The sequence below is a fragment of the Ambystoma mexicanum genome, chromosome 12, assembly GCF_040938575.1.
Source record: "Ambystoma mexicanum isolate Mex_15411 chromosome 12, UKY_AmexF1_1, whole genome shotgun sequence".
Taxonomy (NCBI): Eukaryota; Metazoa; Chordata; class Amphibia; order Caudata; family Ambystomatidae; genus Ambystoma; species Ambystoma mexicanum.
This window is the reverse complement of record NC_090936.1, coordinates 614,250,789-614,322,877: the sequence shown is the minus strand read 5'-3', so window position 1 is coordinate 614,322,877 and position 72,089 is coordinate 614,250,789. Positions and strand designations below refer to the sequence as shown.

The 72,089-nt window shown below is 46.7% G+C and overlaps 1 protein-coding gene across 1 annotated transcript; it reads left to right on the top strand.

Annotated features, from left to right (window-relative positions):
* Positions 1 to 24,794: 24,794 nt before the first annotated feature.
* LOC138513901 (glutathione S-transferase P 1-like) lies at positions 24,795 to 56,399 on the top strand. The gene is made up of 7 exons (XM_069629041.1): positions 24,795 to 24,922; positions 36,150 to 36,185; positions 47,196 to 47,308; positions 47,617 to 47,704; positions 50,697 to 50,800; positions 54,391 to 54,492; positions 56,060 to 56,399. Coding segments are annotated over exons 1-7 (633 nt in total). The 5' UTR covers positions 24,795 to 24,921; the 3' UTR covers positions 56,249 to 56,399.
* The last annotated feature ends 15,690 nt before the right edge of the window (positions 56,400 to 72,089 follow it).

Here is a 72,089-nt window from a genome sequence, read left to right as displayed (position 1 = left end):
CAAATTTCCCCCCTTTCTAGTTGCTCTCATTGCACTACTTCACCATAATGCTACCTTTAAAGTATGCATCTCTAATGCAGGACATTTGACCAAACTAATTCCTACATCAATTGGTGTTAAACAGGGATGCAACCTTGCTGCTGTACTTTTTAATCTATACCTATCTGACATTGAGGGAATTTGGGATCATACCAAATCTTTTTCAGTACGCCTTGGTAAGCTACAGCTGTCTTGGCTCGCTCATGCGGATGATGTTCTTCTATTTGACAGTACTCACTCAGGACTCACTCAGGACTCACTCAAGACTCACTCAGGACTTCAGAGTAAACTTGAATGTCTCCATAATTATTGTAAAGCAAATAATCTCTCTGTAAACTCGGTAAAATCTAACATTCTAATCTTGTCTTCACGGAAAAAACTACGCAAATTTCGTTGGCACATTGACTCACAAGATATTCGGCTGGTCAATCAAACAATATATTTAGGTTATAACTTGGCAAACAACTCATCGTCATCCTTTTGGCAAAAAGCCTTAACAGAAAAAGTACTCCCTCTACAGAGTCAAATGAAAATTATCTATCATAAATACTGCACGTTTTCATTGATGCTGCTGTTTGAATTTTACTCAAAGAAGGTAGAAGCAGTTATCCTTTATGGATTAGATCTCTGTCTACCAGATCTTGCTATTTTTCTCAACAAACTCCAAGCAAAGCTTTGGAAATCTACCTTGGGCTTACCCAATTATTTGCCCAATGTAATACTCCGCCATGAGTTGGGCCTAAATTCACTTGCCTCACGCCATAATTGGCGTATTCTTCATGCATACGTAAAGATGCGCTTTCCTCAAGCAAACTCCGTTTATGAAGATTTTTCAAACATGCTGAATGAGTCCCAACCGTTGTCTATTGCCCATCTCAAAAAGCGTATACTTACAATTCTGTCTGAAATCAACATTCTTCCGGAAGAATTGCAAGTTAAACTAAAACTGGCACATAAACGTTTTTTCCTAAATGATTGGGCTGCAACTTCTGATCAAATTACTTTGTATTCTTCTTTTACTGAATATGCAGTTTTTAGACATAAGCAAGTGTCCCGTTTGCAGTATTTAATCCTATGTCCCTGTGCTGAATCTCGTACCTTGTACATGCGTTTCCGTCTAGACTTATTTCATACTAAAGCGAGAATCAAGTATTGGTCCAATTACACCAATATGTCTCAAAGCACTTTCTGTAGATTTTGCAATAACATCGAATGCATAGAAATGCTAAAACATCTCTTTCTTCTATGTCCCTTTTTTGAAGAACATAGATTAAAAACTATTAATTATTTTTGTTACACGCATACTGAGTATGGACGAGAATTTAAATGGGCAAGATGCATGTGGGGTACTACCAACTCCATAATACTTGCAACAGTACGTCTGTTGAAAATCATTGACTCTGTTCTTATTTTGTAACACTCCTTCTAGGTTACTCAACAGGGAAAGGGAGAAGAAGGGGAAGGAGAAGAGAAAGAGGCAGGCAAAGTGTCTTTGCTCTTGTATGTCCTCTGTTGTTGTTGGTTGTCTAGGGCCACAAGTATATTTGTTTGGTTTCTTTTTCTTTTTCTTTTTCTTTGTTTATATTTGCTTTATTCTTCTAAAAAAAAGTCTATGGCCCTCATTACAACTCAGGCGGTAAGGGGTTTACGGCGCCGTAAACAGCGCCGACCCTTACCGCCTGAGTACGACGTCCCTTAGCGCCATGGCGGACTTAACACCTGCTTTTAGCAGGTGTTAAAATCCATTGCGCTAAGGGACCATGGAGTTAATTACGCCACCGTAATTTACGGTGGCGTAATTAACGCCTTCCCCACTCCCATTATGCCCTATGGGGCAAAAATGGGAATGGGAAGGGTAAATGGGGATTGGGGACTTACCGCCCCGCCAAGGTCGGAATGGGGCGGTAAGTCCGCCAACCACCATGGCGTAAACGTAGTTTACGCCATGGTGGTAAAGTCACGGCCCAGGCGGTAACTTACCGCCTGGGTCGTAATGAGGGCCTATGAATGTTCTAATATGTGATATTATGTAAGTTACGCAATATTTGATTTTATCTTCGATAGGTGTACATGCTCTGTTTTTAATTCTTGTAAAATGATGTAACGATTGAAGTTGACTTTTGCTATAATTTTGTAAAGATGCGTAAGCATCAAAAACAAAATTAATTTAAATTATTTATTTTTTAAAAAATTATTTTCTAGAGATTAGCTTACAAATAAAAAACTATATCTTGGCCGGATTTAGCTGTAATAGTTACATTTTTATGTATTTTCTTCAAGTTTGGAACAAAAGACACAATGGGGCTCATTACAAGTTGGGCAGCACAGGTAAAATATGGCAGTATTACTGCACACTGCCGCATTACCACACTGCCCAAATATACGTTTGCTGGAAAGTTGCCAGATGATTTTGCCAGAATTACTTCCATGGTAATTCTAGCAAAAATTCCCCATAGAGTCCTACGGACTCAACTTTAATGGGGACTAACACTGGCACTGCCACTTGTAATCCAGTGGTAATAGCACCGAGCCACGTGGCGGTAACGGGAATACAGTTTGGTGGTATCGCAGTGGATTTACAGGCTGGATACAACCAAACTTGCACTAACTCTAAACACACGCCTGCTACACTTATTTCCCATGCATTGATCTTTGCGAGGTGTTAATAGGTGTCTGAACATGTTTTCCCAATGGAGAACTGACTGATGTTTTGCACCACATTTGGTTTCAGTTCAATCAAAGTTCACAAGGTTTACATTCATAGGGTCCCCAAGCTGCATGATGTGCGTTCTGTCACACTGAAAAGAGGCAACATCCAATTTTAACTCGTCCTATTTCTAGTAATAATTTAGCAATATGTCGGTATATCAACAGATAGCAATAACTGGAATGCTCTGATTTTATAAAGCTTCATTGCTTCATTGCCTTTTGAATGGCACTGAGTGTTAAGGGCCTGCTATTAAGGTCGTATCTTTAACGGCATCACATTGTATTTCAATGAAATCCCCACAAGAGGCTTAGACTGGCATACCGGTGGCAGGAGGGCAGAAGCATGGCCCTGAGCTGAAGTGCACACCTGAGAGCACTGCACATGGGTGGCACCGCCTGGCATTTCAAGGATCCGGGCCAAGCCTGTCTGTGCCAATGCTCGTGCTCATCACTTAACTGAATGCACTGCAACAGTGGCAGCCATGCACACCTTGTACATTTTTCTAAGCATGCACTAAATTTAAAACGGGCACACTGACGCCTAATAAAATGGGTCCACGCTGTCAGTACTTCACTTCGGGCAATGGCGGAATGCCCACAGGACAGTCTCAACCTGCTAACTGTTGGCTCTCTTGGCAAGCACATCTGTGCAGGCCCATCACGGTCCTCATCACACACCAGAGACTCACAGCAGGGTTTCCCTCTGGGCTCTTCCTGTGCAGCCTGCTTTTATCTAATCCGGAGCATACTAGAACACGTGCCGTTTAGATTATTCTCTTTGACTGGTACACTCAGAAACATTGTCCATATTAGACTAAAACTACAACGCATAATTCTATAGGATTGTTGAAAGAAGCGAAAAATGTGTACGAGCACATTTTTCAAGTCTGCTTAGCAGCGAAGCTTTAAGCTACCCAGCCACGTAATATCACTGTTCATGTTTCATTCAATATCTTTCAACAAGATTTATTTTGTGGAAGGAAACGGGAAGGGGATAGCTCCAATTGGGTCACCCTAGAGAGAGAGAGAAGCAATGAAAGGTAATAATCCAAAAGCCATCCTCAAGACAAGGTCCTAAGTTAGGGTGACCAGGTTTCCAAAATAAAATCAGGGACAGACACTGGCATAGAAGTAGGACTATAGTGTCAGGGCCAATAAACACAAAGGAGGGACTGCAATAGAAATGGGACACTAATACAACTGTAGTCCTACTTTTATTTCGGCTGCCTGTCCCGGCAAATGGGATAGTCCTACTTCTATATCAGTGGCCTGTCCCTGCAAATAGGAGGCACAGGCTTGGAAAAATGAAATAGAAGAAGGGAGGAAGGTATGGAGGAGAGGGTTTAAAGTGAATGGGGTCCCATTCACTGGACTGGCTGACCTCCTTGGTAACTGGCCGTCTCTCCCAGGTCATCCTAGGTTCTTCCTCCTCACCCCCCTCTATCTCCACTTGTGGCATTCCCCAGGGCTCTAACCTTTTGCCTTGGCTCGTTAACATCTATCTTGCCCATCTTGCTCACTTTATCTCCTCTTTCTTCCTGCACTTCCAGTGTTATGCAGATGACATCCAGCTCTTTTTCAGACTACCCTCTGTATCTCTTATGACTTACTCTGTCATTTCTGATTGCTTGTCCGCCATCGAGTTGTTGTGTACCAACAATGATCTCTATCTCAATGCCAGCAAGACTGAGATTCTTCCTAAAGGGACTCCAGTTCTCTCTTTTCTCCCTTCACTCTGGCCACCCTTGATGGGCTCTTCCCCCTCTCCTTCCCCTGAAACCAGAAACCAAGGAGTTATCTCCTACTCCGCTCTCTCTTTCATTCCTCGCATCTTGGACCTTGCCAAAAAGGCCCATTTCCAACTCTATCTCCTCAGGGGCACTCTCCCTTTCCTCACTTTTTCCCAGAAGATTAATGTCTCCAGAGCTCTGGTGCTCTCCATGCTGGACTATTATAAAAGCCTTTTCCTTAATCTACCTGCTTCTTCTATCTGTCCCCTCAAGCTAATCCAGAATAGGGCTGCAAGGCGTATCCTTGGCCTTACGCTCAGGACGGCATCTCTCCAGCCCTAAAATCTCTCAACTGGCTCCCGTTTACTGCAAGGATCAACTTCAAATCCCTCTGCATTATCCACAAGGCTGTCTGGGACAGGGGACCACGCTATCTGCAACTCGGTCTTGCCAAATACCCTCCTTCCAGATCCCTCCAATCATCCGGCTCCAACTCTCTGCTTATCAAGCATTTCTATAAGCAGAGAGGGGGCGGATGTTCCCTTTCCTGGGATTTCTCCCTCCTCTGGAACAGCATCCCCATTTCTCTCCGTCTTGAGCCGAATCTCCTCAAGTTCTGCAAGCACCTAAAGACTTTCCTCTTCGCCCCCTCCTTCTCTCTCTCCCTCCCGTGCTGAACCCCAGAGTTACTGTGATTTGTGGCTTGGACCCTTATGTGTCCTTCTGGGTCCTGGCCTTTTGTCCGATCACCCGCAGCATCCGTCCTCCCCCTGCACTTGCCTTCAGGCACCACTTACTGTAATGGCTGGTGACCCCTCTTCCATCCAGTGGTCACTGCCTGGCACTTAATTGTTTCCTTTGCAACTGGCTCTCTGGCACTTCACCTCTCTTTGGAAACTCTAGCAACTACCCCCTTCCCCTTTCTCTTCTCTCTCTCTGCACTTGCACGCTCCTAATGTTCAGAAGGCCGAGTAGGACTGTTTCTATGTTTTGCGCATTTCTGTTATCATATCCCATTGTCTTTCTGTTCCCTTGTTCCCTTCCCTTTGCCCTGTGGGCACTTTGAAACACAATTTATTGACGCATAAGCACCTTACAAATGACCAATAAAATAAATAAAAAATACAAATAAAAATAAATAAATGGGGAAAGCGGATAGCTGGGCCGATGTTGGGTTTTTTCAATCCCTTTCACAAAAACCAGGGCGGTATCCGCCCGACCCCCAAATCCCAGGACAGGGTTTTTTAAACATTAAAAAGTGTTGGGAATAGGGTGTTGGGGGGGGGAGCAAATACTGGTATGGTACTGTCAAAACCACGATGTCTGGTCACCCTATCCTGAGTCCCAACAATCACACACCGCAGACCGGAATGGCTCTAATTTAAGATGCCTAAAAGAAGACACTTTCAAACATAGATGAGTCCCTACTGTTGGAAACCCAAGAACCAGCCTGAGTAGAGAGGGTAAAATAAATGGGATGTGAAAAAAAAAGAAGATTGTGCCGGTTGATCAAATCCTCAATTGTGACTCAATGAAACTGTTTGAAGATATTACGAAACTGTTTGGTGTAAAGGAGAAAAACAGATGTTACATTGAACTTGCAAGTCAGATTGCTTCAACTAGGGTTCATATCGCAAAGTCGAGCACCCTTCATCTCAAAGTCAAACAAGCTCTACTGCTCTAACAGAGCTCAATGGAAAATGGCATAAACAGCTGAGATCAGATATTTGAAATCTAAATACTTGGGAGAGTTCGAAATATGCTGGAGGAAACAGTGACCCTTCCCCCGGTTGTGCTGGTTGCCTTTGACAATGAACACACTGCCTGGGACAACTAGGCGACCTTTGAATACTCTCATGGCTAAAGACAGTGCTATCCCTTTAAGGAACACCTACACACGTGCAATGTAGCCAGGACTCAAGGGGTCAGTAATGGCATACTTCTCCATGCCAAAAGGAAAGGCATTTTGGTTGTTCTAAAGTTAAGGAAATGCAAAGGTCTTTCTGAAGCGGGAACAGTTAAGAGTATTGAACTATGAGAAAAAAATGAATTATGTAGCAAAGGAACTTAAATTCTCTAAAACAGATGGCCAGTACCCGATCAGATATTGGTGGCATGTTGCAATTTCCTCCGCACCTCGCTTTGTGGGTAAACCTGAACACCAGGAGCATGCTGTAGTTTCTCGCTGTCCTCGCTTTGCGAGCCAGCCTGAACATTACAGACAACCCACCGTTTTGTGCAGTGCTTGCTCAGTGAAAGCATCCAGTAACCAAAGCATGCCACACTTTTTCTGAGCAATCGCATGGCCACTGATAGTGTTTGTTCCCCCCGCGGTTTGAGTCCTGAGAAATGTATTCAAAAATAGAAATACTTGAAATCTACTCATCTGAAGGGACTTTCTCGTGCTGGAAATGTAATGCAATCCACTGGGTCTTGTAAGGCACAGTTTGGACCACTTTTGGACAGCCTCTTGCTCCCAGGTTTTGCAAGAAGGGAAGGTTAGTAGGCAATGAGGGAGGTGCATGTTGTGTGTGCTCGTGTGCTGGTGTGTGCAGATCAGAAGTGGTTTCTGTCTGCTAGTCATCTTCTAGGCATTTGGGTGTAGATTGGGGTATGGTGCCAGTAGCCCCCCTGCCCTGTTTGTTATGAGCCCAGTCTGTTACACAGGATCATGTCTGCCCCACAGGTGCTGATGAGTTCAGATGTGTGGTGCAGTGAAGGGGGTGGGATGCGTATGATCTAATGTGTATCTGGGTCAGTTTCTACGGTTGGTCAGTCATAGTACATTAGGAGGGGAAACGTGGGAGTTAGAATTAGTGGGATAGGTGGGAGGGGAAGAGGACAGGAATCTTGAACTGCCCGAGATGAGGCTAATGTGGGGGAGACATCAACGCAAAAAGGTGCCTGGAGCACCTTTCCTCCATAATTGCCCAAGGCCCAATCAATGGCAAATTCTTGGAGCGTAGCGCAACATGATCGGGCACACAGCACAGTCAGAGAGCATGTTCAGGGGCACAATGTAGGTGGAGAAAGATCTTGGGGACGTGTCCGAGTAAATAAGCCTGCGTGTAAAAGCTATGAGTAACTCCCCTGGGGCACAATCTATGCAATCCAGCCTGGGGTACCATCTAGGAGCAAATGTATATAAAGCACGGTCCAATCAAAATAATATGGTACTCATGCCTTCCTGTACTTGCTTCCTCTAGGCTCCAGTACGATCATATGATCTTCCTCCCTAGCCCCTCATGATCACTAACTCCAACCTCCTCCAGATCTTGTGATGTAGCCCCCTGCCTTCCTCTGGGGACATCTAGTGTGGTGACCAGCAGGCTCGGGGGCCTACCTGAGCTAGTGGATGATCGGCCCAGGAGTTGTATGGGCAGCTTTCCCTGCTCACTCTTGCTTAGTCCCCATCGCCGGGCAGGGGACAATCACATGCAGCGCCCTCCCTCGTTTTCTGCAGGGGGTACCCGGGTGTAGCTGGAGTGTATTCCACTTAAGGTACTTCTCGCCACAACCTATACTATCAAGATAAAACATTACACAAAGATTCCCGACCTTTGAATACTCTCATGGCTAAAGACAGTGCTATCCCTTTAAGGAACACCTACACACGTGCAATGTAGCCAGGACTCAAGGGGTCAGTAATGGCATACTTCTCCATGCCAAAAGGAAAGGCATTTTGGTTGTTCTAAAGTTAAGGAAATGCAAAGGTCTTTCTGAAGCGGGAACAGTTAAGAGTATTGAACTATGAGAAAAAAATGAATTATGTAGCAAAGGAACTTAAATTCTCTAAAACAGATGGCCAGTACCCGATCAGATATTGGTGGCATGTTGCAATTTCCTCCGCACCTCGCTTTGTGGGTAAACCTGAACACCAGGAGCATGCTGTAGTTTCTCGCTGTCCTCGCTTTGCGAGCCAGCCTGAACATTACAGACAACCCACCGTTTTGTGCAGTGCTTGCTCAGTGAAAGCATCCAGTAACCAAAGCATGCCACACTTTTTCTGAGCAATCGCATGGCCACTGATAGTGTTTGTTTCCCCCGCGGTTTGAGTCCTGAGAAATGTATTCAAAAATAGAAATACTTGAAATCTACTCATCTGAAGGGACTTGTCCATCTGAGCATGAACACCAGCTGCTTGATAATGCGACAAGAAACTGAAATCCAAGATGGCTGGTCAGCCCTTTAAAGCTTGGTCCATTCCCAAACTACAACACACAAAGCCATGTGGACTGATTGATGCTACCCAATCACAGCCCTTCATTCATTCACGGCCACAGCTTCAGACCCTCACAGAGAGTCCAAAACCATTGGAGGTTTTGTGGGGCTATTTAAGCCCAAGTTTTCAGTCAGGCAAGTGGGTGTTTGGTGTTGGAACGGTAAGCAGGAGTTTAGAGAAGGTTGCAAAATAAGGAAAGAGTTTGAAGGAAATTGAAGACAGACGAAGGAGCATGGGCGAGGAGTTAGGAGAGCAGAGGGGGAGATAAGGCAAGCAAGGTGGAAAGCGTCTTGGAGGGTGCGGTAGAGGAACTCCACGTGGAAGTGGAAGTAGAACTGGAGGAGGTAGTAGAGGAGCATCTTGATACGGTAGAGAGACACTTGGAGGAGATGGTAAAGGAATATTAGGATGATGTGGAGAGAGACTTGGGGGAGGTGGCAAAGGCACATCAGAAGGATGTGAAGAGAGGCTTGGAGAAAGTGGGAGGACATCATGCGGAGGTGCAGAGAGACTTGGGGAAGGTTGTAAAGGAGAGTACGTAGGAGGTGGTGGAGACGTGAAGGAGGGGAAGGGATCATTGGAAGATGAAAAGAGGAAATGGAAAAAAGGGTAGATCAGAAGTCAGTGGGTGGTGTCACCAGGATCAGGTGGTAGCTCATCATGGGGAGCTGGTCAAGGAACGCCAAGAGGGACAGACAAAGAATGGAGGCCATGGGTCTACAACCTGTGGCTCATCAGATGTTTTGGACTACAATTCCCATTATCCCTCACCATTGGCTATGCTCCCTAGGGCTGATGGGGGTTCCCATCCAAAACATCTGGTGAGCCAAAGGTCACAGGCCCCTGACAGAGACAGTCTCTTTGGGAATGTTGAAGATGGAAAACTTGTCCCAAGACAGGGGTTTGCGCTGATCCCTAATCAGAATTGGTAAATCCCACAGTGGGGGGAGGAGCTATCCTGTGGCACTGCAACAAGGAGGAGGGCCAGCACTGGAGATGTTAGGTCATGAAGAGGGTAGGATTCAGGACCCAGAAGCAGATATGAGCTAGAGGCCCCTTAAAAGCTGCTCTATGAACATTCCACTGAAACACTAACAGTAAGGCAAGAAATAAAGACTATTGGTGACCAGTGGGGGGAAGGCCCAGAGAGAAGAGGAGTGTGGCAAACCTTTAAAGCCCAAAGCTCCTTTGAACCTGGAACTCCAAGCCCAATTCTGGCACAATCCTGTTGTAAAGTGCTCTGCTGCCCTTGAGCTAAGTTCATGCTATAAGCAATACCATTTAGAAAATGTCAAACTTTAACCAAAGGACCAAAACCACAGTTAATGCCAGGCAAGAAGGTTGTGTGACCCCTAAATCCGGAGGCTTAGGAAGCCTATGACGTAGGGTGAGGGGAGCAACTGTGACAGCAACCTGAACTGAGAGCTTCTGAATCTGGTCCAGACCAAGACTTCCTACTTCCGCCAAAAGGTCAGAGCATATACCAAGAAACCCCCAGGACAGGCAGTGTAATGCATTGTCCAATCAAAGGCGTTCAGCCAAAGCTACATGCATCCCTCATTTCGATCTGCAAGGGGAGTCTGACATATTTTTGAAATCTGTCAGTGAGGCAAACCTTTTTGGCCAAATCAGATTGATCAACATCCAGACACATGCATTGAGTATTGAACAACACCCAGATAAAATGGCAGGTGCAGCCAGATTCCCATCAAAAGGTAGAGTACAAACATTGGCAACCATCCTGGATAATCTTGTAAACAGCAGTTCACCCTGTTATAACAACTTCAGACCAAAAACCTAATGCCACCGGTGTCCTGCTCCTGGAGTATTCCTAAGGCAAAGAACCAGAAGCTTCCAAACATCACCAATGTTATGGCGAGTTCAAACATGCATCGAAAAACGTTCTAACTGAAATGTAACAGTAAAATAGGCCATTTCAGTTAACAGATCATACATGCCACAGAGCGACCCAGTAGCAATACATGAAAATTCATTTTCAGTTCAGTTCCATTGAGCACTATATTATGGGTGCACAAATTAGCTCTAAAACATGAATTTTGCTCCAGAAAATTGTCTTTGTTTTACAGGGAGACACCTTTTTATACAGACCTTTATCAACCCAAGACAATCTCTTCCAACCTCTTCTAAATATCTTCCAACCTGCTCTGCTTCTTTTGACCAACCTCTTGCAGATGAATCCCAACTGCCTCCTGCTTCTGCTTTACACCAACCTCCCTCCGAGGACTCCTAATCTCCTCTTCACTTATCTCCACTTCTGTTTTCCACCTTCCTCTCTCTCCAAGATCCATTCTCCTCCCAACTCCGTCCTCTCTCTTCAACCTCCTCCGAATTCATCCTCCACAGCATCATCCAAGCTCCTGCCACCAGCTCCAACACTAAACACCAACACTGCCTAAGACTCTGGACTTAAATAAACCTGTAACCCTTTCCCTGAGGTTAGGCTTTATGTGAGGGTCTGCACATGTGTGGACAAATGAGCGACTGGTAGGGATTGGTTAACCAGAATTAAGCCCTGTGTGTGTAATTTCAGAATGGGAGGCTGGACTTACCTATCAAAATGCTGGACCATCATTTTGGATTCCATTCCCACCCCTTGTACATCTCTGTTGTGTTTATCTAAGGTGTTGCTGCCCTGAAGCCTGTGTGAAGGCAGGGGTCCAGGTATAGCCCTCATGACCCCCACATGACTCTCAGCCCAAGAAAAGAGACACGACAGATGCACCTCACTCTTCAACCCTTCACCGCCATCATCAATGTATCGCAGATGTGAGAAATGTTACTCTCTCAGACAGCCATTCAGCCCATACCCAATCGGTGATCTGGAGGAGACGGAGATGCCATCAATCGAACAAGTCGACTGAGTGCAAATCGAGAAATCAATGACATCACCATTGACATCACGACGTAGCCAAACTTAGACATGAAGTACATAGCCATCCATTCACGAAGTTACAAGAACAGGCATTTGTTTGCCACATATAGACACCAAAAACATGCTTATGACTTGTGCAGGTAGATGACAGACACACACATGGGAATGGACAAATGCTAAACACAAAACTACTAAGAGGGGCCCAAAAGGCCCAGAATCATCATCATACCAGCACCAGTCGGGCACGACTCAAATGGGTAATGAAAGCCCAAGGAGGGAAAGCACCACAATATGAATCTCTTGGTGGGTGGGGAGATGGGACTTGGGAACCAAATATGGGTTGGGGGTGGCCCGCAGTTCATAGGCCTGGGGTAAGGAAAGGGCACAACACCCGCGTTTCCACAGTTGGGGGCCAGAGGCTGGTTGAGTCCACCCAGGGGGCAAGGGGAAGGCAGAGGAGGGGGGTGGGAAGAGGCAGGTGGTGGGGAACCATCCAAACCACAAACAGTGCCATAAAGAGCCCTAAAATCCATAATGGGGTCAGATAAGAACAATAAGCTAACCATAATTACGCTAAACGTCAGGGGACTGAACTCCCCATTAAAAAGGAAGAAACTAGAGAGGTTTCTACAGAGAGAGAAGCTAAACGTATTGACACTCCAGGTGACACACATACAAGCAAGGGAAGCACAAAGGGTGAGAATCCAAGGCTATGATAAAGTTCTCCAGGTCAACGAGGGTAGGAAAAAAGGGGGAGTCCTCTTGGCGGTAAGATCCTCCCTTAACTCTATAGTGACAGAGTGGGAAAGGGACAATAGTGGAAGGTCTCTAGCCGTAAGCTTGTGAATAGAGGGAGAGGCCTACACGATAGCCACCGTTTATGCAACCAACTCCGGTCAGGATAAATTCACACAACAGAAACTGCTCCAGCTAGAGGGATTTGCCAGAGGTCCTATAATTCTAACAGGAGACCTTAACTTAGTCTGGGGCCCACAGAAAGAAAGAAGTGGAGGTAGAATGGGATCTCAGGGTGTTCCCTCGAAGGAACTGAAGGGCAGGGTTGACAGGCTAGTACTACTGGATGCCTGGAGAGAGAAAATGGGGGATGCAAAGGGGTACACCTTTTTCTCCCATGTACACAGGTCATCCTCTAGGATTGACTATGTTTGGATCTCAAGGGGTATACTGGGATCTGTAACAGAAATGGAAGTGGGAGCAATAGCCCTATTGGATCATGCCCCCTGACAATCCCACTAAAGATAGGGACCACATGACGGGGGATCTGGAGGTGTAAATTCCCATACTATATAATCAAGGATGGGCTAATCAGGGACGAGATAAAAAAAGCCATAGAAGACAAAAAAAGAGACACGACAGATGCCCCTCACTCTTCGAACCTTCACCGCCATCATCAATGTATCGCAGATGTGAGAAATGTTACTCTCTCAGACAGCCATTCAGCCCATACCCAATCAGTGATCTGGAGGAGATGGAGATGCCATCAATCGAACAAGTCGACTGACTGCAAATCGAGAAATCAATGACATCACCACTGACATCACGACGTAGCCGCACTTAGACATGAAGTACATTGCCATCCATTCACGAAGTTACAAGAACAGGCATTCGTTTGCCACATATAGACACTAAAAACATGCTTATGACTTGTGCAGGTAGATGACAGACACACGTGGGAATGGACAAAAGTTAAACACAAAACTACCAAGAGGGTCCCGAAAGGCCCAGAATCATCATAATAGCAGCACCAGTCGGGCACGACTCAAAGAGGTAATGAAAGCCCAGGGAGGGAAAGCACCACAATATGAATCTCTTGGCGGGTGGGGAGGTGGGGCTTGGGAACCAAATATGGGTTGGGTACGGCCCGCAGTTTGTAGGCCTGGGGTAAGGAAAGGGCGCAACTTCCTTGTTTCCACAGTGGGGGGCCAGAGGCTGGTTGAGTCCACCCAGGGGGCAAGGCGAAGACAGAGGAGGGGGGGTGGGAAGAGGCAGGTGGTGGGGAACCATCCAAACCACAAACAGTGCCATAAAGAGCCCTAAGATCCATAATGGGGTCAGATAAGGACAATAGGCTAACCATAATTACGCTAAACGTCAGGGGACTGAACTCCCCATTAAAAAGGAAGAAACTAGAGAGGTTTCTACAGAGAGAGAAGCTAGACGTATTGACACTCCAGGTGACACACATACATGCAAGGGAAGCACAAAGGGTGAGAATCCAAGGCTATGATAAAGTTCTCCAGGTCATCGAGGGTAGGAAAAAAGGGGGATTCCTCCTGGCGGTAAGATCCTCCCTTAACTCGATAGTGACAGAGTGGGAAAGGGACAATAGTGGAAGGTATCTAGCCGTAAGATTGTGAATAGAGGGAGAGGCCTACACGATAGCCACCATTTACGCACCATTTACTCACACAACAGAAACTGCTCCAGCTAGAGGGATTTGCCAGAGGTCCTATAATTCTAACAGGAGACCTTAACTTAGTCTGGGACCCACAGAAAGATAGAAGTGGAGGTAGAATGGGATCTCAGGGTGTTCCCTCGAAGGAACTGTAGGACAGGGTTGACAGGCTAGTACTACTGGATGCCTGGAGAGAGAAAATAATGAGGGATGCAAAGGGGTACACCTTTTTCTCCCATGTACACAGGTCATCCTCTAGGATTGACTATGTTTGGATCTCAAGGGGTATACTGGGATCTGCAACAGAAATGGAAGTGGGAGCAATATCCCTATCGGACCATGCCCCCTGACAATCCCACTAAAGAGAGAGACCACATGACGGGAGATCTGGAGGTGGAAATTCCCGTACTATATAATCAAGGATGGGCTAATCAGGGACGAGATAAAAAAAGCCATAGAAGATTTTTTTCTACTCAACAAGCTAGGAGACACAAGCCAAAATTCGAGATGGGACACCTTTAAAGCAACGATCAGGGGCCAACTTATTGCAGTGAAAGCTAAAAGGAATAGGGAGAGGAGGCAATTAGAAAGGGAGTTAGAAGGTAAACTGAAACAAGTCATATCACGGATGGGGGTGGGGGCTAGTGGGGAGACAAGGAGAGAATACAGGGCAATTAGGGGCCAACTAGAGGTGCTACAGATAAGGGAAGCGGAGCAAGCCCTGCTACATCTCAGACACAAATACTATGTAAAGGCAAATAAGGCAGACAGGATGTTAGCAAGGCTCCTAAGGAAGGATAAAAGAGACAGAAAATCACTAAAATCAAATTAAGAAACGGGAGGAGAGTACTGAACAGGCAGGGAAACTAAGAGAATTTGTAGGCTTCTATAAGGAACCCTACAAATCGGAGGACCGTGATGAGCCCACTCAAAGAAAATATATGGAGAACTTGCAACTCCCAACCATAAGCACCCAAGAAGCCCAAGACTTAGATCTAGAAATACCAGCTGAGGAAGTGCACAGAGCAATCTCCTCGTTGCCCAATAATAAAGCTCCAGGGTCCGACGACTTTACGGACGATTTCTATAAAACATTTAGAGAAGATCTAATCCCACACCTTGTCCAATATTTAATGAATTCGGGAAAGAAGGGAGAATAACCCCAACTATAGAGGAAGCTAAGGTAGTACTCATCCCCAAACCGGGCATGGAATCTGAATGTTGTAAATCCTACAGGCCGATAGCATTAATAAACCTAGATGCCAAGATTTACACAAAATTCCTGGCCACTAGAATTGACCCCCTCCTACCGAAACTTATTTGAACAGAGCAATCGGGCTTCATACGAGGCAGTCAGACCGTGGACAACACCAGAAGGGTAGCACACCTGGTAGAAAAGGTGAATCTAAAAAAGGTCACAGCGCTCCTCTTGGCATTAGACGCTGAGAAAGCGTTTGACAGGGTGGAATGGCAGTTCGTGTTCCATACCATGAGGAAGATGGGATTCAGGGTGACAATACTGAGTAGGGTAAGGGCTAACTGCTCTAACCCATCCCTCCGGCTACTGATAAACAGACAGTTATCTGGCCCGATTAAGGTAACAAGATGCATGAAACAAGGCTGTCCTCTTTCCCCCTGTTATACGCGATCTTCCTAAAACCCCTATTGGCTATGATTAGGGCCATGGAGGACATAACAGGCATCCCGTTTGAGAGGCAGTCCCACAAATAACGTCCTTCGCAGTCGACATGCTTCTAATTTATTTATTTGTTCGGATTTGTAGAGCACACGTCAGCCCGTATGCATTGTGGCGCTTGTTACAGACATATCTTAGTTGCATGTACACAAGTAATTTCAGACCTTCCAGGATTTTGCGGCATGAAATGGCAAATTTTGCGGCATGAAATGGCAAATTTTGCAGCACAAACCTTTATTTATTGCGGCATTTTTGCGGGACATTTTGTATTAACTGGAGGGTGTAAGATTGCCACATTGCAGGAAATAGGCAGAGTGAAAGGCTACAAGAGAGCCAGGGTATCATTATTATGTATCTTTTGTATTAATTTAATAGGAAGAGTCCCAGATGTCTCTGGCTTGGCAGAACAGTGTTTGATTTGGCTACATTTCTGGTTTAAAGTTCATGCCTATTTAATAGTATTTCAAGAAAGGTAGCAGGCGCTCCTCTCCAGAAAGAACATGGCATGATAACCTGTTCTGAGATGAGAGTTTGCAGCACATGCTTTTTGCTCACTGTACCTTTCACAGATGGGAAATGTCCATTTGCATATCAGTCTTTGTCCCACCCACATGGGCAGTCCAGCACCGAAACGCTATGGCAATTCCTCTCTGAACAAGAGTACCAAAAGCAACCCCATACACGTGTTATCATGCTATGTTCTTTCTGGAGAGGAGCGCCTGCTACCTTCTTTGAACTATTTAATAATATTAACTAAATTGATCATTATCAATTGTAATGCTGAAAATATTCCCCTTCTATGTTCTCCAATCCCCCAAACACCCACACACCTCTCTCGCCAACACACATCTCACCAACTCTCCACAACTTACATTCCTTAACCTCTCACTCTGTCATACAAATACTCACGTGCTGTGTCATACTGTCAAGTCACAATTTGCACTGCCCAGGCACTGCCACCCTCCAAATCATACTCCCAACTCACACCTTACACTCTACAATTCCTCCCGCAATATACAGTCTTTCATTCTTTTGTGCTGCTTCTGTATCTTGCATCCTTTCTCCCATACTATCACACTCTTCCCTCATCCTTTTTCCCAATCTGCAGCTCACTGCCTCTTTCTGGCCAACCGCTTCCTCTCTGCTTTCTGGCTCACTGACAACACGCTCCCTCTACTTTCTGTACCTCTGCTCGCTCTCAGATTTCTGGCCCACCGCATCACTGCTTCCTCTGCTCTCTTGTGCAGCGCTTCCTCCTCTGACCCACTGCTCTCCCTTTGCTTTCTTGCCTGTCACTTCACATCTCACCCATCACTCTCCCTCTTTCATAGTGTAACCATTTTTCTTTTTTTTTATGTAGATTTTGACCCAGTTCCTCAAATAATGGGGCATTTAAAAAAAGAACGGAGGATATGCTATTTTTAGACAACCCATTTTTGGAAATGAGCAGGTCACCTTATTTTCAAAGGTGACCGGCGCATTTCCACAGGCTTGAGCTGTAGCGCAAATTGTGTGCTGGCCAGCTGCCTTGAATGGTGTTCTCGGTTGTTTGACCGAAGTGTAATTATTTGCGGCAGAATTGACCGTAGTCAATTTAGCTGCAAATTGATTTGCACTTCAGCCAAACAACCCAAAATGTACCTTTCACCACCACTCCACCCCCTCCCCTACTTAACTGCTTGGTCGCTGCCACTTCCCCTGCAACTCTGCGGTGCCAGATCCGTCCCTCTAATGCGGGTTGGATCCGACTCCGCAGGGTCCCTTTTTCGTTATTTTCTTTTTTTTTGTCCCCGGCTCCAATTTTGAGGAAAAAGGGGAAAACACTTCTGCAACCACCCTAGACCAAAAATACTGAACATGGGGAGCGGGTGACACCCCGCAACACATGTTCAGTATTTATAAAAATTGATCGAATAGTACTGGACGAAATAGGTAAAATTGTAACATTCGATAGATTTTTGTCATCAAAATAGGCAGTACATTGAATAGAATTGCTCCCCCGACAGCGTTCTGCAAGCTGTACATTTTTTTTTTTTTAAAGATGCAATTTTTGCACAAAACGGCCGTTTTTGCAGCATTTTGCGCAAAACGGCCGTTTTCGCGGCATTTTGCGGGATCGCAAAATCGCTACAAGCTGGAGGGTCTGAGTAATACATAATATACAGGAGCAGGTATGACATTTGCACAAATTTACAGTGCAGTATATTTACGTAGGTTAGCGAGTGTGACATATTATTGTGCAAGGAAGGAGGTCTTAAGTTTCCTACGAAAAATCGGGAGTGAGTTCTCCGCTCTAATGTCTGCAGGTAGAGCGTTCCAGGACTTGGCAGCAATGTAGGGGAAGCTTAGGCCACCGGCTTTGGCTTTTTTGATGCGTGGGATATGGAGTAAGTTGGTGTATTGCGTCCTGGTGGGACGTGAGGAGGAGGGTTTGGAGATGGTCTCTGATAGGTAGGACGGGGCGGAAAGAGAGAGGCATTTGTGTATGAGGGTGAGGATTTTGAGTGTGATCCGCTCTTTGACCGGGAGCCATTGGGCTGAATGTCTGGCCTGGGTGATATGCTCTCTTCTTGGGATGCTAAGAGCGGCAGAGAGCATTGTTCTGTGTGAATTGTAATCTGTTTAGGTCAACCAGATCGAATGCGGCTGAGAGATCTAGGAGGAGCAGTAGGGCTGGCTTGCCCTTATCCATGATTTGGGTGATCTGACTCTTCAGATCCAGCAGGGATGTTTCGGTGCCGTGTCCTTTCCGGAAGCCTGATTGCCTGGTCCCTACGATGGAGTGGGTTTCCAGAAAGTGTTGGATTTGGCAGTGTGTGGCTTTGTCCAATAATTTCAAGAGGAATGGCACTGTAGTTATCGGTCTGTAGTTGTTGGGTTGTAGGGGGTCGAGGGTAGGTTTTTTTAGGAGGGGGCGGACCCAGGCATCTTTGAGGCTAGCTGGGATAATGTCTGATTTAAAGACGCATTGATGAAGGCCGTAAAGAGCGGCGCAAAGCAGTCTGCGCAGTCTTTGATGAGCTTGGGCGGGCATATATCGCCTTTACAAGGGGAGGGTTTGAGATTTTTTAGTAAGTTGATAACTTCTGGTTCAGTGACGTCCCCGAAGGAGAAGTCAGGTATGGTGGGCTCAGACGAGGCGGGTGTGGAGTTGGTAGGCTTGGTTCATGTCTGTTGAGGTAATGCTTTGCAATGGTCTTTGATTTTCTTTTGGAGAAGGCCAATTTTGTGTATCATGGCAGCTTGGATACTAGCACACCAGGCTTCATCTTTGATTATTTCATCAGGTGTATTGGGGGGGAGATGAGCTCTTTGAAAATGGCGAAGATTTCTTTAGAGTGTGATTTGGCATTAGAGATTTGTGTGTTGAAGGCGTTGGCTTTGGCAGCGGTGATGGCTGTTTTGTATTGGTGGGAGATTAAGTTAAATTTATTTTTGGCACTGCGCCAGGGGTTGGTTTGCAAGTTTTTTAGTGCTTCTCTTTTGCTGGAGTGCATTGAGTGCAGTTCTTCAGTGAACCAAGAGTTGGTGTGTAGTGATTTCTTTTCTTTTTTCCATTCGAGTGGTGCTATTTCATTTATAGCTTTAGTGATGACATCTTTGTAGATGTCTGCTAGGATATTGGGGTCATTAGCGAAAGGGGGTGCTAGTTCGGGGGTGTTGAAGTAAGGGCGCAGGTTATCCTCTTTAAGCTTTTTAGAGCTTCTGACTTGTGCAGTGATAGCAGGGGTCAGAGTTTTGTGGTTTTTAGTGATGGGAACAGAGAATTCGATACAGTTATGGTCGGTCCAGGGCAGTGAGGTGTTAGAGGTGATAGTAGCGAGGCAATTATGGTCCGCAATCCAATCTAGGATGCAGCCTTTGGAGTGAGTTGGACTTTCTACTTTCTGGGTGAAGCCTAAGTCACTAAGTTCCTTGGTGAGGGTGACCGCAGGTTTGTCTTTAGCATCATTGAATCCCAGATTGAGGTCTCCTAGTAGAAGGGTTTTAGTGGAGCTTTTGATATTATTACTGAGAATGTGGATGATGTTTTCCTGAGAGTCTAGGGTGAGGCCTGGGGGACGGTATAGTAAGTGAATATTGATGGTACTGTTGGGTGACAGTGTGAGTTTGACCGATAAGAGGTCAGAGTTGCTGGTCGAGGAGTGACTGACAAGTCGGAGCTGGAGGTTCTCCTTGTAGATGAATGCTACTCCGCCTCCTATTCATTCAGGTCTGTCTTGTCTGAGTATGGTGAAGCCTGGTAGTAGTGCAAGTGCAATGGCAGGGCCTGATGCTTCATGTAACCATGTTTCTGTGATGGCTAATAGGTCAATGTTGTTGTTGGTTAAGAGGTCATGAATATCTGATGCATGAGCTGGGAGGGAGCAGACATTGTGGAGGGCACATTTGATGTGAGGTGTGTGTAGTTTGTTAGTGGAGGCGTGGGTGTCGGATGTATATGATATGTTATGTGCGGTGACATTGTGGGGTATGGTTTGGTTAGTGAGTGGTTGTTGTAGGTGTGTGGAAGTTCAGTGCGAGGGATGTGTTTGGAAGTGGTGCGGGAGCTCAATCTATAGTTTCTGTGTTCTATGGGAGGGGGTTGTGTGCTGATTTCTGCAGTCAGTGTGCAAGCTCTAAGTCTTTCTAGTCTATACATTATTGTGATGCAGGGTGCAGAGGGTGCATCTGTAAGAGGTGAGTGTGTTTGTGAGGTATACAGGGCAGTGGGTTGAGTGGGATTGGGGAAGGGGCTTTGTGGAGTGGGTGTGATGGGGCGGAGTGAGGTGTAAAGTTGGAGAGCAGCGAGTGTTGCAAGCAGAATGAGCAGCGTGGTGGTAACACTCACATACCCAGAGAACTCCATCAGGGCACTGGAAAGAGAACTCGGAAAGTTTAGAGGGGTTGCAGGATTAAAAATAAATACTAACAAGTCTGAAGCCCTGAATTTAACGCTACCGATAGCAACGGTATGGGAGATAAAAGAAACATCCCAATATAGCTGTAAGCCCACGGCGATAAGATACATAGGAATTAACATCCCAAAAAGATTGACTCTCTATATCAGGAAAATGACCCACCCCTACTGGCCCGCATTAAAACACTTCTACAGGAATGGAGCCCACTCAGGTTCTCAGGTTGGGTAGGATCAACGTAATAAAAATGGTCATACTCCCCAAAATCCTGTATTACGTTACGGCAATCCCAACAAAAGTCCCCAAATTATTTTTCAGAACTCTCCAGCAATCTACAGGGAAATGTATTTGGAATGAGAAGCCCGGGGTGGCAAGGAACCTGATGCAAACGCCAAGAAACGGGGGGGTATGGGAGTCCCGGACATGAAAGTTTACTACTTGGCCGCCCAGATTAGGGTAATCCGAGACTGGGTGAAAAACGACAGAAACTAAGAGTGGAGACACATGGAGGAAGCACTAGTGGGAGGCCCCCTGGAATCAGTATTGTGGATACCCAAGGGAGACAGACCCCAACACCTGTACAAAAGCACGATAGGCTCATTGGTGCAGGTGCTTTGGGACAAGCTAGGAGTTGGACTGGAGCTAACAACCTACCCCTCGCCATTTACCCCAATGCTCTACAACCCACAATTAACACCAGGTGAAGGAGGGAGAGGGTTCCTCAGATGGGAAAGGCGAGGATGTCTGAAGATAAGAGACATGTTCGGGGGAAGCACGTTACCCAGTGCAAAGTGGACTTCTCCCTGGGGGAAGAGGAGAGGTTTAGATACACGTAATTGCGCCACTGGCTACTCCAGCTGGAGATAAAGAAGGCAGCGCTGAGGCCCCCAACACTTTTCGAAAAAATTAGTCACAGAGAATGCGGGAGACAAAAGCTGGGTAGGCACTCTCTATAAATGTATAAAACAGAACGAAGAATCAAAGCCTGCCCGATACAGGAGGACGTGAGAGGAAGAGCTTGGCCACCATATTGAAAATGAAAAGTGGGCAAGGGCAAGGCTGTGGGGCAACATTCCAAAACTCACGAGCTCGATCCAAGTACAAGAATTCTGGATTAAACTGATGTGCCAATGGCATCTCACAGCGAGAGCCCTGAGCAAATTGTACCCGCAGTTGCAGAAATAATGCTGAAGGGGCTGTGGGGAAGAGGGGACCTGGGATATGTGTGGTGGGGTTGCCCTCACATCCAGGGGTACTGGAGCACAATAATAATTGCAGTAAATGAAATGCCTGGTGTCAAAGACATAAACAACTGGGGAGCAACTATTATGGGCTTGGGAAGTACACTTGAAGAGCTCCCCTCTAAGGCGCAAAGGAAAATCTACTGATACTAGTACTCTCGGGGCCCTGGTAATCGGCCAGACATGGATATCGAGAGACTGGACGGATAAGCAAAATCTGGCAGCTCGCCTCCATGGAATGGGTAACATACTCAATACAGGGGAACCATCAGGGCTTTGTGGCGGACTGGGATTTAGTGATGAAGGTCCTACAAAAAGACTCAAGGGAAGCCTGGTGTCCGAGAAGAATGAAACTCCTGGGACTGGTCTAGGCGAAGCCCCGGACTCTAGTGACTGGCTAGCACTCACTCGGGAGAACTTGACGAACGCTACCCCAGGAATAACAAGAGCTTCGGTTGGAGGAGACCCCCAGGGACAAGCGCAAGTAAGGTTCAAGGAAGACTCATATGGGAAGTTTGGATAGTACTGGGGGGGGCGGAGGGGGAAGGGATGGGGCAAGTTTCGTATTTTGTTTCTTTATAAAAAATGCCAATGAAAATCTAAATGGTAAATCCCCTCTATTCCGCTGGCCTTCTTGTTGGGAGTCCATACTGTGAGCCCATTTTTGTGAAAAACCTGGTAATTATTTTTGACAGTATGTTGAGCGTCTCTTCTCAAATCCAGGAGATCAGAAGATGACCCCAAATCAGAGGCGTTGCTATGGGTGGACTGAGGGGGCTATAGCCCCAAGTCTTTTGGTTGTAGCCCTGGATATAAGCCCAGGAGCTACAACCAAAAGGCTAGCTGGCCCCGAGTCCCGACAGGCTCAACATTAGCGTAGCCCCGGACCTATCCCAGACCTAGCAACACCCCTGCCCCAAATCCACCTGCATATGCTCGAACGCATCCTGCCCTTCCTAAATATTCTTAAAAGGGCCCAGGTGACGACAGCCATGGCGATCCCAATGCTTCAGCAAGGCTTGACTTGTAACAGCCAGTTAATGTGGCTGTCTGACCTTCTAACTCATGAGCTCTGAGTCACCCAGAGCAAAGCTGCCAGGTTGACACTGAGCCTTGCTCCGGGGTCAGTGCTTTAAGTGGCTTGCCAAATCGAGCCGGGGCTCTTAGGGGGGCTTGGCGAAAAGGGGCATAGCCTACCAGGGCCTTGCACCACAATTAAGAGGCAACACTTGACTCAGCTGAATGTCACCTGTTAGGCCATGCCCCTGTAAGGGCCCCGGCTCGATTCTGCAAAAGGACTGTGGCCTAACAGGAGGCATTCAAATCAGGTGAGTGTTGCCACCTAATTGCAGCACCGACCCCCTGCCAGGCGCCATTTTGCATCGATCATCACCCTCTCAACAGGGGCATGAGGGTGATGATCCTTGCATTGCCAATTAATGGGATGCCTAGCAGGGGGTCAGTGACCTCATGAAAATGCAGGCAAGGCTCTTTTGCTAAAGCCTGGAGCTTTCTCGTGTTTGTGAGATCTTCAGACTTTAGAAAAAGCCTTGGCTTCTACTGGGCTGTGGTTAGCAGGGGACATCTGGGAGCCCCAGCACGGCCAGGTCTAAGACAGAATTGTCAGAGCCTCCCAGGCTCTACCCTGGCTAGCCCCAGCCCAATTTAAGCCCAGCCCTGGAGAATCCCATCACACAAGCTTTGGCCACCAGCCTTCACTTTAAAGTTCCTTGCATCCCTTACAAAGGCCTAGTGGGAAACTGGTCCAGTCCACCTAAAGCCTTAGAGCAAGTCTTCCTGGCCGTAAAGGGTACTCAGGTCTGCATCAGACACAATCACGTGTGCTTGCCTCATTCAGGAGACAGAAACTTGGAGAAAAAGCACCGGAAGCTGCTGATGATGGCCTCTAGAATGACCTTCCAAAGGCCCTGAGCAGTGCCCTTGCCAGGAATCAAATTTAGGAGGGGCACAAAGGGGGCCAAAGACAAAAGTGGCGGGGCACCTATGAGAGGTAATGTGTGACGTCACAAGCACTCCTGCAGAGAGGCTTTTGTGTGCACCAACTACCCACACCCCACTGTACCCCCCCCCCACATCAGAATGCAGGCACGAAACCTTTCAGTGACTAATGACCCATCATTAGCCGTTTCATGGACTACATTCTGGTGGGAGGGGCTGCACTCTGCTCCATCACTGCTTGCTTTGAGACAAAATGAGTATTGCCTTGTAATCTGCACACATTTGCCTCAGTGAGTGTCACAAATAACACCATGAACAGTGAACATGGTCACTGCTCGCCTTAGGTGGGGGGGGGGCAAAAGGGGGGGCACAGGATTTCAGAGGGGGGGCACTGCCCCCAGTCCTCCCTTGCGACGCCACTGGTCCATTGTTTGGAGAAAAACCGTCCACGGTTTCTAAGGAGACTTAAGACTCCTCTCTTCAAAAACTCTGTTGGGCTCAGTCCTGGCCTCTGATCCTGCACCCTTCTCACTCCCATCACTTCCCATCAACTCGTGGCTTCTAGCGCTTACCTTCTTAGGTTTTTTTGCACTTTGTTCCTATTGCACTTATTTTCCGTTCCCATTTCACTTACTGGACTGTTTGCTTTCCCTTAGTCAACACCCGCCCCCCTTGCCTTGGAAGCACAACACATACGCTAAGAACAGTTGACGACATACACATGAAAAATAAGGAAAGTTCCTCTTCAGAAAGGAGAGCAAAAACAGCTATTGCTGTTTCCTTTAAAATATACTGAATGCAAAATCTGGCGGCGTAGCTCCAGACGGGGTGGGTAACTTATCTGGAGATCTTTTGTGAGCAGTGAGCATTTCTTTATTTTGTATTGGGCGTATTGGCGTTGCTTGGTGTTGCCTCACTGCGTTTCCCTCCTCCTCCCTGCCCCGGTCCACTTTGCCTCCTCACGCCGACAGCCAGGACAGTCCCTTCGCGGCTCATGGTGACTCAGCACTAAAGGCAGGATAAAGGTAGGGGCTGAGGGGTGCACTGCAGCCAGTCACCAGCACGGGAGGAGGCAGCAGAAATCCAGGCAGCGAGCGGCTCAGAGGAACACCATTAACAGTAAGTGCGCGCACAGCTCAACACGCTGAGCAGGGACAGCGTCAGGGCCTTTCAACGTTTTCAAATGAAAGGGCCTCGAGCCTTAGGGGGGCTCCCTATCAACTGCCCTGCCCAGATGTTGCCAGTCAGCAGTCTTGTAACACAGCAATATATTCCTTTCACTATTTTCGTTCCAGGGCTTAAAATGTGTGCTTTGCAGCGCTTGCATTACAAGCTGCATTTCCAGGAGACCTTCCGGCCGTCAAATCCCACGGTTATACAGAAGTGTTATCACCTCATTGCCCTTTAACACTGGTTCCCTTACACCAGCCACTTGCTTACAAAGAAGGGTGTATAGCTCTTCAGTGGCCATTTAGTGTTTAAGCTCCCTACTGGCTCTCTTTCTCGTCATAATCTGCGGCTATTCACCTTGTCTTTGCTGCCACGGGTGCCTCAGGCTGTTTTTGCTCTAAGCACAGGGCCCCCAACCATCATGTTGAAATGGGCCCCCCGCACATCTTTAGCCGTGCCTGATGCGGACACCAGGCCAGGGGGCACACCAGTTACACTTAAACAGCAGACGCCTGGGCATCGCTCCAGGGCAAAGCTTCATGCAGACATGGTCCACCTGCAGCGAGGGCAGCCTGGGCAAGTCTGGAGCAGGACACGGCGTGCAGGGGCGGGCAGTCCTGCAGCAGGACCAGGCAGGTGTGCAGATCGGACACAGTGGCAATATGGGAAACATAAGTAGGGCTAACCTGGGCACACCTGTGTGCAGCACTCATATGTGCACACCTGCTGCAGACTGCAGCGGCTGTGCTCCCTTCGGTGTGGTATCACGTAATATTATCCCCACCCATAACATCGCCATATACATAGTAGTCGGGAAACGGCAAATGCGATACTATTGATGGAGTTAATACTAGGGTGTAATGGGAGTGGGGCTTGCAGGGGTGACCCCCGCTCCCTTTAAAAAAATATAAGGTTTGCAGGGGGGTCCCCCGCAGGTTCCATGGGGTAATATCGCCACAAAAAACTGCGCCATTCTAGTATGGCGACATTTGTGCGGCGATATTAACAGATGGAACCGTCAGTGTTATCTCCTGTAGGACAGCAGGACATACACCGCTACACCAGTAAAAGCCGGACTCTATAGTGTACAGAAAATGTCATCTGTAAGGCTGGGAAAGGGACCACTTCTTTTAAAGCCTCCCACGGAAGGGTCAGATGAAGGCGTGCCAGGCGACCACAACGGTGTATGTAATATTCATATATTTATGGAAACTTGCATGAAGCCAGGTCTGACCCTCAGAGAGAAAGGAAGACACAGTGCAATGCTGGAATTGATGTAACCTCCATACAGTATGGCCATGCCCAAGCAGTTGCAGAAGTTCATTTGCTCCTCCCCAGCCAATCACAGCCGAGCAAGGGCAAAGGTTGCATTGTCAGATTTAGCCTGCATTCCCAGGACAGCTCTGCACATCTGAACTGTGTAAAGCCCCTGTGCTCGCTGCTTGCTCGTGTTATTGGGACCTGCAATGGTGCTACGGAACCGTTTTTCATTGGCAAGCTATGCATTGCACACTTTTCTGTTGTGCTTCCGATGTAGATGTGAATTCCTCAAATGTGTGTCCCAGGGCTGGCGAGACAATGACTTTATTGCGTGTTTCTTTGCTTGGAATTATTAATGTGAACAATTAGGCATTTATGATAGCATTCCGTTACCCTCTAGCGCTTTACAGAGAACACTTTTATTTGCAATTGTTATTGCAACCAAAGGAATACTCATGTGATGATGTCAAAAACAGGAAAGGATGGGTTAACGTGCCAGCAGTAAGAAGTTTTTCTCCTGAGCTGTCATGCCAGCACATTGATGGCTTTTGGCTGGGGCGCATCGAACCCTACATTTTGAGGGGAAGGGGCTAACTGGTGATGGGAGGGACCACTTCAGAAATGAGGCGGGGCAAACTTGGAGCCTGTGCCCCCTCTGTTCTACCCCAAGGGTTGTCTGGCATGGGGCCCAACGATTAAATGGTAGCGGCCCAGCCTTACACATGCGAACGCACACACAACACATTCACTCACTCATTTATATGCACACCCAGCCCCCATACATCACACCCACACTAACTCATTCACACATGCATTGCATACACACTCCTTGCACACATGCATACATCAGGAACTAACATGCAACAGCCTTGTTAACATTGCTCGTTTCAGAAAAGGCTTTCCTCGTCTCTCTGCCTAACAAAAAGCAAGTGCACACATCAGCCCCCACCCCTGGATGTGAAAGAACTCATAAGCTTGTTATATGTTCGCTCACATCCGCGGGGAGGGGACTGCTGTGGGCATTTGATTTGTGTTAGGCAGAGAGACAATGGAAGCCTTGCCTGAAATTAGCAGCTCTAAAACTTTGCTGCGTTTGTACAAATACATGTTTCTGCAGGAACACAGTAACACTATAAAGCCGCAGGTTTCAGGTAAGCCTTCTCTCCCCTCTCTGACTAACAAAAATCTAATTGCGTAAGCCCTGCCCCTCAGCTCACATTTCAGGGGCGGGGCGGGGAGGGGGCGGGGGGAAGGGTGTTGAAGCCCGGTTAGCTCATAGCCCTGCGCCTGGCTTTTGGTAATGCTTTGCTGTTGGGCAACACATTTCTTATGAACGCGTCATCTATTACAGTGCTTAGAAGCAGGCGCAATATGTCATGTCCTACTTTTTAAAAGCTTATATTTTGTGTTAAAAAGGATTGTAAGCAGTGACTTAAGTGGGATTAGAAATTGACAGGGCTCACGTTAGGGGGTGTGGCCTAAGTATGGGTGTGCTTAGGCCACGCCCCCTATCGAGAGCCCCCTCTCCCTCGCCTAAGGGGTCGGGGCTGCTAAAAGAAGCAGAGCTGGGGCGCACTGGCGTTATTACCTTTCATGCGCCCAGCCCCTCCTTTTAAACAAAAGCAGGGGCTGGGTGCACCAAAGGTGCACCAGCTCACACCCAGCAGGCAGCCTTGTCACTCAAGGAGCCATGTGGTGCAATGCTTTACCATGGCTCTTTGAATGAAAGTGCTCCCTGCTGCTGATGGCTCTGTACTCTGTAACAGGAGGAGGGCTGGACTGCCCAGCTCTACTTTTGTTTCCGAGTAAATAGCCATCAGCATGCGTGAGCAGCCCATGGGCTTCATGCTGGGTGATGGCTATTTACTCAGAAACAATAGGAGGGCTGGGCAGTCAGCACTCCTCCCGTTTTAGAGTACTGAGCCATCAGGCAGCCTGCACTGCACGGTTGCACCTGCTGCTTGCAGGTGTCCGCACCTCGGTTTAGAAAAAAAAGAAAGGGCGGTGCCTTTTCTTTTCTTCTAATCCGAAGTGCTAACACCTGCAGTCAGCTTGTGCACCGTGCAGCCGCTGCACGGGCTGCCTCAGGTGTCAGCATGGTTGGGGCTAGTCAGGGGTGGGTCCTGGCAGGGCCCCGGCTCGGGAGTATTTTCTGGAGACTGCCGGGGCTCGGCCCCGGCTAGCCTCGGCCCACTAACAGCACTGGTCGTAGGGGACAGAACAAAGTGGTTGGTAGGCAGCATGGTGTTTCTTCCGCACTGCAGGTGACCCCACAACATGCTGTAGTGCCAGTGGACACTTCAGTGAGTTAAACAGCCAACTCTGCATGGGTTAGCCTCCACTTTTCAAGTTGGAATCCTGGTAGGGCCAAACCCGACTTATGAGGTTGATCAAATGAATATGTTATATTTGGTGGTAACAACACCTATAGGTACAGCGCTTGGACGCAGGAGAAATCGGGCATAAAGTGACACAAATAAGAATGTGGTAACATGGCAACTATTCTAGCTTGGTCTGGAATATCTATGCCACATTGGCATCAAAACATGCACTATTTTATCACGCACAAAATGATAAAAGTCAAGGTGACTCTTTATGAAGTCCGGGGAATCAAGCCTACCTCTCCTATATTGCCAACCCCTATTCTCCAGCTGTACCTTAATGAATAGTGCATATGACACGCAGTGTCGAAACTAAATACCCATGTGAAAAAGCCAAAACACACGTGAACGGAGTACGGGTTTTGGTAGGGGTTATTCCAGAGACCACTTCCCTCCCTTGCCAAGTCTACACCCGCCCTTCTCTCTCCCTCCAAATTATTAACACTCCTCCCTGTTCATTCATTTAGAAAAACATTATTGGACCCCTCTAAGCCACCCTCCTGTCCCCGTGAGTAGATACCTCTGATAGCTGTTGTCACCAATTTAAAATGAAGTCAGTATCTGTGCCATTTCTAGCCCCGCCCACTTTCTCACTCTTTCACTAGGGCTGCCTCTGACCAACCCACTCTGCACTTTTTTCCTAAGTTTCAATATTTTTTGTTGTTTTTTTTCACTTCGACCACTGGGGTACACCAAAGTATGGTGATTCCCATCCGAGAAAAGCACCCTTGTAACGGCGGGATACAGCAGACTTCTGCCCGCGTTGCATACAGCCAGGGCCGGTGTTAGGGCAGGGCAGGCCAGGCAACCACCCGGGGCACCATGCCCCCCCCAGGGCGCCATTACCCCTGCCACGCCAGCTCAGGGGAGTCTTTCAAGGGCTACCCCGAGCTGGCATAGTGGGAGAAGACGCGGCAGCCGCCCTTTTGTTATGAAATGCGCCTGCAGTGGCGGGACGCATTTTATAACGCAGAAGCAAGAGGGTTTGCATTGGAATTGTGATTTTAACCCCCTGCGAGGCGCCGGAGCAAGGAAGTAAAATTTAAAAAATTCAAATGTGGCGCATCCTGCCCCTCCAACCCTGTTGACCAGGTGCGCATGCGGAGGGGGGTGGGCACCAATTCTCCTAGGGCGCTATTGCCGATAAGGCCAGCCCTGCATACAGCAGCAGAGCAGGCCGGCACCGAGGCACACCTTCTCCTCAGAATGTGTGGCAGGCCGTGCTATCAAGTTTGGCCCCAGGCCCCACTAGAAAGGGAATAGCCTTCTCTGCAACATTCCCTTGTGAAAGAAGGATGGGCTTTAGTGAAAACAGATGTGTCATCACACTTCCCTGCAAGTGACATGTTGTGACACCGTTGTACACTTGCCCACACATCCTCAAAGCCTTTCTGGCCAGCCAGCGTCCTAGCTTGACAAGTGCACACTTTCTGTTGGAAATTAATACCATCCGCAGATCTCTGCCTTTGCAAAAGAACCCCCTGTACTCAGAGGCCTAGAGAGGGTAGGCCGGAGTGGGCAAGGCCTACCCAAAATAAGTGCATGCACACTCAGCAGCGCCGTCACCACGGAGGGCCGAACTGCTAGACGATCCTGGATACGCCTCTGTCTTTACACCCTCAAGTCTCAGCATTACACTTACACCTCTTTCTTCAAGTCCACTCGAACTCTCCCTCTCATTCACCACTGCACCCGTAAATGCTACACTCAGTGCTGCGCTTCGAACCTCGCAACAGCACCATTAGCCATGTGAACGCTGCTGCTTCTATACAGGTATGTATACACTTAGCGGGGTGATCCACTATTGACCGCTCCCCCCCTTTCTGGACACAGCATTACAACATGTTATTTTATTTATTAAAAAAACACAGAAACCCTTGTAAAGTATTTGGAAACACAAGGCCACAGTTTATTTGGAGCAATACAAAATGGTGCGGTCCCTGCCACATAATAAAGTAATATACATTTCCAGAATGACCCGTGTCATTCCCTGTTCGCACTTGGCCATAAGCAGACATACACTTCTGGTTCAGTACTGCCAATCAGAAAACATTCTCGGGACAACTGACATCAGATGCTGTAGCCTCAACTGCCCTGGAGAGGAGTCAGTGCCCGTCACTTGGATTTGGCTCGAACCCAGCCATTCCTGAACCGCTCATGGCAGAAGCTGCACCGTCAAAACTCATCTCTGACTAGGACCGCCCTGACACTCCGCCTGCAACAGAAAAAGATAACTAGAAACTGTTGAAAAAAACATAACCATAATAACACATAATGGTCAATTCTGCTGGACTAATTTACGACACCTAATATTAAACAAAAAGATTGATACAAATTGCTTGGTCATGCGAACACATCAAAAACCCAATGAAACAACCTGAAATAAAACCTCCTTGTGCCAACATGGCGACCGTGCCCCGAACCTTGAATCTTTACATGTTTTCTCACATTCTTCTATATCCCAATCACGTGAGTCTGCCCAGATAGCACAGTGTACCAACATTCAATACTGTTCCACACTATTCTGAAAACTGTGGCACAGACTGCCATTGTCTATACCCATCCCAAGCTAAACCTTGACGAGACCGCTAGGTGACTGAGAAGACCACAAACATGAAAAACACGGCAAAGCCAAATGTTCAGATGCGCCTTTTGGCAATATAAATGCTGTAACGCTTTATAGAGAAGCCACCCTCAACACAGAGAGTTCCTTCCCTCCCCACTGACGTGGTTATGAAGCAAATTGTTTAACAGATTCTTTTTTTTTTTAGCTCTATCTCAGACACACATCATGCCCCTTGGATCCCTCTCCCCGCAGCTAACAAGGAGCCAAGAACCAGGCCGGTTTAGGGGAAATATATTGGTATTTATTTAAATTAAAAGTAATAGAAATGAGCACGAAAAGGTCAAAATGCCACTTTATCCGTGGCACAAGACAATCAACTTCTCTCAGCATAAACAAATCACAAATGTGAGTTAAAAAGAACACCAGTACAATACTCCACTTTCTGCAAATTTCACTTCACAAAATAATTACACTGATCAATAATGAAGGCACTTATGTAGTGGTGTGCGATTTTGACTTTCCTGCAGTCTTTAAAGGGTAGCAGTAGGTTTTCAAGATTGGTAAAAATGCATATGGTAATTATAATTTCATCCACACTTTTGGTTTAAAATAAACACGGGTTGATTTAGTGGTTTGTTTTTCAGACCCCCTTGTTTTGGTCTAGGTTGGGAGGACAGACAGAAACATTTGAATGATTTGGGGAATTTTGGATTTCAGACCCCCCCTTACTGAAATGCCTGTGTTGGGGAAGCTAGATGAAAAGGTTGGACTGATTTAAGAACAAAGACACACCCTTTCCTTAAGAAGTCGGGGTCAGCTGGACAACAAGGATTGTCCAATTAATTTATAGGCTATAGTTTTCAGCACACACTGAGAAATTAGCTCTGTTAATTTTGAATTTAAACAAAATTCACCCCTAGTGTTCTGCCAACTGGGGAATTAATTAAATTAATATTTTTGGTTAAATAGGCCAAGTATCTACCCAGTTCCCCCCCTTCCCATCCACTATAAAGAGAAAGGATTCAAGGCAAGCAGAGTCCCCCACCTTTTGGTTTCCCAGGGCTCAGTTCTACTTACATAGCAAGCCTCTGTTTAAGGTTCTGGAAAGCCAGCTGCATCTCAGGACACTCTGGAAAGATAGGGCACAGGCATGGACACCCACCCTCAAAGACGCCTCCTGCTCTCCACCATAGGACCCAGTCAGCTTGAGGCCTTCCTAGGGATAGACAGCTCCACCCAGATGCACACTCAGTAATCTCTTCTGGTGTCTCCTTACAGCTGTTAGATGGTAAGTTTCAGCAGCCTTCCTGATGGTCTTTCTCTTCTCTCTGTCCTGTCTTTGTGTTTCCTTTTTCTCTCCCTCTGTCCTAGTGCAGTCCCCCTTTTCTAGCAGCGACGACACCACCAATTTTACAATCTTGCGGAGGTACCCTGCAATAATTTCTGCCACTAGGATTGGACAGTTACCCTTCTCTCTCCTCCCAAACCCAGCCTCCAAGTCAGGATTGGTTAAGGGTCGAGAGCAACATATGACAATTCCCATTTGTCATCATGCTTTGTTCTCCTTTCAACTTTTTGGCAAAAACTAGTTATGTATCATAGCTTCATAATTTTACTAGCAACTGCCAGGCTAAACATATTTTCTGTTTCAGCTAATCATGGGGAATTAGATAAGCCGACCCCCAAATCTGTATCTTGTAGCACGACCATGTGGCACTTTTCTGCCTTTTCCATAAAAAGCTGAACAGTTATGAATATGTAAGTTATTAAGCATATCCCTAATTTCATTTTCCACCAACTCTCACATTTGGAACATGTTCAGAACAACCAGAAACCTAGTTTAACTGGCCATTGCAGTTCCAGAGTCCTGGGAGGATGAATTTCCAAAATCGCCTGGAAATTACATAAAAAATGGTACATAGATGAAATTCATCCGCTTTATGATGGCTGAGAAAAAGGCCTAAATGATAATAGTCCTTTTAAATAAATTGTGAATCTTCATGTGGAACAAATGGTCCTCCTCCTGCTTCTGGCCATTTGTTTTCACTGGGTCAGTCCGTGCCTACAGTTTTTTTTTATCACTCTCCTTTGCATTTGAAGCTTGCTCTTTGAAGTGGGTGCCCCCATTTTCACACATATTAGTCATATTAACAGGATGTTTTAATTGCGTTGGCCATTAGATGGGAGATGTGGCATCCAGGCTGGGAGGGGGAGTTTTCTTTTCTGTTTTGCCCACAGCCAGCAAAAGGGTCTGCCTTGCACTGACATTTTTCTCATGAAGACAAAGTGGCTCTTCTAATGTCAGTGGAGTTTTCTGGGTGAAACATAATATATATTGCTCTATGTCAACCCGCACATCATGTTTTGCTTTCATGATATTTTTCTGTGAGAAGTGATATTTTTTTCACTTTTACTTTTTCAAACCGTTTTTATTTGCATACACATGTGCAGGCCGTTTTTGTTTACAATGTTTAAAAATCCTGTTTTCCATGTGACACGGATCTTTCATTCCTCCTCTTTTGTAAATCAAAATGCTGCTTATCCATTGGTAATGACAGATAGTCCCATTTCCACGCGGCTCTTTAATTTTACTTGAAAAACAAAAACAAAGGCCAGGCCATTTTTGTTTCAGTGTTTAAAATCCTGCCATTCATGTGAAAGGTACTTCTGTTTGGGGCCTTTAAATGCACCCCACAATGCGAGAATGAACCCCCCACTATCTGCCTGTTAGCAGAAAGGGATACAATTCCCGGATCGGCAGCCGCACCAAACTTGAAGCATGCATCATCATTTTACAAAAGATTAATGATCTGGTGCAAGGTAGATAAACATAAATGGCTCGGCGGCCGCCTCAAAAATTGAAACATGCATCACAGTTGAATCCTCTTCACAATAATAAGCAATGATTACACCAATCAGCTTGTAAATAAAAGCTATTTGCTGCATAGTAGTATAACCACAACGGCTCTGCGGCTGCATCATAATTGAAGCATGTATCACAATAATAAGCACTGATCAAACAGTTTGGATTGGACATGGAACGCAGTGTGCACCAAAAAAGACCACACGCCATGCGGTAATTGTAGACTTGATTGCAATCAGAACTGAACACACGGCTTTGCGGCCGTATTGAAAATTAAATATGCATTAGTGATTAAGAAACGATCATACTGTAATGGTTCCATTGGTACAAACACGACAGCTCGGCTGGCGCATCAAAAATGTGGTGGCATTACTCCATTTCGGGGTGCCATGAATAAACGCAACAGCTCCCTCCTCGCACATTAAGCAAAAAACTGCCAAGGATCGGCGGCCGCGTTGGAAACCACTAAATCCATGAGGGAATCAATGGGAACAAGCAACCCCACGCCCCACACAAAAAACGAGATAGAAACATACCCTCTTAGCGGCTTGGACCTGGCGCAAGTCCTAGAAGCATGCCATGCCTCAACTATGGTCCGGGGGCACCGTACTGCCAGGTCTGCTCGCATAGAGTCATATTTACCGATCCCACGTGTCCTCAACCTCTCCTCTAGCGGAATCTGAATTACAATGCGGGGGGCTGCTGAAAAGGATACAGTACTGCTGCAGCCCCCCACCTTATAAGTGCCCCCAAAGCACCCGAGACCAGATGTGTCGGGCCCTGGGGGACGCCGCTTCTGCCTCCACGGGGAGGAAGAGTAGTGTTCAGGGACGTCATTTAGTGGTCGCCAGAAGTCCCAATTGCGACCCCTGATGTGTCCCTTGCTACCCCTGTGGTCTCCCTTGCTACCCCAAAAAAGAAGTTTTTTAAAAAGTGTCTTTTACTTATTTATTTTTTAACAAAAAATGTTATGCAAGCTCCTGGACTGTGGCCAGCGGCATGTGGCTCTTTGCTTCTGGAGTGGCTGGCTTTCGTGTTCAGGTCTCTTAAAATAAAATGAACAAGTCTAACACTATCAGCAGTGACCCTAAATAAGAAAGAATAGGAATACCAAATAATGTGTTTTTCTGGAATTCTATACAATAATTGCTAGACTCATTAAAGGTTTATTTCAGGCACACTTCAGGGGGTGAGTCACTGAATTATTCTGTTCTTGAACACCTCAACTCAGCCTTTCATCCTACTGAGGTCTATAAAAGAGTAGCAACTCAGGGTCGGTGATATTGTATGTATATTTGTTCTATATAAAGCACTTAAGACTAAATGCTATATAATAACACATCATTATCATTTGGTCATGGACGTCTGCTTGCATTCACAGTAATTTGGTAATATGGGCCTAGACACACTGATGTTAACGATACATATGGCAATCCATTCTTGTGTGAAATGTATATTACATTAATAGTGATATCGCAACCATATTTTTCGTAGTGTACTTAAGGACAATGCTATGTGATGCCACTTCTTGGATTGCTCCCGCCATATCACTTTGGTGTGGGGTCAAATGACATCACGTCCTGTGATATCAGAGGTCAAGGGTTATGTGATGTCACTTCTGCTAGCCCAGTCATTTTGGTGAAATGACGTCCCTGGTAGAGTTTGACCATCCCTGTGGTGGGGCGGCCAGAGGGGCAGCCCGCTATGTAGGCTGTGCCTCTAGCGCCCCCTCTGAGGGCCGGTCAGCCTCTGACCCTTCTGCCCTGGCACTTTGCATACAAACCCGTCCTTTCATTTTGCGCGTGTCATTTTTCTCACAATCTTTCACAAGTGTTTTCTTTTCCTCTCTTGAACGCAATCTTGTTCCCAGGCCTGTGATACTTACACGCTCGCACGTCCTTTGCCCTCGCATTCACAATTCGCATTCACTAACACATTGGCAAAGTCATCTAACGTAGATTGTAGCGTCCTGACACACGCGCGCTTTCCTGCAACTTACCCTCACCTTGCACACTCCCTACTCCTCGCGCACCTCATAACTTACTCAGGCACTCGCCTCCCTCCATGGACAGCACTTAACTCTCTCTCTTTGTCTCTTCCTTGCAGTGGCGCGATTCACCATCACCTACTTTCCTGTGCGAGGTAAGCGGAAGAAGTGCTATCACCTCGTCTGGCATTTCAGTTAAGAACGCAATGGGGACCAGCTGTTATTCGAGGTCGCAAAGTATGGGATTTTATATGGAAAAAAACATGCATTACACCTGTGTAGATCTCTAGAAAACCAAGGTCTTCTGATGAGAGGGTCACCGCCAGCCCGTAAAGTAGTTATGTGGTCAGATGTGTAATCAGTACTATTAAATGAGTTTATTTTTAAAAGTTAATAAAGCTCAAGTGCTGAGTGGTTGCTATCAAAAGAGCCAAAGCGGGTGGGATAGTTTCCCCACATATAGCAGCTAAATTATGCAATGCCCTACCCAATACACTCAGAGCTGTGACCTCCCTCCAAGCCTTCCGGAAAGTGCTAAAACGGCACTCTTCTACTAACACAGCCCTTCTTCCTCCCCTTCCCTGTTGTTCTTCACATAACTAAGAATGTATTATGTAACTAAGCATGCTGTCTGTAACAGCACCACAATGTCCTCGGGCTGTTCCATGCTTTATAAATGTAAATAAATAAATAAATAAATAAATAAATAAATAAGACGTAAGAACCGCAGGCGCATCCCTGCTCGATTCTAAACTCTCGCTAGACCAGGTTCGGTGAGGTGTTCAACTAGCCCTGGGTGGTAATTACTGGGGTGCTACTACTAACCCAATGTGACGCCCTATGGCAGTTTCTTCTTCTCTAAATCTTATTTTCATAACACATCTACTAAAACGTACTGCCAGCCTGCCTCCATTACCCCTGCTGTGTCCCAGTCCTCAAATAGCGAGTCAATCCCACCTCCCGGACAGTCAAGCAACCTCACTCTCACCTACTAAAAAGAAATCTCTGAGTGCGGCTGCTCCCTTCTCACCACGCAGGGGACAAGAGCTAGCCCCACCCGTAGCATGCTTACTTCCCTGTCTCTGAAGATCAGGTAAGTTGTCATCAGCGCTGTTTCCCAAATTCTGTGTATCGGCAAAAATAACTCGGGCCCTCTAGGGTCCTTATGGGATGGCGCAGCTTCAACCATCAGGCCACACTGCCCGCCCTTTGACGAAACGTCCATTGCTCTGCAGGAGTACAGGGATGAGTAGTGTGACTAAACTGACTACTCAGCCTCAAACTACTATGAAACAGGAACAGCCCGAATGGAATACCGCATTTTCTTTGGTGGTAGAAGAGACCAAGGTAGGCTATATCTTCAAGAGGGGTGTGAGCAGATAACAGAAGCACCAAAACAGCAATAGCACAAAGGGTCCAAAATAAAAAGTGTCCAATCGAGGTTCTGTAAAAATATGGAGCCTCGTTACAAGTGTGGCGGCGCGGGCAAAAACAGTGGTAAAGTGATAGTAATTACATTTTTGACACTTTACAGCTTCATTACCGCACCACCATACTACGGGTTTGATGGTACGGAGGACGATTTACCTCCAGAAATAAGTTTGAGGTAAACCTTCCTCCTTACTGCCAAAAATCAGCAGATTTACTGCGCAGTAATTCTGCTGGCAGTAAATCCTCCAAAAATGAGGCATTGTCGCCACTTGCAATCCCACGGTAATTCCACAGGAGCATGTGTCAGTAACGGTAATCGATTTGGGAGGTAATTTGGGGGATTTATGGCTGAATTACCATAAACTCACAATGAGTCCCATAAACTTTGAATCAAACAATACAAATGCAAGCAACTAACTGAAACACTAAGAAAAAGGCCACCGTGGTAAAGAACACACACAAAATACACACTGGGCCTCATTACGCGGTAGGCGGTAAGGGATTACCGGCACCGGTAAGGGCACCGGTGCCGGTAATCTCTTACCGCCCTACTACGAGGTCCCTTTGCGGGTCCCTTCCTCAACGCCTGGTTTCACCAGGCGTTATGGAAGGGACCCTTTGAGGGACTTATTAGCTTCATCCCGATTCCCATTGAGCCCTATGGGGGCTCGAATGGGAATGGGGAATGGCTCCCGGAATGGGGATTTACCGGGTCCTCCAAGGTCGGAATGACCCGGTAAGTCCCTATTCCGGAAACACAGACCCGGAATGCGGTAAGGGGGTAGCCATGGCGCTAATAGCGCCATGGCTACCGCCTACCGCGTAATGAGGCCCATTGTTTTGGAATGGAATCCTGGGTGGATGAGCAGAGCAGTTCAGGCACTTAATTTGCACAATGTTCAATAATGTCTTAAAAGAAATACTGCTTCATTACGAGTATGGCAGTGATTTGGTGGTAAATACTCGGAATTACTGCCAAAGTCTTATAGCATTACCACCACTCAGTCCTGTGGGTTTACCACAGGATTGCGAGTGGTTATAGGGTGGTGTACCATGAGTGGCAATTCCGCTGCAGTAAATCCACCAATTTTTGCAGGAAAATAGAGGATTTACCATAAAGCAGGAGGTAAAGCCTCCACTTTTTCTCCAAACTTGAAATTCGGCGGTGCAGTAAAAATGGCGGTAATTTTCATGCATGAGGTGGTATATCGTGAACTGTTTCGCCCTGAACGAAGTGCCTTCCTGCCACCACACATTTTTCCAAGTGTTAGGAACAGCACAAAATCACTTGCTGAGATTCAAGTGCAGAACAATTTTCAAGAACAAGCAAGCCACAGGCAAAGTGTATGCACAAAAAAAGGCTGCCCATGTTGGGATGACCAATGTCTCTTGCAGCTCACTTTGGATCCTTGTGCACTTCAGAAAATCCTCAACATGTAAAATATACCTCAGTGTTTGAGAAACCTGATAACCTCAAGTAATACGTACACTTGATTGTTTGATGGAATTGCTCCACAGGCTCTACCTTTATCTGTCCAACCGGAAATTACTGGTCTATTGCCCTTTCTGTTCAGTGACCACACTGAGTGGAGTAAGTTTGATGAAAATGTTGGGGGGACATGGCATCCAAATGAAAGGGTCCCCTTCCAAATGAGTGGGACAAAATGGTGTGCCACAAAAATTGGGAGGGGGAGACAAACACCTTTCTCCCCCCCAAAAAATGACACCTATGACCATTCTATTGTACCGGTGGAGGCCAAAGATTGGCTCAGCCCCATCATCCTCACTGGAAAGTCAAATGGCAAGGGACTCCACCTCTGTGTTGACCCCTGCATTTTGCCTCGAGAAGATAGCTCTGGGGCAATGTGCTCGCCTTGGAAGCAAGACGACACAGAGCACCACAGGTTCGATCCCCTGGTCTGTGCTTAGGAACCTCTGGGTAGTAAGCGTGTTTTAAGTAACCTATCATATCCTATTGTTCTTAACGGCAATGTGGCCACAGGCAGCCTCCTTTGGCCCAGCATTTCTGAATTTGTGGTGATTCTCCACAATGCAAAATTCTTCACAAAGCCAGACATGAAAAGTGCATGCCCCCGAATGTGCCTGCACCCCGAGACACAATGGTAGAAATATAACTTGTGACACCACATGGGATGTTTCAGTGCAGCAGGATTCCCTTTGTATTTTAGTCTTTCACAGGCTTGTACCTTATCTCCTCGGACGAGTGCAAATAGCATTTTTTTAGGGTGAAATCTTGCTCTACACAGAGACATTCAACACCCTCTTGATTTAGCGCTCAAGAAGGTTCCATGTAGTGGAATGGTGCTTTGTGACAAAAAGTGTGATTCTTGAGAGTTGAACGCCTTGGGTATGAACTTTCCTCCAAGAGGGTGCTCCCCAAATCAAGCTGTGCCCGCTCTTCCATCCAAAGACCTGCACCCCGCCTTCATGGGCCTCACAGGGTATTATACCAGATTTGTTATGGGTTTCTCCACAGAGACTGGGCTACTTTGCACCCTCATGAAGGACTCCATCTACTTTTCAGAGGGTAAAACTGAATATTCTCCATGCCATGCGCCTTCACCCTCTCCGATCCAGTGCCCTTACTAGGCTAGCAGTCAATGCCAGCGCATATGTGCTGGGCCCTGTAGTCATGCAAAAGCTTGGTACTACTCATTTTGCCTCTCGATGCCTCAACAACCCAAAGAAGAGGCACTTAGTGATATAGCTCATGGGTGCCTGGCCATGCAGCACCTCCGCATCTACATATTGGGCAGGCCATTCCACTTGCGTACTGACCATAAGCCTCTCATCCATAGTCGAGTTCCCCAACGACATCCAGAATGTTTCCCACTGGCTGCCCAGCTGCAGCAGATCAACTTCAACATTTCTTCCATTAAAGATTGGAAGAAAAACCGAAACCTGTCTCACTGCCTATCCAAAATGCCCCTTCCTTGTTGATTTATTTAATAGTTTTTTTTATAACACGCCTAATACCGTACCTGAGTTTGGTTTTTAAGCGCGGATCAGGGATTCGAAACTCTGTTGCCCTGCATGGCCTTGCTTCCAAGACCAGCGCGTTGCCCCTGTGCTATCCTCCGCTCACAGGCAAACGTTTATGCATAGTAGCCTCCCTGCAAGATGTGGTGCTGAACGCCAACTCCATCATCAGGGAATCACCATGCACTGAACAAGCCAACATGCACCCTACCTTATCAACCTGAAAGTCTGCACCCCCACTGGAGGACCTTTTCAGAAATCCCCTGATCCCAGTCTCCACCATTACTTGGAAATTCCAGACAAACCTTGGGGTTCTGCTCATGCAGGGCAAGAAGCGCGTGGCCCCACTTTCACCGCGAGGCACTCATGGCGTATGATGGCCGCTTCGTAGTCATGCTCACATAGAGTTATCTCAGGGAACACATGCTGGTGGCTGGCCATGGATAAAGCAATAGATGGTGTCATGTCCTTGTGCACCACGTGCGGAGATGGTGAAACGGCCTCAGCACTTCCACGCCCCCGGGGACATCCATAACATGGCTGGGGCACCCTGAGGGCAAAGGTTGCGATGGACTTCATGCAATGTTCTGCTGCTGGCATCACGGATTGCATCTCCGAACGGATTTAGGGCATTTTCCTACATGAGATGACTACCAGTTCTACTACACAAGCTCTTATGCAGATTTTCCAGCACAAGGGTTTGCCCAGTACCTGGTTATCGGGCAACAGTGTCTGATTTAACTCGAATGAGGTGGTTTCCTTTCAGTGCTGGACTGGTCCATAATGAACTCTGGAAATTTCCCGGTAGGCCTCTGCACACTGGGCCTATTTTGTGTGTTATTTCCAAATGTTCCCATAGGAAAATGCTTGGGTTTGCTGAAAATGTGCAATATGGGGCCATTTAGTGAATTGTTTCCAGGGCCTCATTTGGTTCCCAGTCCACCCCTGTCTCCTTTTTAAAGTCCACGGTTATTCAACACTGCAAGGCCACCCTGTGCCACTCCAAAGGACACATTCTCGTTCAAAGGGTGAATAGGTTCCCCAAACAGTTGCTGCAACCAGTTCTGAAAGTCAGCGGGAAGCGGTTGGGAACAGTACTCCTCTACTTTTAAAAAAAATGTTTTACTGTTCCTATACTTTTATTTGAAAAAGAAACCGTTCCGGAATGTTTTACTTTTAAAATAAAAGTGCAGTAAGCAGTTGAAACTTGCACTTGAGTGCACTGCACTGAACATTCCCTTAAACAGCAGGTGTGTTTGTTTGGGGGTTTGGATTGCACGTTGGAGGGGGCATTGCAATGGGGTTTGTGGGGAGTGGGGCAGGCCAGCAGAGAGCATAGTTCCACTACTTCTTTTCATACACTTCGACCGTTGGCTGCAACCTGTACGGCGATCTGGCGCCGACTGCCAAAACGCAGTTCAACGCGCCCTGGCAGCCCATAGAGTTGCCTCGCACTCTGCCACAGGGATCCCACCTTTGCCTCCATGATGAGGAGGGCAGCAAATATTACCCGCTTTCGAAAGGTAACGGACATGTACCAGACCCAAAAGCTACCAAAGACAAACTACTCAAAGAGCAAAGCAAGAGAGAAGCTCAGTACAGCGCATACCACGGCACCAAGGAGGCCTTCAGTCATGGAGGTGACCTCGTGAAATTAAAAAGAACTCATAAACGCCGGCATTGTGGCTCTAAATTGACCTATCTATCTTGAGATCAGTTGCCGTTACCCCATTCAGTTGCTGTGGAACGGGGCACCAGCCTGCACGCGTCATTATGGGAGTTAGACTAATAACAACATACTGGCCCTCACTATAAAGTTGGCGGAACGGGTTTACCGGCACCGGTAAAGGTGCCGGTGCCGGTAAACCTGTTCCGCCCTATTACGAAGTCTCCTCGCGGGACCCGCAATGGGCGCCTGCAAAAACCAGGCGTCCTTACCGGGTCCCGCGAGGGGACCTGGGAGCTAACAACGGGCCCGTCATTAACGGGCCCGTTGTTAGCTCCATCCCCATTCCCATTGAGCCCTATGGGGGCTCGAATGGGAATTGGGATGGACCGGGTCCAGGTTCCTCGGACGGGGAATTACCAGGTCCGCCAAGGTTGCGATGGCCCGGTAATTCCTCATTCGAGGAACCCGGGCCCGGATTGCGGTATGGAGGCAGCCATGGCGCTAATAGCACCATGGCGACCTCCATACTCGTAATGAGGCCCACTTTCTGCCAAGACTGGCAAAGGAATCTCCAGGCACAGCCAATCAGATGTAGAGGATGATGGCTCATATCAGCACAACAAGAGTCCCAACAGCCAGGAATGAACATTGAAAGGGAAGAGCCCATGTCACAAGTCCTTGATGACCCCAGTACAGGAGCAGAAGAAGGAATTCACAATGGACAATACAGCACTAATGAAACAAACCACTGAACTGAAAGAAACCCACACCAAGATGGCTGCCCCCAGAGACCGTGATTTGAACAGCATTATGCTCATTCTCCAAGGAAAGCAGATGATGTAGCATCTGGTTCCCAGCATGCCCTTCCAGCTGTGTGTGAGATGGTGCACACACCCGGCACTGGCATGGACAAGCACATGGGCACAGAGACCTGAGGGCGCAAGGAAACACAAAGAAAAAAATATCAACAGCCAGAGTGCTTCACCTAGGTGATGCGTCTCACTTCCAGTTCTTGTGTGTATTAAACACACACAGCCTGAGTCCGAAGGTAAAGAGCTGAAGAAACCAAGACAAGAGGCTCGTTCTGGAGTCAACACACGCACGTATTTTCCTGCAGTCCCATTCCCAGGGCTTTCAACAACTCATTCTTTGTGTTCCCACCATCTCAGGACACCACGCATCAGGCAACCTGATACGTAGAATACTCAAGCCATTGAATGTATTTATTTGAGCAGTTTAGAGTAAAAAAAGAAAGGGGGTAGAGATAGCAAGGGTCAGAGACAAGAAGACTTGGGTGGATCCGGGGTCATTAAGGTGAGTCTTCTGAGCATTCTGGAACCCTTTCTGAAGTCCTTCTCAGGACGAAGGAGCCGTGTCTGAGATGTTCCATAGGGATGAGTGTTGTAATTGGAGATACACCGCCCACTTCCAAAAAAGGTTTGTATTGGGACGTGGTGGCATATGAGTATTATGGTATGGGGTGGAGTGAAATTTCCAGGGGTCCGGCCAGGAAGTGCCTTATCCAAATGACAATTCGAGCCTCTCTCCTCTTCTAGCAACCATTGGGATAATCTCAGCGTGGGGGTAATATTAACCCTCTTTTTAAGGCAGAGATTGAGTCGCGCTGCAGAGATTAGCGGCCTTGAAATTTGGCCAACACAGATGCAGTGGTCAATGCACAGAGCTAGGTTCATATTCCAAACATCCTGGACTCTGAAATCAATTCATGGGGAGTCATTACGAGTTTGGAGATAGCCATGGTGCTATTAGCGCCATGGCTGCCTCCAAACCCGGGTCCAGGTCTGGTCTCACTGAATGTGGACTTACCGGGACATTCCAACCTATGCGGACCTGGTAAGTCCCTATGCAGTAAACCATTCCCGATTCTCATTTGAGTCCCTATAGGGCTCAATGGGAATGGGGAAGGCGCTAATAACGGGCCCGCAAATTGCGGGCCCGTTATTAGCTCCAAGGTCCCATAACGGGTCCCGCAAGAAACGGCTGGTCAGACCAGCCGTTCCTGCCGAGACCCGCTAAGAGACCTCGGAATAGGGCGGTAAGGGTTTACCGGAACCGGCATCCTTACCGGGGCTGGTAAACCCTTACCGCCTAACTCGTAATGACCCCCATGATCTCAGGAACTAGTACCCAATGAAGAGGGTCTTTAGCACCAACACTATGGGCCCCCTTGCCAACATAAATACCAACCTTGGTGGATATCATGCAGAAGGAAACTGACAACCCAGCTGTTCTAGTTCCCGTGGGAAAAGCGATGCAAAGAAAGAGCTCCCTGGATTGCATGACGCACAATATAAATAAGTAAACCTAAAAATGAAGCTATCGATTGAACAATAATCAGCGTTAAAAATTACAGCTGGGCTGACATTAGACGTTCTAAGGATATTGCAAATCAATACAGCCTTCCGCGACTTAATAAAGGCATATCTCCTGCAGCCTCGAGACACTGATGGTCACGGAACATGTTTGTAATTTGCAAGATCCTTAAAACATATGGTTTGGGCTACTTTATCACATATATAATGCATGGATGCCTGCACTATCAAGACAGAAACCTGCAGTCAATCTCTATTAAATTCTAGTAGTGATATCGCTATTCAGCTGTGATAGGAAAATGAGATCACTACGCAGCTGTGATATATTTCCAACCCTATAGATGTGTACTTATGCAGTATGTCCAACACTGGAAGCTTTGCTGCTAGTCAAGGATAGTAGAGGAGATGACTTAGTGGGTATGCATTTTAAGGAATAAGTCACCAGCTTGCATGGCATGGCTCCTCTGTGGTCATTGAACTCCTGGGGGATTTGCAATATCCCTAGAATATATGGTATGGGGTACCATATACTATGCATAATACAGAGCCGGGGATTGCAACTCTATGGTCATGTTTAAGTTGAGCTCCCCATAAGATTAACACTTTTTGGTTAGCTTATACATTGGGCACCATTCAATTAATCTTCCCCAAAGGGTCCCTAAAATTAAAAACCTGGCAGAATTTCTTTTGTAAGTTTCATCGAGGGAGAGGTAGCGTGAGGAGGGAAAAGTTATATGTCCCAAAACTTACATTTTCATAGAGCTAGTTCCCTCTCGCCTTCAGCCAGAAATGCTGGAAGGGTTGTGCGCCAACATTTCACGTGGATCTCATGTCTACTCCGACTTGTGAGCCTTTTGTGGTATTGTGCACATCCATTGAACTGTTTCTTGTATTTTATATCTGCCCACAAGCGTCCAAAAGTCAGTTCTATATTTCGGTTCTCCCAGAACTATCTGTGGACCTACCTGCCATTTTTGCGCTACCTGGATCTGGTCCACAGAATAACTGCTGGGTGGGCCCAGGACTGCAGACCTAGTAAGAATCAAGCAGATTGGTTCTACTCCATGACAGCCAATCTACTTGGTTGCTGGTGGCAGTGGCATGAATTCTTTTCAGTAGGCCGCCGCCATGGACTACAAATATGTTTCTGGATCCGGATAGCACCTGCGCTAATATATGTTTTTAAAAGGGACATATTTTAGCCCCCTTGGAGCCTTCACACACCATAGTGGGTAGAGAGACCCAAAGGGTACAATATGCCTTGGAAGAAATGGGCTTCCAGATCCCGAGTACAAACAAGAGGCTAAAACGTATATATACATTTTAATTATTTTCCAGGTCCATATTATACCTTTCTGGGGGCCACCCTCCTCACCCTCCCCATTGTGGGGGGCACTAGAGTCCTTCACTAGGGCTGGGAGGATAGCTCAGGGGCAACATGTTTGTCTTGGAAGCAAGACAACGCATAGCAACACAGGTTCGAAACCTGGTCTCGTGCTTAGAAACCGGGCTCCGGTATTAAGAGCGTTATAAAAGAACAATTATAATTATAGCCATGCTGCTTTATGGTCAATATTGATGTTCAGGTCAGCATATCCAACCTAAAAATTCGTGTGTCAGGCCACAATGCGGTAGTTCAAAATAATAGATATTCCAGGCCCCCAAACCAATCTGAATGAGCCATACCAAAATCCAGTCCGTGGACAGTGATCGAAGTGTAAGAAAAGAAGTAGTGGAACTACTGGCCTTGGCCTATTTTTTTAGGACTATAGGTACAGGGAGGTTTTTCACCAGACTATTGGTATAGATCAGTGAATTTGAAAAAAATCTAAATTGAGTTCTTGTCACTTTCTCCTTTATATATAAATACTAAACATATGAGCCTGCACTTAAAAAGCCACACAGCTTTCACAATACAGAATGCCTAAAGATATTGGACAGGAACTGGTAGGGAGCTGCTCAGATGGCCATGTGCAGTCCCCCCACAGTCATGCGTGCTAAGGGCAGTCCAAGTTACCTGAGATGGGGCCTAGGGCGCAGGTTGCGCCAGGTTCTCCCAGGTGCCTCTCAGGCTCAGGTACCAGTCAGTGGGACTGGGACAGAGGTTTTAAGACCACTTTGTGTAGTCCTACCTTGCTTTTGCAGTCAGTCAGCTATGGACAGGGGACTTTGGCGGTGTGGGAAAAAAGTGGAGGGAGTTCCGTTTACCTCAATTTTTACTGCACCGCCAAACTACAAGTTTGCCGGTATTACCTCCGCTGTATTACCAGATGGTAATACTGCCAATTTTTGGAGGTAAAAGTGGAGGAGCTACCTCCAGCTTCAAGCTGAACTCCATAAAATGGGTTACAACTCCAAACCACCACTTGTAATCTGGCAGGATTACTGCCCGAAGTAACACATACAGTGGTAATACTGCATGGCCAGGTGGTGATATCGGTAATTCTGTTTGTGGGTATTCCGGCGCATTTACTGCCAGAATACTGCCAACGTGTAATGAGACTCCTTGTGTGGAAATGTGGCCTGGCATCACTGTTGGCATAGCGGTGTGTGGTGTTGTGACTTCCCTAGTCATACTAGAGCAAAGCTAAACAGGGAAAAGTGGCTGCTAAGAGGCTCAACCCTCCACCCTCTCCTCCTCCCAACCACATCAGACAACTCTAACAGTCACCAAAAAATTAGATGTCTTGCACTGTCTCCCTAGGAACGATTAACCTTTTCTCTCCCAACAGGCCGGGCTGAAGCCATGCGGCTGCTCCTCGCTGACCAGGGCGCTGAGTGGAAGGATGAAGTGGTGCCAATCCAGGAGTGGATGGCTGGAGAATCCAAGCTGAAAAAAGAGGCAGTGAGTGCCTTCTTCTTTAGGTTTTGTGTTTGTTTGCTCTCATGGCTAGTATCTTCATGTGGAAGGCTGTAATCAGCATAGAGGATGCGGGAGAGATGGAACGGTATACTGGAAGGCGGGGCAACGAATGCGCTGCACAGCCAGCAGAAGATCATTGCTTTCTTATAAACATTATCTTTCTCCAAGTTGAAACCACTTGTTGTGCAAGCTTGCGAAACTTCTTTAATCACTAGGCCCATTCAAGGGATCCAGGGTGGCACAGCAGCTGAGAATTCTCTTTCATCTCTGTCCATTTGTCTTTTTTCTAGGTGTTTGGGCAGCTGCCGAAGTTTCAAGATGGAAATTATGTTCTGTACCAGTCCAACGCCATCCTCCAATACTTAGGACACGAATTTGGTGAGGGAGGGCAGCGAGGGCTCTTGGGGGGTGGGGGCGAAGGCCAGAGCCTTTCCGGAAAAGGTGAGAGGTAGAGGCAGAGGTGCATGGCCCTCAGGAGGATCCAGAGAATTCCCATAAGTGCCAATGGCGGCTTATAGATATCGTAACCTTTCTGGCTAAGTCCACGGCAAACCGCATCACAGCAACTGTGATCATTGTTGGCGGAGGATTTCCTCTTGGGCCAATTTCTGCCTCACATCAGAGGAACTGAGTCAGCCAAGGTACAAGGTACAGATGATCTGTTACGCGTTCTTCGCAGTGGAAAATGTGCCTAAGTTCTGTTAGATGCCTTGTCGGGAACCTTCATAGCCCGACCTATGCTGTGCCTTTGTAGTGCTTGGAGGAAGTAGAAGGTGTAATGAAGATAGTTGAGAGTTGTCTACCCCGGATGAATTGAAAAACAAGCCCTCGCCCGAGTTCCTGGGATCAACCATTTCGATGATCCTTATCATTTTCCAGAAATTGGGACTTCCTATTGAGGTAGAATTCCAAATATAGCTACGACTAAGACTTTTAGCTTATCAGGAAAACAAGTCTGACGATTAGTACTAAATATTGCCGTGGATGCAGTTCAAGAAATCCCTCTGCAAGGATCACCTGGGCAATAAGAATAGATGGAAGATATCCTAAGCCCAAGCCCACCAACCCATGCTTTGCAGGCCATGGTTGCAGGGCTCCAAATCCACAAAAAAGCACTTCACTGAAGGCTTTCTGGATTTGATCGGACTGTGACAGCCGATATATTGATATATTGATCCCCTTATTTCTTGTACTATCTCCTGGAAGAAGCTGGTCAGCTGACCGCCCACGCCACTGCATGCCACTGCATGCCACCATCTGCCTAACGCCTCATTGTTGTAGGAGGGCTTCATGTCTCTGATACTCTTGGAAATCCACTGTCTGCAGCTTTCCCTTAAAACAAACAATAGTTCAGACCATGATGCTGGTCTTCCAAACACAGACTGTACGTCATTAGGTTTACCATGCAATAGATGATTAAATGAAACATCCCCTAACATGTTCTGCCAGTACGCAGAGCGGGAGAAGGAACCAGAGATTGCCATTCTTCAGTCCACTGGAAGCAATAGAGATGATGAAAGGCGATGAAGGGACTGCACCCATCAGCAAGTGAGAATGCAGATGCTTGTTAGGAAAAGGAGAGCTGAAAGAGGCACAGGGCTGTATGCATCCCATTGGAGATCTTCGTTGGACACTATGCAAGTATTTGAGTTAGGTGATATGAATACCTACGCTCCAGATGGTGTTAATGAAGTCCCCAGGTAATTGGGCCAATGCACGTTTCCACGTCAGCCAGTCTTCTGTTTTAATGCACCCCTTAACGGGTAATTTGGCCACATTTTCTGGTTTTAGGAGCAATCCGGTAGCCCATTCCGGTGCCCCCCACCCCCCGGGGAGCTGCTTTGTATTGCTGTGCCCTTGAACTAGTGATACCATTTAAATATGGCAGCCAGATGACCAGAGCCTTCTGGGTGCAGTGTATAATCCACAGAGCCTACATCCAGCTGCCCTACTAAAGGAGGAATGCCGGTAGTTATGCCGAAGAGACACAGGTAGCTGGCCACTTACCAGGACACATTAACATGAAATGATGTGGGTATTTGTAGTTCTGTTTCTACAGTGTTTTGGATCTAAGAATAGAGGTTTGAATGATATGTACAACTATACAAAACATAACACACATTGCATGTATCAGAGCCTATGATGCACATGGTAGCCATCCTACCCAGACCCCCATTGGCCAACCTGCCGCAGATCCCATGCTGTCCATTTAGCTCCAAATCCAGCACTTACCATCATTCCCCAGACGTTGATTTGGCCTGCAATCTGCAGAAACAACACAGCCCACCATGCCATATACCCTACATTGGCCCCAAAAATCACACATCCGTTCCTTGCCATCACTCCCTAGATTTTATCCTGACCTGGATGCCATGCAATGAGCATCACACCCTGATTGTGTGCTTGTCATAATACAGTAGATCATATGCTACCCATCCCCGCCTAAATCACACAAAGCCCATTACCCCCAGATCAGGCACTGGCCATCATGTTCCACATTACATGCTGGCCTACCTGACACAGATTCAGTGATTTCCAGGGTGCCTTAGATACCACAATCCCCTCACTCCTCAGACCCAGTACTGGTAATCATTTCTGTGACTGACTCACAGTCAAGATCTCACACTGCACAACACACTCCGGATTCCTTGTTGGCCATCACATCCCTCATTGCTCATCACACATCCCCCAACCAGCCAGGGCCAGCTCTGCCCATCATTCCCTACTCCCAGTGTTGCAAAGCATGCTCTAGGTCTCACATGTCCAACAAGCTGCAGGCTCCATGCTGCGGAACATGTAGAGTCCACGCCACTCATCGCCCAGACTCCATTGCACACCAAACCAGGGATTCCACGTTGGCCAATGCCACAGATCCTACATCGTCCAACATGCCCAGGCCCCACATTGCTGAACAGGCCTTTGCTCCAAGTTGCTGATCATGTCTAGGTCCTATGCTGGCCATCATGCTCCAAAACCGATGCTGACTAATGGACCTCCACGCAGCACTGGTCACTGTGTCTTGCTTTGGCCAACATGTGTCAGATCCCACAATGGCCAGAAATGGCCACAGTGTTCTGGTTACCATGACCCAGATCCCTACTGGTGGTCCCACCCTATGTCCCATGTCGGTCATCAAGACTCAGAATGGTCATCACACCTCAGATCCCAAGCTGGGAATAACACTCTATATCCCATGTTGTCCATTGTTACTCTTAATGGACACGCAACTCAGAATGGCCATCACAGCACTCCATAGACGCCGTCCCTGCCCATAACGACCCACACCCACTGCTGTTCCATATGCCTTATCCTATTCTGAAATATGTATGACCAAGCACCAATATTCTTATCCTTCTGCCTCCCATTGCAGATCTCTGCGGGAAAAACAACAAGGAAGCTGGAGTTATCGACATGATGAACAATGGGGCAGAGGACTTCCGCCAGAAGTTTAGCCGTTTTGTTTTCACTGAATATGTAGGTTTCTACATTCTTATTTGATATTACCAGAATCACAAGAGCTTCCTTTTTTTGGAAATGAAGATGCGTGAGATTTTGTTGTTGTTATTGTGTTCAATGTCTAGCTAATGTCTTAACTTTTTCCACCAAAGCAATATTAATGGTGTGTGCCTCAAAAGTAGAGATGGTGTGGCCAAGAATGTACCCCATGTCCACATTTACACATAGTTCTTCTTACTGAAATGCTGCCTGCACTATGCACTTCCAATATCTGTAGATGTATGAACCAAGGCACACAAACTGATCTTTTCATGATCACACTCAGTTTGGTCAACCGGGGAAGCCAGAATTAGAATGTGTGTGGACTGAGCACGAAGCCCATGTTCACCTAGACTCTGACCTCCAGAACCAATCTTACTGCTAGTTTTTGCCTCAAAACAGGTTGTGGTTGGGGGGACGGCCACTTTGTTGTCTTTCTAGGTGGTTACAACATCTCCTTGTAGCACGTGAAGCAATAATCTGTCCTGGGGAGATGGCATGAAGACCTTTTTGGGGCAATTTTGTCTTTATTATTCTCGCATAAGAATCTTGCCACTTTGTCCTTACAGAGACCCCCACTTCTGCATTAGGTTCCTCCTCATTCCCATAAAGGAGGAGGAAGTTTGCCTTTTATTTCCTTCATACACAACTATTCTGCACAATCCACTGTTGGCATCAAGTTCTTGCCTGTGGCAGGACTGCCCCACACCCGTTTACAACAACTTTCCCTCACTCCCTCATAGCATGAGAAAACTCGACCATGTGACAATGGATAACCAGACCGGACCTGTAGTTATGCACTATTCAACCCGCAATGAACAATATAGTATGCATGGAGGTTGTCTGTTATGATACATGGAAGTTGCACTACATCCCATGGGTGGCTGTTGCCAGTTCATTACTACCTGCCTGACCTTGCAAGAGGTTGCACTCATAGGTGGTCACGTGGCTTTTAGAACTCCTGAAGTCCTCTGTGGTTGGCTTGCAGGATCTTTTCCCCCCCAAGGCCTCTTTCTCTGCTTACCCTAGTTTGGGATTCCCCAGGTCTTTGGAGCACCCCAGTTGTGGTGTATTTGCAGTTCCTCACGTCTCACTCACTGTTGAGGATGCCACAGCATGGGGCTTTGAGGTGCTATAGCTTGAGTGAACTCCAGTTTATGCCCAAGCAGGTGACTGGCCCCACGTCATGATTGGTATAGGACAAACCTAGATAGATGCAGCTTGGGGGAATTGGAAGAAGGGGTCATACAGTCCCCTGTCCATCTGTAGATGGAGTACACCCACATATGAACAGTTGTTCCGAAAACAGCTGGAGAAACAGCTGGTTTAAACCCTATACGGTTCCCTGCATCTGATTATGATATGGTATGATTGAAGTGTTGTAGGAGGAATGCAGCACCTGAGGTGTCTGAGGTCTCAACAAACTTGTCAAGAGAATCTATGAAAAGACAAAAGGAGACATTCTACTCTTAATCCCCCCACTTCTCAAAGTGTAAACGTTGATAGGATTGACTTGCAAGAGACTTGTGGCGGCTGGAGTCGGTGATTGCAGGAACCGTGGATCCTCGAATGGGATGAGCCATTACATGCAATTGACCCGTAGCGCCTTCAGAGCAGAAAGGCAGAATTCCACATTCTGCAACTTCTTTCAGTCTAAGGCTGAGCTGCCAGTGACCTTGTGCCCAAAGAAGCCATCATACCACCATTCAGAGGCTGTCCAGAATAGTGGGTAATCAGAATTCAAGAGGGTCGGCCCACGATGCGTGGAGTCACTGATTGTAGAATCGGGGCCGAAGATCCGGGAATTACACTCTTAAGTGTGTGAGGGATGCAGGTGTTGTATCAGAAAGTTGGAGCCCCTCCAGAACATCTAGCAGTGCTGCAGATGTTTAAAGCCTCTGGGGAAAGATCACTATCCTTGTTTGGGGGCTGGGAACAATACAGACACAGCCAAGTGCTCTGTGTTGTATTTTTTAATTTGCAAAGGCTTTGTTGGACTCGCAGTAGGCACAGCAAACCACTAACCCTGGCATACAGCTGCTTCTCCCACAAGGTCAATACACACAATGATCTCAAGGATTCATGAGAGCTATGAGAATTGTGGTGTAGGGGGTAAAGAGATATACAGGTCAGGGCGGGGAACACGGACAGGCTACAAGGGTCAATGGAAGTAGGGACAGGAAAGGATCTGTGCTGTTATGTAATTTGCAAGTAGCTTTTGTTAAGGTGCACTGGCTCCTTTCTGCACATGTGCGGCACTCAGAGGACTACCGTGCTGGATCTGGTGTCTTCGTCACATAGGCCCCATTCAGTATTAGCACATATGCCTCTTACTCGAGTGCCTCTACCCAGATGTTCCAAACCACGCAGAGGTTCCAACATTGAGCCAGGTGACCTATGGGATAGAATTCTGCTTCCAGCTTCCCACAGGCCACACCGCACATTCTGCACAGAATCAGACAGGAATGGACCACTGCATATCCTGATCCCCCACAGACCAAAACTAAACACTGCATAACACCAGGACCGTGTGCAGCCACAAGGAAGGATCATACACTCTAGGACCCTGGCAAATGACCTCTCCACAGGGCTCGAACAGCACCAGCTGTCTAGACCTGGCCTTCCAGCCAACACACCAATTACACAATTCTGGGCCCTCCAGAAGAGTGTGTGATGGGTAGAGCAGCTGGCTGGAATGGGGCACTCTCAGATTTCAGCACTCTTGGCCCACCTCTACAGACTGTACACTCATACAAGTGTTGGCGTAAAATGCAACATTACCCTGGAGCAGGACCCTATGCATTGCGCAAAAATAACCAGTGTATTTGGATCAGGTAGCTGCAACACAGAGGCTGTGGCCCATCTCTACAACATGCGCATATATGAAATGACACAGGCCACCTGTGCATCTATACAGAGCATGTACACTTAAGAATAGTTTGTAGGAAAGGGGGCACTCTTCAGTGGCAGAGCCTTAGGCCCACCTGTGCAGAAGGTACAGGGCATGCATACACACATGACCAGCCTGTAGGAAAGGAGCTGAGCTATCTGCAAAGGCACTGCACTGTGTACTCCTGCATGGAGGGTAGATCACATTCACTTAACAAGTGTGAGCAAGAAAAGGGTGAACTTTCCTATGAACCATCCCTGGGTATATGCTCACAGTGGGTAGACCATGTATACATATGGACAGCTTCTACTAAAGGGTGATGTCTCCAGTGATACAGCCCAAGGTGACTCCATATAGAGGGCAAAGCATAGGCGTGTGGAAGGGGCCAATGCACTCTGACATTACAATGCTCTTGGCACATCTGCACTGCACACACCCACAGGGAACTGTGGGTGCAAACCGCAAGCTAACCACAAGAGCTCCAAGTCCATCTGTGCAGCACATATGTTACTGTTAAAAACGGGAGTATCATGAGAAACCGCATGTCATAAATGTGTGTGAATCACTGCAATGCAGCTGTTCCATCGCTTGGCCAGCAAGGGAGGGGCTGGGGGGGAGAGAGGAGGGAGAGGGAGGGGAGAGGATACAGAATCCTAATGTTAATGATTACTCACTACAGGACACAGGAAAAGAGAAGTACCTGGCAGACCTGCCCAAACAGCTTTGCCAGTTTGAGACCTTCCTGTCCAAGCATCCAGGTGGATTCATCACAGGAGGCCAGGTGAGATATCTTGAAGACAACCATAGAATCCGACGCAAAGTCTTTCAGCTTCTTTGAGGGTTGGGAAATGGCGCCTGCACCCGAGAACTTAGTTGGTGTGGGCACCTCTTTCCTGTCACTCACCCGGAGGGCTGCAACATTAATTCCTGCAATCACCCTGTAGGTTTACCAGCTGGAACACAAAGCCTCCATGTGGTTGATGTTCAATGCATGGTGGACATTGAGCCAAATATCTAGTGACAGAAGCAGAAGGGATCTAGGATCCATGAGGTCCGCCTCTCACACAGCATGGATCTTACAAAGAACTAGCGAGCGCGAGACTGGTGACTGTGTCCATGTTGTCTGTCCATTGAACTGCATGGTGGTGACTGCACTAGAAAGTGACTGTTTGGTGTTGCGATCCCTGGATTAGTTCCTCCACACTGCATGGATCTTGCTGCTCAGAAGAACCAGAGTGGCCAGGACAGAAGAGAGATGTGGTCTCCTACTTCCTGTTCCTGAGGTCCTCTCCAGCGACGAGGATCCCACAACACAGAATCTGTCCCTCATATTGTCTAGAGGTGGGTCCCAGAGGATCCCTGCTCTCAAACCTTGACTCCAACTCTCCCTCTGTCCTCATTCCTCTCAACCTCTCGTCTGCTTTCAATACAGTAAACCTAAACATCCTGATCACCTGTCTCTGTTATACCCTGGACATCACGGATCAGGCTGTGGCATGGCTTGCCTCCTTTCTCTCTGACCGACCCTCCCAGGTTGAACTCCGGCCCTTTCTCTCCTTTGCCACTCTCTTTACTTGTGGTGTCCCCCAGAGAGCTAACCTTTCCCCCTGGTTTTTCAATACCTACATGGCCCCCTGGGCCCACAGGATCTCTATCTCACTGGCCTGCCTCCCTTGGCCCTGTGCCCTCTCCTAACAATGAGGCAAAAAATCGAGTGTGTTCTCAACTGTACCACTTCATGCATTTGGAGAAATGTCATCTGGCCTAGTATGCTAGTTTTCTGTTTAGATCATTCAGAATCTTCAAGGCATAAGAATGATTACTTTATTACCTTGTTCCCTTAGCGCCTTGAAGCTCTGTGAAGCACTTCACCTGTGTGTAAGCGCTATATAAATGAACAATAAATAAATTAAATAAAATAGAGGTGATGGGAAGATGGAACCATTGGCTGAGAGAATTGGAAATGGGGACTCTGAGGTTTGTCCCTTGCACTGCATAGAAGGGATGGATGCACAGAACCACTGACCGAGACATTGGGGCATAGGGTGCTTGGGGCCTGTTCCAGACACTGCAGTGGAAATGATGCCACTATATAGAAGCACAGACGGTGGGGAGCCATGATCTGTGAAGGTCTAGGTCTTTCCATTGGTGCAAAGACTGTAGAAAGAAAGAATGTGGGCTGTCTATGCTTTGGTTGAATTCGAATGTTTTCAAAGTACAATGTTACGGTGCAAAGGATATGTTCCTCACACTGCATGGAGTTGGCTGCTCTAGAGTCGCTGATGGATCTTAAGGCCCTGGGAGTCTGTGGAAGTTTTCTCTAGTTTTTCTTTGTTTTCATTTCACAGATCTCCTATGCAGATTACAACCTCCTCGACCTCCTGCATCTGCACCTGTCGCTAGACCCAGACTGCCTCAAAGCCTTCCCGCTCCTCAAGGCCTACGTGTCAAAAATGGATGCCCGCCCCAAAATCAAGGCTTACATGGAGAGTGATGCTTGCAAGAACCGCCCTGCCCACCCTAAGGAGAAGCGCTGATCAACTCTGTGCACAGGCCGCGCGACGGCCGGAGAACCAAGGGACTAAAACCCCTGACAGGGAAGTGGGAAGGCAGATTGAATGGGGAAACCCCATTGACTTTTGTATATTTTCAAAAAATAAAAAAATGGTAAAAGTTGTGAAGCATTAACACATTGTATGAAGGTTATGTTCAGCACTAGGGGTTGAGCCGTTGTTAATAAGTTACTCGGATCCGACTTCCTGCTCTAATTTTCTATCTGTTTCCTTTAATTAGAGCTGCGGTGTCAGCTGGGGGTTTCTCGGGACTAGGGCACAGAGAAATGGAGGGACACAAAGGAGCTTCGGTCACCAAAATGCTGTTAGAGTTAGGGCAGATGCGTGGCCTCTGGACTCCTCACAACTAAGCATGGGGACCAATATTTGGGATTCAACTGAAATGCATGGATAGCTGATGTTTTGTCGAATCAAGCTTTCTCGAAAATGAGCAGTGGTCGCCGGGTCCAAATGTCTGGGATAGTTCAAGCTAAAAACCTGCAAATGTGGGGTGTGTGGCTTCATCCGGAGATCCGTCTTGTTAGGCAGAGGGGGAGGGGTGTCAGACGAGGAGAACATCCCAGAATGCCTCAGAGGCAGCAGCAGAGCGCATAGTGCCTGCAACCGAGTGTGCCATCTTAATGTGGTCATTCAAAACCCAAGTGTTGCTTAAAAAGAAACTGACATCGTTTTCGGGGTGTAGGAAGAGATTATGGCTACCAGTGTGCCATTTGCTAGTGGGCAGAAGACAATCCCCGTGATCGTGTGATATATATTTGTATTTATTTTATCGAAATATGGCTTAAACAACATTAAACCTTTTTCAAAATGTCATAGAACAATAAAAACAATTTAAATCGATACAAATAAATGTCAATATTTCAAAGCAGCAAACAATTCATCACATTACAACAGCATCAGTGCAGGTTCAACATTTCGTATATACTGCTTCTAAAAAGTTCATCTCAGCAATCCACAAACCTGCTCTTTCTGAGTTTAAAATATAGTACCAGAAATAATCCGGCGCTGGGCACACTCCCCGTTTCACACATTTTGAGAACAATTGAATTCCAAGCAGTATTCGATTACCAGGTGTTTCACAGTTTCCACATCGCCCCCACATACTCTTCAGCCTCTCCCGGAATGGGGCTTCCCCGCTCTAGCACCAATGACTTCATTTGTTAAATACAAATTAAAACACAGTCTTAAAAACTGCTTTCTAAAGTAAAGAGACGGTGTCTGATTAAATATCACAAATAAAATGTCCGAACGATTTGAGACCTCATAGCTGTCTACGGTTCTCAACCCAGTCGGTCTCTAATAGTTTCTTCCACAGTAATGTCATGTTTTGAAAGAAAATCCTTACAGGCATTGTCCCATTCATTTGAAATCCTGCAACCTCTCAAGTCATTTTGCTCACAAATTACCTGGAATAAATAAATATATATGTACGTGCCATCTCTTGTCTTAAAGAAGAGAAGAGAAGAGAATCATAGAATGGTCTGGAGGCAGACAGGAGGTTACATGTAGTGGCTGTATGTCAGTGCGCCATCTTTTCGTGGCAAGAGTAAAGCTTCTTGCATGAGAAAGCTTTGTAATGGGTTGGAGCTTGGAATGTGCGTTCAGTGTCTGGAACTGAGTGTATCAACCAATTGTGGGCAGATCTTTCTGTGTGTGAGACAAAATAGGTGTTGCTTGTGATGCTGCAGACAACCAATCTTCGAAACCTTTTTAGGCTAGAGAGTGCGTCCAGTGTCCGTAATTTAGATGCCATTTTCTTCTGGCTTCAAGATTTTGACATTCAATATGTCCGGGACTCCTAAACGAGCCAAGGGGAGTAGGAGGAATGTGTGGAAAGTCAGTCCACTAAGGGGACAGGAGTGAGAGATCTTATCTATCTACTGAGGACCTGGGAGAAACTAACAGTGCAGACATGCAGTATACGGTCTCAGCCACCACCCTCCATATCCACTGATGAGCCTGAGGATACCAATCATGATGATAATAATGATGATGGCCAATGTAAAGATGGGTACTCATCTGAGTCCAGGCCACGAGACACCATTTTGGAAACCAGGGATAACATTGGAGGCATTAAATAATGACACAGTTACAGGGACATGAAGGACGGATGAACCTACCCTTTCACATTTGTAAAGGGTCTTTCAAAGACAGATCACAAAGTGGAAATGTCAGTATGTGGCCAGCACATCCTCAAACCACATCAACAAGTCTGCGGCCATGACTTCTTGCTCCAGAGAAATAGTCCACGGTCTGGACGTTCTTGATACTATAGGACGAACATCAGACCACTTGCACTCTATGCAGTACATTTGGAAGAGGCTCGGGTCATGTTGGGTTCCACAACTTGATATGATGCAGCACCCTGCACAGGACTGCCATGAACCCAGAAGACCACTAATGGGGCCCTCTGACCAGTAGCTAGTCACCAGACAATCCACTATCTACCACGTCACCCCAGAAAATGTTGCAGCTATTGTGCCATAGCTCTAGTGACTGATGGAGATGTTGCTGACTGACTTATCATGGGGAACTGTCCTGCCCATGCTGTCATTTACAGTGCAGACATTTGCCCCAGTGGCTTTGCTGCGCCGGTCTTTACCACGCTGTAGGTGGCAGCACTGGCAAGTGGGGTGGGAGGGGTCAAGAAAGGGTGTTAAGGATAATATGTCCTAAGGATAGCTAATCTGCAACTATGTTTGAAAGGAGTGTGGCAGGGTGCGTGGCGGTAGTGGGAGAGGGAGGCCAAGGAAGGGAAATGACCTAGGGGGGAAGGGAGGAACCCCCTTCAAGAGAGTACTCTTAAAGTGTGAAAACAAAGAAATAATATGAGGCTGGGTAGCCCAAAAAGGAAATACACCAAACACAGGTTACAAAGGAACATACAATGGTCTTTGTTTTATGCTAAACAGTTCCAAAAAGTCAAAGACAAATCAGATAGCTATCGGCCCTCAGTACAACACAGCGAACTCCAGAGTGGTTCGGTGTGCTCAGTGAGTGGGAATATTCATTGAAACAGTCAGGCTTTTATACAATTTTCAGCCTGCTGTCCAGCCCTACTGCGGGTTAACTATTCCATAAATACATAACTGATCTAGGGTTTGTGCCAGGTTTGCTTCTAATTTGTTCGTCTATATGCAGCCCTCTAGATAAGCTGCGTATTCATCCTTTTTACGCATGCAATTATGGCCAATACGGATGGTTAAATTTCCTACTACGCGTACGCTTTATGTATTCATAAAAAAACATACTTTCCACCACTAGATGGCAGTGTAGTGTTTCTTATGTCATCAGCAGCATAGCAAGCATGGAGCAGGAACGATTTTCTTTTTTTTTTAAATACAGCATGGTTGAAGGGGCGAGTGGAACCATTTATACAGTGCACATTATAGTGCAAATTGTCCCTTTGCTCTTTAGAAGCATCTAATGTCGCTTTCCTTCAGGCTCTGCGTCAATTACTTTAATTGCAGCAAAGTATATTTTATAAAAAATGTAGTTTAATTGGCTTGAAGCATCTAAACTATCCCACATGTGAACCAGTAACCTGCATTGGCAATGTCCACTGTCGGACACCTGCCCAAAGTGCCTAGATGTGATTCAGTTGACTGCTGGGCTATAGAAGTCTTTTAATACTAGTGCTTGCGCTCAGTGTTTTCTTTGCTCTTGTGAATATGTGTGGACCCTTCTGAGACACTCACGCCATCAGAACATACATGGGATTTACCCTCCCACACAATCACACCCTGCACATACTAAGGCACATCGAGTGGCTGCGGATTAAACACACAGTACATGCAGCTTGTGGTTGCGGCTGAATCCTAAAACTACGGAATAAAATCAATGCCAGCTGTTCGAAGGGGAGGGACAATTCCTGGGGAGTGTGGCATGTGACACCCCCTCCTGTCCTCCCCAGTTCTAGAAAATGAGCAGATAGGCGTGTGCAATTTTGTGTAATTCCGAATGTAAAGGGTGAATGTTTTGTTTGAACACTGATGTGATGCAGTAGTTCTATTGTTTGCTGACGACAAATTCAAGGTGCCCACCGATTCTCGTTGGCTGTACCTCCCCACAACTAAATCTCACCTCACCTGCTCACGTCAGTGGTTCATTCCACAGCGTCCAAGCCATGCTTCAGTTCTGATCAAGCAGCAGCAAAACTGTCCTTAAATAGATTTTGAAATAAAACTGAGTTGTTGAATTAACCATAACCACTGGAATTTCAGTGTGCAGCTTGGAAGGCCAGTATTTGTATCCTGTCCATGACATTATAAAAAGGGATGAGCATATGCATTATTGGGGCAGGGAGGTTCAAGTTGAACTAGTCCGAGAAGCACAGGGGACCCCTACATATTTCAACCTTAGTGGGCCACTTCGGTTGGTGGGTTTTACTGTGTTTGTTCCGGACGCAAATTGCTCCATCATTTACTTAAGTGGCCCCAGGTTTCATTTTAGATATTGGCCTTGCTGGTCCAGGCAAGGTTGAGGGTATAAAACCGTTATTTACAAATATTTTTTATAAGAAATCTGCAACTTTTTTTCATTAAACCCAAGAATCATGAATTCCAAGCAGGCAACGGCCCCAGCGCGGGGCCCGGGACTGGGCACCTTGCCAGGAGGCCCCCGGACTGGGGATCTGCAGTCATGGTGGCTTCTCATTATTCAGCATTGCAAGGGAGATAGCTCAGTGGGTTGAGCGGAAGACTGAAGCGGCTGAACAGATTTGGACCCATCCTGCAAGCCATAGATTTGAATTTGCAAGGCTTGTTTAGAATTTCATCCTGCCCATGTTTGTAAAAGGAGTACCATTGCGATGGATAACAGTCGTAGCTATTTCGTAAGATCTAGTGACAGTTTGTAACCCACTGGTGCGTCACAAAGCGGTCCACACTCGACTCTGGCAATGCACCCCGCTGCCGATTGGCAGCACGTCCTGCATCCATGGGTGACTGAAACCCACACAAAGCTCTGAAAGTGCACCCCATCCTGTGCTTCTCCATCTCCATCTCCAGGAGGCACCCTGTATAACACTTCCCTGTCTGTCTCCTCTCTACCAGTGCCCACGCCACACACAGCTTTGCTAGCAAAAGTAATGAGAATAGTCATTACCAATATTTGTGTTCCGATATAGCTCCCCATGGCTGTTCCGCTGCTCGGAAGCACTGCAATAATAGAGGTTACTACCCAATCGAATGGTACCCAATGCACTTGGCTTCTGCCCATCACAGAAGGTAGGACTACATATGGATGGGTGAAGGCAACGATCCGTGAGTGCAGACGACTTGCACACTAACTGCACTGGGGGTTTCTCTGCAATGGGGTATCTTTGCAGCAAGGGTTAGGCTTGAGGTCCAGTGGCACAGCTGTTGCTTAGTCTCGGTAAGCGATGGACAGCATGCTAGAGGCTAGAACTGGGGTGCATGACCCATGCATCGGTGGAGTGATGGATGCACTGGCAGAGCTGGGCTGTGTGTGATCCGAGCTCTTGCGTGCCCGTCTCGGAGTAAGGTGCCTTCATGATTTGGTAAATGATACAGTCCTTCGTGTCAAATTCCTCAAGCTCCTAAGAACATACTAATCAATACCACTATGTTAACCCACTCTTGGTACTACATTTATCAAACTGGGGGGGGGCGGTGAGCAGAGGGGTCAGAGATAGTAGAACCTGGTTGGTGCACGGCAAGAGTACTGGAACAGCAGATGTGCATTAATTAAGAGGTTTATAAATCGGCAATGAAAAGGCGCCAAGAAGCCGTTATTGTGCATGAGTGCACCTTGTTAACACAAGCAACTTCAACCCATGCCAGGGGCGCTTTGAGACTTGCGTGATAGTCCTTCCTAGGAAAGCGGGTGTGTCGTGGGTAACCCTGTGGTACATCTGTGAGACAACCAGGTACTTGAAGGGCGGGTGGGCACTGGCAGAGTGTGGCTTCCTTTGGCATGACTCAGTTTTTCTGTGCCCTGGCATAAAAGGCGGGGAGTTCGGCTCCTAATCCCGCTGCCATGCCCCCTTGTCATCAAATCTTAAATAGTCTGCTTTAAAGGCACAGCATGTTGTGATGTGCAATAAGCAGAGTGATAGGTGCAGGCGTCATTCTTTGCAAACAGGGGCAGTACCTGTCAAAGTGCTGCATTTGCAAAGAATTATGCTTTTTAATTTGGCATGATGGAGTTTAGACGTAGCTGCAATGTCAGCTGCGTCCAAACGTCCCCCGCGCCAAAGCAGCTGCGCCAGAAAGGCACCTGTGCCGAAATGGGTGCGCCAAATCGGCCGCGAACCGGCCTGCGGTGAAACGGTGGCACCAAAAGAGGGCGTACCGTAGCAAGTGAGCAACACAATAAAGCATGCACCCTTACCTACCCTAAGCAATGTCTATCGCGTTGTGTGTAATACCATTGAAGTTATTAGCGCCTCCGAAATGTTGTTGCTCTATTTCAGTTTCATTCAAAAGACTTCACTCTGGGCAACGTCCACATGCCGGCACTGCCCATCCGTTCCCACCCGCAGTTTATCACAGAGACAAACAGGAAATGTCCTTGAAAGCAATAGTTGACATTTCCTAAATTTGCGGCTTGACTTGAAAATCAAACTTCGTAGACTTCTTAGAATACGTTTACTATCCTTTATGTTTGCGTTAGATGGCTACGGTTCCTCAAATGGATTTTATGATTTGGTGGTAGGGTGACAACATTGTCAAGATATGAAACCCAGGGTAGGCCACCAACATAAAAGTAGCAATGCAATTTGACAGTGACTGTCATGACAGAACTTTAGCAGTTAGGTGAGGAATACAACACATTCCCCTGGATGTAAACTGCGCTGAATTGTAGTTACTGTAAGCATGTTAAAAACTTTTGTTTTGATTGCTATGAAACCAATTCTCAAGCAGCCTCTGTGGCACAATCAGTCAATTCATGTGACAGGTGTTCAAGCTCACCATGTGACGTAAGAGACCTAGTTTAAGTGTTCATTTTAATGTAAAACTACCAAGCTATTCTAATGTTTATTTAGTTTTGACTGTTATGTGGACTTGTTGGTAAATGAGCATTGTGCATCGAGATGAGAAGATTTACTCTTCCAGAAGTGACAGCTGGGATGCTGCCAGTGGTCACCCCCACCAAAACCAGTATAGGGCTTTTAAACAATAATGAAAATGAGCTTGTGGGGCAGATGGCCCAATTCCGGGACGTCTGGTCACCCTACTTGGGGGTGGGCACACCACAGCTGTGTATGTGTTGAATATGTTTTACTCTCTTGCAGAGGAGAAAACTCATTTTTACTCTCTTGAAATTGCATTTACTCTCTAATTTGAAAAAGCATGCGTAAAATACTCCCACCTCAAAATCTTATCTGGAGCACTGTCTATATTTATCTAGCTCATCTTTGGTTTACACATCAACAAGTCAACATGGCAACAGTGTATTCTCTAGGTTTAACATTAAGCCTTAGGACATAGTTTATAGAATGTAGTTAAACAGGCGTTCCCATTCAGTTATTCAAACGACATTGTAGTTAATATATGTTCATAGATCAGTTTTGTTGACACAGGTAATCCATTACACACAGGTCTGCAAGGGACAAGGTCTCAGTTCATGACCTTAACAAGTGGCCTGCAGGCAAGTTACATATTAGCTGTACACAGGGGTCATGACGGCCGTGTTCTGTTCTGAATGACATCGTCCACCATTTTAACTCACAGGGTGACTTTACAGGGAGAGAGAACCTAAAATGGCAGTTTACATTGATTCTAGGGTCAGGACCTTGCAACACGAATTTCTTCACAAGTAGCTTGTTAGCAGCTTGGCGTAGGCCAATATACATATATTCATAGCAATAGAAGGTACAAGATAATTTCCAGTTTGACAAACCCTCCTTTTGGCCTATGCCAAGTGCTAAACTACTTCTGATCTCCTTGCAAATAACTCCATGCATCATCGTCCATACACCCTGAATCACTGTCAGAAATATCTATTGCCATCAGATCATTTATTAAAATCTCTTTCAGTACGTATTCTTTGGAGGTTTTATCCGGGGCATACACTTTATGTCCTATCACACCTATCACCTCAGCGCAGCATCCCCCTAGCATCGAACATATACTAGGTAGACATTGGATAAAACAACAAAGGAACAACAGAACTCCCAAAATGATCAGCAAGACTGAAAACACCTTCCAACCCCAAGATCGCAAGAAGTCCCAGAACCAAGCGCTAAGATCCCAGTTTCCCTCGGGAACATGCCCTTCTGAACTAAGCACGTGCAGATTCTGTATTGCCTTGAAGATAGTTGGGGAGGAATCTGGTGCAAAAACACAGCAATCGGACCCCACTAATTTACATACTCCACCACGTTCAGCCAGAACGACATCTAATGCCATTCGGTTCTGAAGTGCTACTAATCTGATGGCTTTCTGCTCTAATGTCATGTTATAGAGTATATCTGTGGTCCGGTTGATGGTTTTCTCCAGTACTCTCGCTAGTCTCCTGATGTCTTCGGAATTCGCTATCTGCCCAAAGAATGGAAGGAATGATTTCGCTACATCTCCCAAAACCTGTGCCGGAGCGTCACCATTCTCGTCCCGCCGTGGACAAGCTTTTGAAACTTCTACAGTACTTTCTATGAACACCCCAGGTAATAGGATTCCTAGATAACAAGTTCCCTGCCAATCCCTGGGTACCCATGGAAATGCTACATTAGCGCAAACGAAATAGACAGGTTCGCCTACATACAAATTTGCAACGTTGGCACATTCTTTAAAATCCCCCATTGACCGAGTGCCATTCCTCTGTATGCAGAAAGAAACTGAATTGGGGCTATGGTTAACAGTGTAGGAAGGAGGCATGGCATCCTTATTGCCTATCGGAGCCATTTTAAAGGAAATCAAAGATTGGAAAGGACGAGACAGTCTATCAGAAGGCCTAATAGAAGCAATGTTGAGCTTACTCCTATTTGCGAAAAGCGAGCATCCCAGGGTAGTCAAAACACGTTTCTCAAAACTATTCAAATTAGTGCCATCAAAGTTCCCCGAGATGCTATCGTTCCAACGGCCAAAGAACAGTGCTCTGAGAGAAGCATAACAAGCAGTTGTCAAAGGTAAAGGGTGAATATACCAACCTAGCCCCTTATCCCCATGTTGCAGTAAATGTGAGCAGCCGCAACAGTTGGACCTATTAAAGATGGCATGTGTAGCGTTCATGATAAGTAGCAAAGTATTATTATGATATTTTTGTCTATGCTGGAAATCTCTAGGAGACAAAGTATGCAAATGTACAAAAGGTGTAGGAACAGTGGGTACATTTTCAGTCGGCAGCAAAGACTCTAAAGGATGAGTTTTTTCAAAGTACCAAAGGCCTAAGACAGTGACTATTATAAAACCAAATATTATCATAAAAACACAGCAATAGGTTTTCGGGGCCCAGGCATTCTGTCCATTGTCCCGGCTGGTCACCCGATCATTTACAAGTCCAATACGAGCGGTGGCGGTAGCAGGCATTGTAGTCTTCGGATGGAAACCCCAATGTTCATTGCTGGCGACGACCCCCCGGTCACGCGACTTCTTAGGCCTTCCACAACCCTAGCCAACAGAATCCCCTTTTCTCAAATTTGGGCAAAAAGCAAGCCCTCGATGACTCTTTTCGTTCTCCGAATGCACAGCCGAACCGTGCCATAAGTCTATCAGATGCACAGCAAAACCGCGCCGTATGTCTATTTTCTTGGACGCAGATTGTACTTTGCTGTTCCTGGTACTGATTGATCCGGAAACAATGTGTCGTCACTTCCCGTTGGAAGCAACGTATCAGGAGCAAATACAGATGCAGAGCCTGAAGCAACAATTTCTGGAAGCAAAACTTTTGGAGAGTGTGGAGGCAAAATGGCGGCTTCCCCAAGCCTCACAGGCTCAGAGAGATTCTCTGAAACACTCTCTGCGCTTTTTACTGCTTTGGGATTGTTGGTTGCAGCGTTAGCAAGGGGTTCTGTTTCTTCTGTAACGTATGGCCCTGGGTGAGGAAGTTTCTTCAGATGCGATGCTTGTATCCAGTGACGTCGGCCTGCTACCCGCGCTGCAGTCTGGGTGACCAGCAGGACTTGGAAGGGCCCTTCCAGTGGGGTGCAAGGCAAGTGGATCGCTCAAAAGCCTTTACAAGCAACCAATCCCCAGGCTGTATGCTATGGCCCAGGCCCTCGTATCGCACAGGTAAAGCTTCTCGTACCTGGTGATAAATTAAATACAGGTTTTTAGTCAACTGGCTACAATAATCTGAAAGTAATACATTTTGGACATTCTTCAAAGCTTTGCATTTAGGAAGATTCCAGATATTGGCAGGTCTCCCCATTACAGCCTCAAATGGAGAGAGCCCAGTCTTAGTTTGAGGGGTTGTACGCGTGGATAATAACATGATCGGTAAGGAGTCCGGCCATTTTAGTTTGGTGCCGGCACACGTCTTAGCGAGCTTGTTCTTGATGATACCATTGTGTCTTTCCACTAGTCCGGCGCACTGAGCATGTTTGGCCGAATGGAATCGTTTGTCAATTTACAATGCCGCACATATCTGTAGAATTACAGCAGCGATAAAATGTGGACCATTGTCCGACCAGATAACTCGAGGCAAACTGAACCGCGGGAAGTACTCTTTTAACATGGTTTTCGCAGTGGTCATGGCTGTAGCATCTTTGACAGGGAAAGCCTCAACCCATTTACTAAAGGCACAAACGACCACAAGGACGCATTTTAAATTGCTACACCGTTCCATTTCAATAAAATCAAAGTGGATGACTTCAAATGGGACAGAGGGTGGCCCAAAACTTCCCCTTGGGGTTGATGTCCCCTTTCCCACATTGTGTTGTAGGCAAATCATGCAGTTCTGGACATAGCGCTGGGCAATTTTCGAAATCTTGTCATTTGCCCAAACCTTCTCTAACATTTTCGTAACCTGCTGGGCACAAACATGTGTAGGGCCGTGTGCCATGACAACCATCATCATGACATAGGCGTCAGGTAGCAGCCATTTCCCTTCGACCGTATCCACCCAACGCCCATCATCATCAAGTTTCCCAGCGCCTTCTGCCCACCTCTTAGACTCTTCCATTGTGGCATCAGCTTGGATATCCCGTACAGACCCAACACCCTCATCCATTGCATAGGCATCTACAGCCTCCCTTGAAACATACATCTCCGTGAAGAGATCAGTGGCAGTTTGTCTAGCTTTCTGATCAGTGAAAGCATTCCCTTTTCCAATATCATCTACAATCTTTTGATGTGCTGCACATTTCACGACCGCTAACTGAGTAGGGAGCGCAAGCGCTGGGAGCAGTTGTACTAGCAGGGAGCCATGTTGAATCTTGGTGCCATGCGAAGTTAAAAACCCTCTTTCTGACCAAAGTCTCCCGATGTTGTGGACCACCCCAAAGGCATACTGACTGTCGGTATATATGTTCACTGTAAGCCCTTCGAAAAGTTCACAAGCTCGGTCAATGCTATAATCCGTGCGGCCTGCGCAGAGTTATGCGTAATTCTCTTGGTCTCCACAACCCTGCTCAATGTAGTGATTGCATAAGCAGCTGTGGATGTACCATCCAGAAGTTTGAAGCAGGAGCCATCAAAAAACAGCTCCCCTTGTGCATTATCCAAAGGAGTGTCCTTTAGATCAATTCTACCCTTTGTTTCTTGGTCGGTAGCATACAGACAGTCATGTGACTCTTCGTCACCGCAAGTAGTATTTTGCGGGAAAGGTAGGAGTTCAGCCGGATTAAGAACACAACACCTCTTAATTTGAATGTGAGGAGCAAACAAGATCAATTCATATCTCGTCAACCGTGCAGAAGTGAGGTGTTGCGTTTGGGTTCTGTTCAGTAGAATATCTACAGAGTGAGGCACCATCAGGGTTAGATCATGGCCTAGGACCATTCCCTCACTCTGCTTTACAGACGCAGCAGCGACAGCTCGCAAACATCTTGGCAAAGCGCATGCTACAGGATCAAGGGCGGAAGAAAAGTAACCGCATGGCCTATTCTTCCCTCCATGTTCCTGCATTAATACAGCCAAAGCACATCCATCACATTCATGCACAAACAACACAAAGGCCTTTTCGTAATTTGGTGTGCCCAAAACTGGTGCCGAGCATAATGCAGTCTTGAGCAACTCAAATGATTGTTGGTGTTCCGTGTTCCATGGCAATGGCGAAGAAATGCCCTTCTTTGTCAAGGCCAACATCGGTTTTATCACTAGTGAGAAGTTTGGGATCCATAATCTACAGTAAGAAGCCATACCTATGAAGGCTGTAACTTCCTTCTGTGTATTTGGGACAGACATGCCAGAAATTAACTTTATCCTTTCAGGTGTCAATCTTCTTCCCTCCTTTGACAGGAGATAGCCTAAATAGGCGACCTCCTGGCAACAATATTGAAACTTTTTAAGCGAAGCTTTGTGACCATGTTTAGCTAGATGAATAAGCAACAACACAGTGCCCTCTTTACAAGAGCTCTCGGAGTCAGCAGCCAAAAGCAAATCATCAACATACTGAAGCAATGTACAAGTAGGGGGCAATTCAAGGGTACCAAGCTGTTCTTTAAAAGCCCTACTATAAATACTAGGACTCTCTGTGTAACCTTGAGGTGCACGAGTAAATGTGAACAATCATCCCCCTAAGGTGAATGTGAACAAGTATTTACTGTCCTTGTGTATAGGAATACTAAAGAAAGCATTCTTCAGATCCACAACACTAAAGTAAGTAGCTGGAATCATAGTTAATATTGTCGTCACATCGGGCACAATTGGAAATTGCGGAGTGAGGAATTTATTAATGACACGCAAATCAATTATGAAACGAAATGGAATTGCATTATCGCCTTTCTTGTACACGGGTAAAATCGGACTATTGCACAAACTACCTGCAATTTCCTCAATCACCTCACGATGCACAGCTTAATTCCATGTTTCAAAACTATTTTAACAGGCTCAATCTGCAAAACACTGACATCATTGTCGTCAACTGCCCACAAACACTCTGGTACATTACTGAATTCAGGCGGCAAAGGTCTAGTCAAGAATTGAGAGACAGAAAGTTGCTGTGGTGAAATCGTCAAACGCACTCCATCAGAAGAACAATGAATTGCCGCATTTAATTCCATCAACAGATTTAACCCCAACAAATTCTCTCCACAATTCAAAGTCAAAGGAAATGGACAGTGGTCCGTAAAGGGACCCAAGGAGATAGCTACCGGCGAAGAAACTGGACAGACAACTGGTGTGCCATAAAACCCTCCAGAAACGTTGGTTTGCCCTGACAGTGGAATGTTTGGAACACGGGAATGATCAATGGAACACTTCTGTGCTCCAGTGTCTATCAAAAACTGATGTTTCCTATTTCCCACTACCATTTCAACGTAGGGACCTTTCTGATTAACGGGAATAGGTGTAGGTTCCAAACCCTGCTTCGGGCAATCCTACCGAAACAAAATATCATCTAAAGGAAGCTCCTTAGATAGATCTGCAGCAAAAGGATGATCAAATATATTTCTAGTATCCACACTCGAAGTCTGATTGTACTGTGAAAAAGGTTGCTGGGGATCCTGTGAAAACTGACCTCTACCAGGGCCCCCTACACCCGGGCGACCTCTGGATCATCTACCCATATTTCCATATGTGTTATTCGACATCTGTCAAAGGATGGGGCATTGTGCACGCCAACGACCCTCCTGGTGACAATAGGCACACTGATTAATGTTCACAGGACCCAAGGGCACATTCCCTTGTGGAACATACTGACCTCTAATCTGTGTACTACCCCCTCTGTGGCTTCTAACAATTTGTTGTAACAATACTTGAGTCTTTAAATCACCTTTTTTCTTCTTGACTCTATCTTTTTCATTATTGGCACGGTTCTTGTAGTACTGAGCCATATGCAGTACTTCTGATTGGGATTTTGCCTGCCAACCACTCTCGGAAGACATCATTTGTGACTTGATGTCATGCAGCAATCCACATACAAATTTGTCCACAAATAATCTTTTCCCAGACTCTATGCCTAAGTCTTGTCCACTGAAATCCGAGAATACTTGTTCGAACCGATTAAAGAAATCGGTAGCACCCTCAGACTTTCCTTGGACACAGGCCGTAAGCTTGTCCCAAATAATTCTCTTTTCTGGAATTATGGTTTTTAATTTAGCAACGATTCTGTCAGGCAAAGTTAGTATCACCTGAGGCGGTCTCTCTCCAGCTGGCCTTTCTCCGTCAAGCCTAGTTATGTTAGCCCACGTATCTCCCAACCCAGGTACGTCATCTATAGTTCTAACCTGTTTCCACAAATCTACGGGCAGGAGTACAGGAAACAACAAATCAATGTCACCTAGGGTGAGGAGTGCAAAACGGGCTCTATCTCTTTATAGAACACTGTCGTATTTTTCCTAATGTCAGGAATAGACTGTCTAATGGTGTTCACTTCCTGCCGTGAAAACGGTATGTGAACAAACTGTGATACATAATGTGCAGGGATGTTCACAGCGACTATACTATGTGCAGGATCATCTGCAATCTCAACCTTCGGGACAAATGTCGGAGGAACCTCTCTCATAGGCAACTGAGATGTAGGCAACTCCGAATGCTTACTAAGCAACAAAGCCAAGTCGAGCGCTAAAGCAGTCGAAGAAGTGTCAAGTGAAAAAGTTCTCTTATAAATGCTCAATAACTCTGTGGGACAACTAATCTTCCTTTTTACACACTCATACTGCAGGTACTCTACCATTTCCTGTATCACTTTCGTCTGCATTTCTAGCATATATTGACTGTATGTGTCATATACCTCAACTGGAGTTATCGATATGTCTGAAATCCATCTAATCGCATCTTTCTCACAAATTCACGTTTCCTCAGATATCGATTTACGACACGGAAGAAACCGTTTCTGTACATACATACTTTCCCCTTCGTCATCTTCATTCTGTAACCTTTCCAACTCCTTTCTATACTCAAATATCCTCTCAACATGCTCATTTACTTTCTCCACAGTGTCTCTTGAAAATGCTAAAGTGTTTAAATCTCTTAACCTTTGTGGGAGATCTACATTATTGTCATGATCTCTGCTTCCAAAAGGTCAGGGTTTTCCCAACTCCCTTGGAAGCAGATCCATAACCCAGGTTCCGAGTGCCAACCAATCCCAATTGGGACCTTTTGGACCCAGTCCTGGCGCCAGTGGCACCAGGCTCATAAATATGCCCAGTCCCAGCGCTGGAAGCGCCGGGCTCATAATGCTTGGGTGGACTTACCTGCAGCAGACCATGCTGCTTACTTGCCTGCCAGTTGAGCCTCTGATCCTCTTCTGTTTGGAACTACTTTTCCTGTTGGGTGGGGCAGGAGCCACTCCCTAGATTCAGAAAACTGGAACTCTTCTGGAAAGCAGGAACTCTTTTCTTACCTAGGCGTGGCTGTGGAAGGAGACACTAAGCACTACAGGAGGCTATTTAAACCACACCCGATGGATGAATCTTGCTTTGCGTTATTCTGCATCCTCTGCAGCAGAACGCTCATCGTGTCTTCTGCATCTGATCCTGGGCCTAAGGAAAAAGGCTTACCATCCTGAATCCAGTCTTCAGCAACACCTATAAAGACAAGAAAGAACAGGTTAGCATTACGGTCTTCAGTGACAGCTCTTCACTTACCTGGTCCATCGGCTGTCACCAACGCCTCGCGCTGCATTCCGGCATCTGAAAGACAAAGGCTTACCTACTCTTCGTGCGCTCCGGAGGTCTTCACACTGCATTCTGGCATCTGAAAGACAAAAGCTTACCAACTCTTCGCATGCTCCGGAGGCC

Coding starts and splice junctions, on each gene's coding strand:
- LOC138513901 (XM_069629041.1), top strand. Junction 47,309..47,616: donor CCAAGCTGAAAAAAGAGGCA/GTGAGTGCCTTC, acceptor TCTTTTTTCTAG/GTGTTTGGGCAGCTGCCGAA. Junction 50,801..54,390: donor GTTTTGTTTTCACTGAATAT/GTAGGTTTCTAC, acceptor TACTCACTACAG/GACACAGGAAAAGAGAAGTA.